Raw genomic sequence first — 72,089 nt, 5'->3', positions numbered from 1 at the left:
CAGGGAAAAAGAGGAAAGCCCTCAACAAGATGGCTTGACACCGTGGTGCAACACTGAGCTCAAACATAGAAGCACTTGTGAGAATGGCGCAGGACTGGCTGGGCCGTGTTCTGTTCTGTTCTATAGAGGGTCACTGTGAAGTGTAACTGACTGGACGGCACCTAACAACAACAAACCATGTTATCCAATGTGAGAATATGTTACCGCGAATTTTGCACACTTACTTTGGCAAGTTCTTGTGGCTTCATTAATTTGTTTGAATATAGTGGATGGATTATAAAATGGAAATGGTAGGAAAATTTTTTTTTTAGCTAAGATCCTTCATTGAACAGTCAAGTTCAGCCACACATCCAAACCACCAGGTGTGCTGCTCTGGAATGAATAATGAAAAGGAACTGAGCTGGTCAGAGAGAGCAGAAGGTGAGGATGGGTCTAGCCGAGGGAAGAGCCAAGAGTCCAGCCTTGATGCTCGGCAGTTCCTTGCTATAGAGAAGAATGAGTGCTCTGGAAACAGGCTCCCTGGGTTCAGATCTCCTCCATTACTTGATTGCTCTATACCTTGAGAAGTGTCTTCACCTGTCCGAGTCTCTGTTTTCTACAAAACGGGGATGATAAATAGCACCGACTTTATAGGACAGTCCCTAGGAACCCTAGCGGCATTGTGGTTATGTGTTGGGCTATGATCCACAAGCTGAGTGGTTTGAAAGCGCCAGCCACTCCGAGGGAAGGAAGATGGACTCTACTCCTCTAAAGAGTCACAGGATTGGAAACTCATGGGGGCAGTTCTGCTTTGCTCTATAAGGCCGCTTTGCGTCAGAATTGACTCCATGGCAGTAAGTGAGATTGTAGGGACACCTCATGTCCAGCCAACACCTGTCTGTCATTGGAGACTTGCAAGTTGCTATGATGTTGAACAGGTTTCAGCAGAGCATTGGGTGTAAAATGGACCGGGAAGAAAGGAAGAAGACCTAGCCATCTATGGTTGAAACATTAGCCAGCAAACCCTACAGATCCAGCCCCCACCAATCTGAGGGGTGGCATAGGACTAGGCAGTGTTTGGTTCTGTTGTGCCTGTGGTTGCCACGAGTCCAGGACCGACTCTAGTGTCCAGGACCAGCAGCTAATGACAGTGGCAATGAAGGGCGTCTCTTTAATGCAGAACCCCTCTGCAACTCCATTTTGCCGTGACCTTAATGCAATGAATGCTGATGGATTTAACTGCATAAGTTCACTGAAATCCTAGAATAGTTTCATTCTTGTGTCTTGAAGGGATTGGTTGATGACCTTAAGCCAAAGCATAGGAAGATTATTATCTATCAGGTGTATTTCATCCAAACCAAACTCACTGCCATCAAGTAAATTCCAAACTGATAGTGACCCTGTATAGGATTCTTGAGACTATAAATCCTTACAGGAGCTTCTCCTACAGAGCAGCTGGTAGGTTTGATCCACCAACCTTGTGATTAGCAATCCAATAGCTTCTTAAAAGTCTGATCCAAAACTATCTTTCAATCACATTATCAAAACGTCTCTAGGAAACCTATGCTAAATTACTTAAGAGCCAGATCTAGAAGGTTGACCAACTAGCACATTCAATGTCCACATAAATTAGTTTTTCCCTCCTGAAAACAGTACTTGACATAGGAGGTAGTGCTTAATGAAAGAGAAAGGAAATTAAAAAACAAAACAAAAACAAACAAACAAGCAAACAGAATCAGTGATGTGCTGGTGAAAGTGTACCACAAAATTCTCTGTGAGTTGAGGGCTACTTTTCTAGCACGGTGCAAATGCTCCTATGGAGTTGGGGAGAAATGCTCACAGTAGCATGGCCTTCTATAGTATTTTCACCATACCGAAACAGTTGACACGAATAATTTCTTTTTTTCTATGATGTTTTAATTGTGAAGTAGATGCAGGTTTGCAGCATAGATGTTCCGTTTTACATGTAAGGAATCATAGACACACAGGAAGAAGAATGAAAATAGATGGTGGTTCATCTCAACCATTGTGATCGTCGCGATGCGGCATCACTTATCCTATGTCCTCCCTGTATTTTCTGCTTCCATCTTTCTTTCTTTCTCAACCTTTCTGAAATTTGCCTTGGATAAATGCTGCCCTTTTGATCACACATGGCTGGTCATCCTCTTTATCAACCTGTCTGAAAACTGAGCCATGGCGTTGAGTCCATTCCAGATCTGAAGGGTGACTAAGGGCTACAGTCTCAGGGCTTCCACTAGTCTGTCTGACCAGGAAACCTGCTCTCTTTATGACTGTGTGTTTTGTTCTCTCCCACTCTCTCCATGACCTTCTCGTGGGGCCCCTTTCAGAGAAGTTAGTAGTGGTAGCCAGGTACCATCTTCTTAGATATGCATATTTTAAAATTCATTGATGATAGTCCAATTATTAGGACATGGTAAGTTTTGGTTACTATCATCTTTGTTTTCAATATAATTTATTGTAAATTTATATAATTTCTTTTCAATAATGGTTGTATTTAACAACCAGCTTGGAACTATCCTGATCTTTTCTTAATAACTTTATTGGGGGCTCTTATAACATTCCTTACATCAGGAAACCAGCTCTAGCACCCCATGATCCAGTGCCCTAATTTGCATTTGGTTAATGAAGTGGAAAAGCTTCATCTGGGTCCATCATCCTGATGACTCCAGGTCTCATCCATCATGACTTTCTGCTCTGGTCACGCTAATTCTCCTTTCTCCCCTCCACAACTGGATCCACCGCTTCTGAGCATTCTAATCGCTGCTTCAAAATGCCCATCCCAAGAGGAGGCTGGGTTCTTTAGGTGCCATTGAGCTTTTGTTAATGGTGGGGAAATGATTTAGGAGATGATAGGGAGAATTGCCACACAATGTAAAGAATGTAACGAACGGAGGTGATGTAACCAATGTACATGAATTGTACAAATAGAAATTGCTCAACTGGTAAATGTTTTCTTGTGAATATTTTCAGCACAGCTAAGAAAGAAAGATGGGGGTGGGGTGAGGGAGAAAGAAGGAAGAGGGATGGAGAAAGGGAGAGGAAAAAGAGAGAGAGAGACAGGGAGAGAGAGAGAGAGAGAGAGAGAGAGAGAGAGAGAGAGAGAGAGAGAGAGAGAGAGAGAGAGGAAATCCCATCCTATCAATCCATTTCTCTGTCTTTGGTTCAAAGCTTGAGAGGCCTCCTGAAAGTAGCATCCAATTTCAGTCCTCCACTGGACAGTGCTGAAGACTCCCATGATGGCTACCCAATAAAACCCGACTTGGCCAGTAAGCTGGGCTCTTATGTGTCAGCCCTCTCCCCATCACTCAGAAGCTTTTCTCAAGCTTCACATTGGGGACTACCTGACATTTCAATCAGGATAAAACCCAAAATGTGAGAAACCGGGCCCCAGTTCTCTATCAGAGACTCCCATGTCTGGAGCCATGGGCTCTACGAGCCTGATGTGCTCACAATGTCCCCCGTGACTGGTCACTGCTCTCTCTATGGATCATGAGCGTGTCCCACGGGTCTTTCTTATTGCCCAGAATGTTCTTCCTTCCCCTCCACTCTTCCTGCTGCAGAACTTCTCATCCTTCAGGCTTATGTTCTTGCATTACATCCTCCAGAAAAATGTTCCTGTATTTTGTACACCCCCCCCACTTCCACAACAAAATGAAAGTGTCTTTTCTCTGAGTTATCATCATGCACTGTGCAATGATTCTGTATCTTTTTCCCTAGAATGAACCTCTCACTGGCAAGGACAGTGTAGTATTCCTCTCTGTAACCCAATGTCTAGCATATAGCAGGAGACCTTGGCGATATAGCAGGGTCAGTTTCAGACCACCACAATCAAGTGAATATTGCAATCACGTGAGTCACATGACATTTTTGGTTTCTCAGTATGGTAGTTACAAATCTGGTGTCATCTTGAGTGGAAGTGAGAGAAACACAGCAAAATAGAGACAGGTTGAGTCTGGCTACTGACCCCCATAGGCCTGGTTCACAGGGACTAGAGGAGAAAAGAATAGCAGGTTGACTGCTCTGAAGTTCATGATGTAGCAAGGGACTTAGAGTTGTACAGATTTTGTGATGGGGCTCAAGGTCAAAAGGCAAGGCAGCCAATGGGCACCCTGGTGAGGCTAAGTGAGGCAGCCTACATTGAGTTGACCAGAACCTGACTAGATGAAGAGAATATTTTTGAGTCTGTGAAGTGTTGCACATTGCTGCTAACTTTATGGATCTCCTGTCCTGTTTTGACTTTGTTTATGGATACAGACTCACAAGGTTCCAACTGGAATGAAGTTTCTTAACGTCAGAATATGATTGTCTTCTTAGAGCACTGGGTTGATGTAAATGGGCAGTATAGAAATTGGATACCTAAAATTGGGTGGATAAAGGCATGAAGTGACTGGTTTACAAAATTTCATAGGTGGGGGAATATATTCATAGGATTAAGGTGTAGGTGTTACTTAACTGCAATTGTTAGGCATATAGAATGTCATGTTGTTCACTTACAGAATACTACATTTAAAAGAGATGCTGGCATATATTGAATTGTATGCATTTTAGTTTTATCCTGTTAGGTACAAACATAATTTTATTGAAAATTATATATGACTAAAAAGTTGCGTGAAAGTGTCAAGTTGACAAGGGGTGGTCTGTGGTAGTTACATAATCTGGTGTCAACTTGAGACTATTAAGAGTGAATGGGGTGGAGTGTGGTCTGTCAATCAGGTCACAGCTTGATGATCTCATTTGGAGGCACATGGAGTTAAATAGTTTACTGGAGGCCAGATACACATACTTTCTGTGAGACATTCCTGTTGAAAAGCCCATGTGGCTATGCTGATAGAGCCAGAGTCCTGGAGCTGGAGGAGTCACATGGAGACCCATGCCACCACTGATACTTTCACCACCACTGGATTCCCAAGACTTTCAACCCATTGACCTGGGATCTTCCTGCATCCAGTGTCATTGCATGGCTGCGTGAGTCTGAAGAGGAATTTATGGACTAGTATCAACATATGGCGTAATATCGAACTTATGGACTTGATCTAGACTGGGCTGGGATGCTTTCTTAATGTACAATTGCTCTTTGATATAAAGTTCCCTTCTACACACGTATTAGTGTCTATGGATTTGTTTCTCTAGTTACCCAGACTAACACACTCAGTCCAGATAAAAGCTATGTTTACACTATACAGTAATCTATTAAGTGTACAAGTAGCATTATGAAAAAGTAAAGATTATGGTGAAAATGATGAAAATATGACACAGAGACAAGAAGTGAGTATTTGCTGTTGGACAAATGGTACCTGTAGGTTTTTTAGATTTAGGATGGCCACAAACTTCCTCTTTGTTAAAAAAAAGAGAAAAATCAACAAAAACCAAGTGTCATATCTGTAGACTGCAACAAAGCAAACCAAAACCATACTCACTGCCATGATCAAGAGCCAATGTTTTTTTTTCCTTTCTTGTTCTTTTGATACTTGAAGTAACAACAAAACAAAAAAAAATTTTTAGAATTCTGAAATTGGCATAATTTCATATTTAGATTCCCCCCAAAAGATTTCACATGTGTCATTCCTAGCAGAGTTGTGCTACTAGCACTTTTCAAAATTGTTATTAATCTGACTTCACTTTAGATGTGGAAGGATTTCTTTTTCTTTTTAATCATTTTACTGGGGGCTCATACAACTCTTATCACAATCCATCCATCCATCCATCCATTGTGTCAAGCATATTTGTACATTTGTTGCCATCATCATTCTCAAAACATTTTCTTCCTCCTTGAGCCCTTATTTTCCCCTCCTTCCACACCCTCTCACTTGATAATTTATAAATTATTATTTTTCATGTCTTATACTGATTGATGTCTCCCTTCACCCACTTTTCTGTTGTCCACCCCCCTGGGAGGGTGTTATATGTAGATCATTGTGATCAGTTCCCCCTTTCTCCTTCCCCCTTCCCCTCCTGGTATCGCTACTCTCAATATTGGCCCAGAGGAGTTTATCTGTCTTGAGTTTTCTGTGTTTCCAGCTCTTATCTGTACCTGTGAACATGCTCTGCTCTAGCCGGATTTGTAAGGTAGAATTGGAATCATGATAGTGGGAGGTGGGGAAGAGGAAGCATTAAAGAACTAGAGGAAAGTTGTATGTTTCATCGGTGCTATACTGCACCCTGACTGGCTCATCTCCTCCTTGTGATCCTTCTATAAGGGGATGTCCAATTGTCTACAGAGGGGCTTTGGTTCTCCACTCCGCATTCCCCCTCATTCACAATGATATGATTTTTTGTTCTGGGTCTTTGATGCCTGGTACCTGATCCCATCGACACCTCATGATCACACAGGCTGGTGTGCTTCTACCATGTGGGTTTTGTTGCTTCTCAGCTAGATGGCCACTGGTTTATCTTCAAGCCTTTAAGACCCCAGGTGCTATATCTTTTGATAGCCGGGCACCATCAGATTTCTTCACCACATTTTCTTGTGCACCCATTTTGTCTTCAGTGACCGTGTCAGGAAGGTGAGCATCACAGAATTCCAGGTTATTGGAACAGAGTGTTTTTGGTTGAGGGAGTATTTGAGTAGAGGCCCAATGTCCGTCTGCTACCTTAACACTAAACCTATAAATATATGCACATAGATCTATTTCCCTATCGTTGTATATAGATATATACATGCCTGTATTTAGACCTCTATAAATGCCCTTTGCCTCCTAGTTCTTTCCTCTGTTTCCTTTAACTTTCCTCTTGTCCCACTATCATGTTCAGCCTTCATTTGTGTTTCAGTAATTCCTCTCGGTTACATTGCCCTGGATCAAGACCTGCCACGCCTCCTACACCCTCATTGACACTGATTTTAGATCACTTGCTTTTCCCTTGTCCCTAGGTTTGTTAAACTCCACTTCCTTTCCCCCACCTCCCCTTTCCTGTGTCCTCCCAGAATCGTAGGTCCTCTGTTTTCTCCTTTGAAATGTTTATCCCGCCTATCTTATCTAGATAGGCATGCAGAGACAATAATAAGCACAAAAACAAGACAGAGCAAAACAAAGCAACAAAAGAAAACAAAACAAAGCCATGAACAAAAAAAATTCAAGCCTATAAATAGTTCCAGGTCTTTTTGTTGACCTTTAGGAGTGTTTTCTGGTTGAGTCTGATGGGCTACCATGCCCTGGTCCCACAACCTAATTTTGATATTCCCTGGAGACCTCATTTCTCTGCTCCCCTTGCTGTTCTGTTGCATGCCCATCGTGTTTCATCTCCATGTGGTGGGGTCAGATCGGGCACAATTCCTGCACTGTCTTCAGTGTTGTCCCCTGAAGCACTATGGGTCAGTGAGAGACATCATGTCTCGTGGTGGAAATGGCCCTATGGTCCTCTCTGTGCATTGGCTGCTCTGAGCAGGAATATCATCCTTGGGCCTTGGTGGGCCAGGATGTACTCCAGTCTCTCTCCCTCCCCCTTCGTTTGCTCCTGTGTGCTCTGATCAGATGTGTCCCTGTCCTTGAGTTGTAGCTTCAGTGATGTCCTCTGAAGTGAATTCTTCTGGGGGGTGGGAGTGGCTATCCACATAGTTGCATTTGGAGCTGGCCCCGCAGACCTCTCTATTGGTTCCCTGCTTCATGGCGGTATGTTGCATTCACGTCTTGGTGCACCAGGCTGATGTCTGGTTTCCCTCTCCCTGTGGAGATATAAACACCTTCCCCTTGCGTGGGTTAGTGACCTGGTCCTCCGCTGCCCATGTCTTTTTTTTTTAACTTTCCCCCTCCTTTTTAGTTGGCTGCCATATACATCCCTGGATTTGGTCTGGCCCCTGCCATACTACCTGGTCCTCCCCCCAGGAATGTTTGTATACAGTAGCTTTTCTCCTATGGCCCTTTTGCACTTTTAAGTTTACCTCAGTGGACTCATGTTGTATTTGTCCTTTTGTGCTTGGCTTACTTCACTTAGCATAATTTCCTCCAGTTCTTCCCATGTGGTGATGTGCTTCATGTGTTCATCAGTGCTTTTTAGGGATGTGTAGCACTCCATTGTAAGCATGTATCAGAGTTTTTTAATTCATTCATCTGTTGATGGAAATTTGGGTTTTCCAACTCCTTGTAATTGTGAACTGCACCGTGATGAACATTGGAGCACAGATGTCTGGCCGTGGTTTGTTTCTTGCCTCTTCTGGATATATGCCCAGTAGGGGGATTTCTGGGTCATATGGTATCTCAATTTCCATCTGTTTTAGATATCGCCAAATCGATTTCCATAGTGGCTGTACCTACCTACAGGTCCACTAACAGTGGACAAGAGTTCCTATCTCTCCACAGCCCCTCCAACACTTGTTACTTTCTAATTTTTTTAAATTGGGTTATCTTTGAGGTTGTTAGGTGGTATCTTGTTGTTTTAATTTGCATTTCTCTTATGGCTAATGACCGGGAACATTTTCTCATAAATTTACTGGTCATTCAGATTTCTGCCCTAGTGAAACGTCTCTTCAGGTCCTTTGCCCACCTCCTAAGTAGGCAATTATTTATTTATTTATTTTTTGGGTAAGCTAGCAAACATAGTATTGTAGGTTTTAGTAATAAGGCCTTTGTCTGGCATGTCATTGTTAAAGATGTTTTCCCAGTGTCTGGGCTCTCTTATTACTTTCTTGGTGAAAGTAATAAGTACATTAGTATATCCCACTTGTCAATTTATGACTCATCTGTTTTTGTGCCCTTTTCTATTTTTGGTAGCCTATATATTCCCTGTGCCAACGTCCTCAGGTTGGTTCCAATTCCCTTGTTGATCACCCTAATAATTTGGGGTTTTACCTCAAGGTCTGTGATCCACCTTGAGTTTATTCCTGTGCATAGAGTGAGATAGGAGTCTTGTTCATTTTTCTGAAGATAGATATTCATTCTTTCCAGAACCACTTGTTGAAGAGGGCATCTGCTTCCCATTGGATATTTTTTGGGCCCTTATCAAAGATCAGTTGTCTGTATGCTGATGATTTTATTTCTGGGTTTTCAGTTCTTTTCCATTGGTCTGAGTATGTGTCTTTATACCTATACCATGTGATTTTGACCACTGTGGCTGTATAATATGTGCTAAAGTCAGGTAAAGCAAGCCCTCCCACTGTGTCCTTCTTCTTGAGGAGTTCTCTGCTAATTCTGGGCTTCTTCCCTCTCCATATGAAGTTGGTAATCAGTTTTTCCAATTCTTTGAAGAAAGATGATGTTATTTGTATCAGGATAGCATTAAACTTATATAGTGAGTGCCTTGGGCAGAACTGACATCTTTACTATATTGAATTGTCTATCCATGAGCATGGGCTATTCTTCCATTTGTTGAGGTCACTCTTGGTTTCTTGCAATAGTGTTCTGTAATTTTCCTTGTATAAATCTTTTTTTTAATCAGGTATATCCCTAGATATATCAATTTGTGCTTGTCTGTTGTGAAGGGTACTGCCTTTTTGATCCCCACTTCTGTGGTCTTGTCTGATGTGTATAGCAGTCTGATACACTTCTCCTTGTTGAGCTTGTATCCTTGCCACTCTGCCATATTCCTCTATTGCTTCCAGTACTCCCCCTGTGGAGCTTTTGGGATTTTCTATATATAAAATCATATTACTGTAGATAATGAGAGTTTCACCTCTTCCTTCCTCAGGCAAATATCTTTGATGTCTTTTCTTTGCCTTATGATGTTAGCTAGGACCTCCAGTGAGCCAGTGTTACTGAATGAAGAAGTGCAAGTTGCACTGAAGACATTAGCCGAAGACAAGGCTCACAGAACTGATGGATTACCAATTGAAATGTTTCAACAATCCAATGAAGCACTGGAAGCACTCACTTGTCTCTGCCTGGAAATTTGAAAGACAGCTACTTGGCTAACTGAAAGAGATCAATATCTGTCCCCATTCCAAAGAAAGGTGACCCAAAAGAAAGTGAAAATTATAGAGAAAAATAATTGATATCACATGCAAATAATTTTTTTCCTGAAAATTGTCCAACAACAGTTATAGCAGTATATTGACAAGGAGCTGACAGAGGTTTGGGCCAGACTCAGAAGTGGACATGGAACAAAGGATATCATTGCTGATGCCAGATGACTTTTGGCTCAAAGCAGAGAACACCAGAAAGATGTTTGGTTAGTTGTGTTTTATTGACTATGCCAAGTCATTTGACTACCTGGGTCATAACAAACTATGATAGCCTAGAGAAGAGTTGGAATTCCAGGACACTTAATTGTGCTTAGGGGTAACGTTTACATGGATCTAAAGGCAATTTTGGGAACAGAATAAGGGAATGTATTGTTTAAAATCAGGAAAGGTATACATCAGGGTTGTATCCTCTCACCATACATGTTCATTTTGTATGCTGAGCAAGTAATCAGAGAAGCTGGATTATATGAAGAATTGGGCACCAGGATTGGAGGATGGCTTATTAACAGCCTGTGATATGCAGATGACACACTCTTGCTTGCTGAAAGCTAGGAGGACTTGACGCACTTGCTGATAATTTCAGCTTGAAGTATAACTTAGAACTCATTGTAAAGGAGACAAAATTCCCCACAACCAGAACAATAGATAACATCATGATAAATGGAGAAAAGAGTGTATTTGTCAAGAGTTCATCTTGCTTGGAGTGATCACTGAATTAGCAATCAGGAGAGCAAAGGACACATAAAACTGGGTAAGTCTAATAAACAAGGCCTCTTTAAAGTGCTGAACAATAAGAGCTTACTTTGAGGTCGAAAGTGTGCCTAATTCAAGCCATGGTCTTTGCAATTGCTTCATGTGCATATGAAAGTCGGACATTGATTGAATAAGGCAAATGAAAGAAGAAGCAATGCACTTGAATTAAGGCACTGGTGAAGAGTATTGAAAGTATTATGGACTGCCAAAAGAACCGACAAGTCTATCTTGAAAGAAGTATAGCCAGAATCCTTCTTAGAGGCAAGGATGGTGCAAGAGCAGTGAATTATTTAATGTGATTCTTGTAGCCAAATTCTCTAACTCCAAATGACCTTTTCCTGCATGGGTTTGTGAAGAAGGTGGGGGAGATACTGAGAGGATTCACCTGTGAATAATTGCAAACAGGATTCCCTGGAGGGGCATGAGCCTTCTGAGAAGCGGATTGGGTGGGTGGAGGGATCTCATTATCAGCAAGAGCCAGGAGTGGATTGTGTCTTCTGGACCTCCTGTGTCCAGTGAACCTCCAGGCTCCAGGTGACAGCTATACCATCAGAGGAGCAGCAGCAGAATCAGGAACCAAAGCATGGAACTGAGTGATGGCCTTCCCAACCCACAGAGCAATTTAAGATGAGTGCTTTGGTGCGGGAGTCTGGCTTGCCGAGTGGGATGCCCCTGGGAAATCAATTGGAGAAGTTGGACTTGCTGACTCATGGAAGTGGGGCTGAGTGCCCTCAGGCTAAGGTTTACTAGATTGTGGGTGCCTCTGGGTACTTAATTCAGGGAACTGGGTTTATTAATCCAAAACTTGAACTGAATGCTTTTGAGTTGAGCATAATGGTAGGCACCGTTGTCATTACAACTTGTTAACATTCGAAATAAACCCTTTAATCATGAATTTTGTCTGTAAGTGGTTGTGTAGCCTTCACAATGAATATTAGAACCCAAATGTATGAAGTAGAGAACATTAATTAAGGCAATGCAAATGGTGAGGCTTCATACTTTGGATCCTCTGTCAGGAGAGACTGGTCCCTGGAGAAGGGGGAGGGGGAGGTGTGGAAGGCCTTCAATGAGATGGATTGACAAGGTGGCTACCGCAATGGGCTCCAGCATAGGAACAATTATGAGGCTGGTGCAGGACCAGGCAGTGTTTCATTCTGTTTTATGTGCAGTCGCTATGAGTCAGAATCAACTTAACGGTAGTTAAAAACAACACAGATTTGCCCACTGCAGGGTGGCCACGAACTTCCACTTTTGTAAAACCAAACCATAGTATCTGTGGAGTACAATAAAGGGAATCAAAACCAAACTCATTGCCATTGAAACATAGTTATTACAGAAGAGAGTAGAGCTACCCCTGTCGGTTTCTGAGACTGTCACTCTATCAGGATTAGGAAGTCTCACGGTTTTCCTTGAGTGGCTGGTGGTTTCAAAATGCTAACCTCATGGTTAACAGCCCAACATGTAACCGCTACTCCAACAGGGCTCCTGCAACAAAGCAGAGTGCAATAAAAGAGGCATGCCTGTTATAAAGGAGACCAGGTAGTGCTGTTGGGAAAGCATTAGGCTGCTAATCACAAGATCAGCAGTTCAAAACCAGCAGTGGCTGTTGGAGGGAAAATTGTACAGCCTTAGAAACCCTATATAGGGTCACTACGAGTCGGAATCGACTCGATGGCAATTAATTAAAAAATATTTATGCCTGTAATATCAAGTAAATTAATCGAAACTATTAATGTCTGGAGTAAGAACTATCACCATAGTTAAGCAACTATTCTCTTGGATGTTCCTTCAGATGGAAGCATGAGTAGCGAACACTCTCACATCTGAACCTTAAGGTAAGCATGGGCACTAGGAGAGAGACATTTGCCCATCTTAAAAAATCCAACTGTGAATTCATGGTCCATTTATTTACTCATTTAACACGTGTAATATTTGAAGAAGGAGCACTGGCTGCCAGTCCAAACCCACCATCCTGTCCTTAGCAGAAAGAGGCAGCAGTCTACTTTCATAAAGATTTACAGTCCCCTCCTTTTTCACGGATCTGGCCTCCAGTAGGACTGGGTTGACATTATTCTTTTCCTAAGAAGCTGTTTCTTAAGGAGCTTTACAAAACAGTCAGGAAAAATAGAGACCAGGAACTAGCCCAGAAATCTCCTTCTTCTGGTCTTCAGTTAACACGATGATGTTTTTAATGTTTCTAATGATAGAAAAACTTTGATGATCTCTCTCTCTTTTTGGCAAAGAGACCCTGACAATGCAGTGGGATATGAATTGTCTTGTGCATTAGTGATTTAAATCGTGCAAGAGCCCAATATTTGACGTGCACTCTATATCAGCGGTTCTCAACCTGTGAGTCACGACCCCTTAGGGGGTTGAATGACCCTTTCACAGGGGTCGACCGATTCATAAGAGTAACAAAATTAGTTATGAAGTAGCAATGAAAATAATTTGATGGTTGAGGTCACCACAACATGAGGAACTGTATGAAAGGGTCGCAGCATTAGGAAGGCTGAGAAGCACTGATCTACAGGTGTAACTTATGGCTGCTCCTGCCTCAGTCCGTGAATGATCTGACAGGGGGCTTCTTAGCATTGGACTGTTAACCACAAGAGATGAAGTTCAAATCTACCAGTCACTCCATGGGAGAAAAATGAGGTTGTCTGTTTCCATAAATATTTAATCTCAGAAACACTAAGATACATTCGGTTCTGTTCTATAAGGTTCTGATGAGTTGTGACATGTGGTGTGGTGAGGTCCTTTGAAAAACAAAGCTTTGTTTTTATGGCCTGTCACAGACAAGTCAAAATTCTGAGAAGAATTTTGCTATCTGGAAGATGATTAACAATTACAGTGAGAAATTACTAAGCATTCATTCAGTGTGAGCCAGAGATGGATAAATATCATCTCTTTAATCTTCACAACAGTTCTATAAGGTCAATGCTATACCCTCATTTCTCAGGTGTGGAAACTGAGCTATAAAGATGTTAGGTAATTTCATGATAGTCACAGTGGTGGGAACAAGATTTTAACTTCAACAGAGAGTCTGTGCTCTCAACGACTACACTTTATTGACAGGTGCATGGATGGATGAACGAATGGAGTGCGGCGGAAAGCATCATGGAGTGCAGGGGTTTCTGTGTTGGATCATGATCCCCAAACCTGATCCAGGTACTGTTTATATTTGTTTGTTTTGAAATTACAAAATGTTTTAAAATAGTAGAGCTTTGCATACACAGGTTTCCATTTTTACCAAAACATATACAACCTCAGAGTCCAACCATCCTAAGATTTTGGGTTTTTTTTTTCCATCTGCACAGACATGTGCTCTGCCTGCCACTTCCAAAGGGGGAGACTCTCCAGTCTTCTAGCAAGTACCTTTCCTTCTTAGTGAAGACCCCCATAAAAGACACTCTCCTCAACAACTTTCCAAGCTCTTCTTCTCTGTTCTTATTATTTATGTAATTTATTAATTGGGAATTAATACATAGATCATTCCATAGTTCAATCATGTCAAAGACTATTTTGCAATTGTTACCAAAGTCTGTTTCCAAACATTCTTTTTCTTCTTGGAGTCCTTGACATCGTCTCTCTTTTACCCCACACTACCCCCACTCTACACCCCCCCCAAAAAAACACCCACCTTATTCTACTTGCTATCCCTATAGGTTCATCAATCTTGGGTTTCATGTACTGAATACCAGAAAAACATATAACACAACTTCAAGAGGGTGACCCCCCAGTGACATAAAACCTCAGAAATAAACCCTAATCTGAACAACAACATCAGCACAATCAAAAAACAACTACAGACAATGTTGAAACCAGTTAAGGTCCAGTCGTTATCATAGGGGTGGGGGTGGAGGATCAACTGGCAAAGTTTTAACTGTTCAAGTCAGGTTTATCCCTTTGACCTATATTCATCTTTCCAATGCACTCTGTTTAGTAAGTACTCTCCTCCCATCCCTCAATTATGAATAGAGGGAGATCACTGGAGGCTTATTTTCGATGTACTTTCCACAAATGTATGTTGGGTTCCTACTGTCATCGTTGCTTTCTGAAATATGGATTCTCACAATTTAGGTTCTGATAATAATCCCTCCTTTGACTTCAGATTATATGCTTTACAGTCCTTCGGTGCCTGATGATGGTGTGCTTCTTCCATGTGGATTTAGTTGACATCTCACTAGGATAGCTGCTTGTTTGGAGACAAGTCGTTAAGACCCTAGGTGCTATTTTATGTGATAGCCGGGCACCATCTACTTTCTTCACCACATTTTGCTATAGCACCCATATCTTCTGTGTTACCTTCCTGAGGTTGAGTATCAAACAAGGCCATGATGTAAGAACTAATTCTTCTTAAGTTGGAGCTAGGATTTCATGAGAGCCCCCAAACCCATTACTGTATCTGTCTTTGTTTTTGTTTGGTTTGTTTTTTATCTGCCTTTGACTCCCTTTCAGAACCTCCTTGTTAATTTATGGTAGAGTCTTATCAATCACCCCCCAGGGCATAATGATCTTCCCTTAATATTGTCTTTGGTACTAATTTTTTAAAACCCTGTTGAGAGGGATCTTGGGCCATATCACACAGGTACTGTTTTTTTTAATTCCTAGCTGGAATATTGGTCCCCAATCTTTCCATGAATTGCCTGAATGGTCAGAGGGGGATAGAAGAGTGTGTGAGCTGAAAGGCATGGCTTTCAAATAGTCCTCTTCTACAACCTAAACCATCCCACCTTAAACCCAAGCTTCTGTAGATAAGGGAACAGTGGAGTTTTCCCCAGGCAGCAGGTTGCATGAGAAAAACACTCCTAAAACTGAGACTTAATATAAAGAGGAAAAGGTGGACCCCCAAAAGACCTTTCCACATAAGCCAGAGATGTTTAAAAAAACAAACCAAACAACCAACCAATAAACCAACAAACAAAACCCCTCCTTGGTTCTTCCAAATGGAATCTCCAGTACTGAGAACATTCGTAGACTGAGGTAGGGGGCATTCATGAGTTTCCCCTGGGATATAGAGTGGACATCAAATATGACTCTAGTACCCTAAGTCATGGAATACCTTTGAACACTGGTGCGCAACCACAGTACTGTTATCTTCAAAATAAGGGACATACCATAGGTCTAGCTGAAAGCTGGGATAAAGTATCTCTTAAAGACTACTTCAGCTTACAGATTTTCAAAGACTCTTTTATGACTCTAACATTCCACTTTTCATTTTTATCTTTTTAGTCTTCAACTCTATACTCACTTTACCCCCAGTGACAAGAAGATTCAAAATAGGCATATTGGCAAGTAAGGGACAGAGAGAGATAGGCAAGTTGTTTTGTCATTAGGAGCCCCGAGTTTGTAGTCCTAATGAGGGAGTCCCTCAGGGAGGAGGGTTCCAATGAAAAAGAGGGGGCAAGTTTTTAGAGGGCTCAAATAAGAAAGAATAGGCTAGAGCATGGGAATCTAGACCTAGGAAGTGAGGAGATTGGCAGAGTGGTGAATCTAATGCATCCAACAGCCTGGATGCATCACTCCCAGCCTCCTTGCTTCTGTGCTTCATGACATTGTGAATAAGCCACTTGATTTTCCTGAGCCATAATAGCTTACTTGTAGAAGATGGGCAATAATAGCATCTATCTCAGGGCTACATAAGATGATGTGTAAGTGTCCAGCACACAGTTAACTTTCCATAAAGGTAGCTGCTCCTGTAATGTTTTTGTCATCATTACTTTGAGTGTCCAACCAGGTATCTAGGGCTTCGGTTGTTAGGCGGTACCTCATGCTCGGCAACTTGTACTAGTGGTAAGAGTGGGGGCTCTTGAATCAGATGGCAATCTGACCCTAGGTAAATAACATAATCACCTTGTGCTATAATTTACTCATCAGTGTATTACATAGGGCAGTTGCCAGATTAAGCCCTGCACTATCATATTAGCCACCTGAATTTAGACCCTGATATACTCATAACAAAAACAAAACTCACTGCCATTGAGTTGCTTCAGACTCATAAGTGACCCTATAGGACAGAGTAGAACTTCTCTGATGGGTTTCCAAGGCTGTACTTTGTTATAGGAGTAAAGCCTTGTTTTTTTCTCAGAGAGGCTGGTGGTTTCCAACTGCAGACTTAGTGGTTAGCAGCCCAATAAAGAAAGCACACGGCACCAGGGTCCCTATGCTTATTCTTGCCATTCTCCTGGTAGGAGTTAGAGATGAACCCATTCTCCCAGTATCTGTTTAAACAGACCTGCTGACGATAACACTGTATGACCTACAGGTAAAATGTCAGATCTGCCACGTGAAGAAGATAGCTGGGAAGGAGGCTGACCATCTGGGGAGTGACTGCAATGGCCACCAAAGGTATTCCTCAGCCCATAATCCTGGAAATGTACATAACCTTCCTGAACTCCCTGCTCAGGGAGGCAGTTTTTGTTGGGCTTGTTCTAAGCTGCTCTCCTTGGGTATCAATACCCAATAAGATCTCCACTTGTTTCTCTCATTTCTGTATCTAGGATTTGCTTTTCATGGCAGACACTCTGACTAGCCAAGTTGTGTTAACATTATGACCTTTTTCCTACAGTCAAGGCTGCAGTCTTGGATTGAGCATAAATGATATCCTCACTCAAGATGAATTGTCAAGTATGTAGTCCACATGAGAAAAGAATGTATGAAGTCCTTGCCAGAAGATGAAAAGGCAAGCACTTCAGTTGTCAGAAGGAGCCCAAGTGACACAGAGGTTAAGCATTCAGCTAAGAAAAAGGTTTGTGGTTTGAACCTACCAGTCACTCAATGGGAGACAGAGGTAGAATCTGCTTTTGTAAAGATTAGATACAGCCTTTTAGAACCTTATGGGGCAGTTATACTCCATCCTATAAGGTTGCTGAGCCAAAATAAACTCAATGGAAATTAAGTTTAAAATTTTTTTCTAGTTGTTAAAGATTATCTATATGCATATTTCCATTTTTTTCAAAAAATCAATTTAGGGCTCATACAAATCATCACAATCCATAATCCATCCATTGTGTCAAGCACATCTGTACATTTGTTGCCACCATCATTCTCAAAATATTTGCTTTCTGCTTGAGCCCTTGGTATCAGCTCATTTCCCCCCTCCCTCATGAACCCTTGATAATTTAAAAATTATTATTATTTTGTCATATCTTACACTGTCTGATGTCTCCCTTCACCCACTTTTCTGTTGTCTGTCCCCTAGGGAGGAGGTTATATGTAGTTCCCTGTAATCGGTTCCCCCTTTCTACCCCATCTTCCCTCCACCTCCTGATACTTCCACTCTCACCATTGGCCTTGAAGGGATCATCTGTCCTGGATTCCCCGTGTTTCCAGTTCCTATCAGTACCAGTGTACATGCTCTGGTCTAGCCATATTTGTAACGTAGAATTAGGATCATGATAGTTGGGGGTGGTGAGGAGAGGAACAATTTAGGAACTAGAGGAAAGTTGTATGTTTCATCATTGCTACACTGCTCCGACTGGCTCCTCTCCTCCCTGCGACCCTTCTGTAAGGGTATGTCCAGTTGCTTACAGATGGATCTTGGGTCCCCAATCTGCACCACCCCTTCATTCACAATGATTTGACTTTTTTTGTTCTTTGATGCTTTATACCTGATCCCTTCAACACCTCGTGATCACACAGGCTGGTGTGCTTCTTCCATGTGGGCATTGTTGCTTATGAGCTAGATGGCTACTTGTTTACCTTCAAGCCTTTAATACCCCAGACGCTATATCCTTTGATAGCCAGGCAACATCAGATTTCTCCACCACTTTTGCTTATGCACCCATTTGTCTTCAGCGATTGTGTTGGGAAGGCGAGCATACAATGGTATGATTTTTTTTGCTCTTTGACGTCTGATACATTCCTCCCTACAAGAATAGCTCATCATTATAGACTGCCCCAATAACAGGTACTACATTCCACGTGTGGACACCAGGTTCCTCCAACTCTAATCACTGATTCTTTTCAGGGAGTGCTCATTTAGACTTTTGGCAATAGACCAGTCACCCCCACCCCCAACATTGCCATGACTATGTTGACCTTCTAAAATGTACTTCTAAAATGCAAGAGGAGATTTGTATTTAAGTGAGGCAGGCTATTTTAGGAGTGAATTTTACTGCACATGTGGATCCAGAAATTGAGATTGACTGGCTGGAAAGTAGGTAATTTTTTGCAAAGGGGTGAAATTATGGGAGATGTATGTCAATAAGTGGATTAAAAGCTTTAGACCAAGGCGAATACAGTTCAAGCATTAAAAAGAAGACACATATGGACGAGCCTGGGCCAAAATGTGAAATGAAAGAAGAAATTGAAAAGGCAGAGAGAAGGGAGCTCAGATATACAAAGGGGGTTCAAAAAGCTCATGGGAAAAGGGAATGGAAAGATCATTAATCCTATTACCAACTTCCATCATTCATGTAAATAGAGTCCACTCACTTAAGAGTTTAATCTAGACGATGTCAAGGAGTCCATGTAGAAAAGGAATGTTTGGAAACTGATTGTGTTAGCAATTGTACATTCTACTTGACATGATTGAAATTTGGAATGATATATGTATTAAATTCCAACTTAAAAAGGACCACAAACAGAAGGAATTTACCAGAATTTCACACTCTATGTTAAGCATTCTGGTGAAAATCAATTAAATACATTAGATGCTTTCACAGGGGTCACTTGACTGATAATAATAGCAAAATTACAGTTATGAAGTAGCAATTTAAATAATTTTATGGTAGGGGTAGGTCACCACAACATGAGGAACTGTATTAAAGGGTAGCGACATTAGAAATGTTGAGAACCACTGCATTAGATGTGGTCTGAAGCTGGCCTATAATTTCCTTTTCTCAACAATGCGTGAAATTCTATACCATTGGCAAAATTATTGACACTATTAGAATTACTTTATATCCCAGGGGGATGATTTATAATGTTTTCACTCATAAAATGTTATATCTAAAGTGAACTTCAAACTAAACCAAGCTCATTGCCACCGAGTCAATGCTGACTCATAGCGACCCCCCCACCCCCTGTGGGTTTCTGAGACTTTTAAGTGTTTACAGCAGTAGAATGCCCAGTCTTTTTCCTGAGGAGCTGCTGGTGGTTTCGAACTGCTGACCATGCAGGTCGCAGCCCAACGCATAAACACTGGAGACATATATAATATATATGTATGTATATATAGAGAGATATATGAATGGCTTTGGGTCTCACACTTAATGCTAGGCCCAATCTAAGAGCAATTTGTTCTTATGACATACCCCTACTCGCTATCTTCATGAAAAGATCACTGAAGATAGGAGCGTTACAACGAAGTCTGCTGAAAAACAAACAAACAAACATGTTGCTGGATATCAGAAAGGAAAGCATCAGAGGTCTTAAAAATTTGTATTAAAACAAGCAGCCTTTTAAGCGAGGTGTTAACTAAGTCTTCATGGGAGAAGCACACCAACTTGTGTGATCCAAGGATTATAATACAATTCAAATCCGAAGGATGGAATGGTATCAGAGATTAAATTATGAATGCTCAGTTTCCAGAAGCCCCAAGCCCATGTATAGCTTGCACACATAGACTTAAGTCCCTGGGGATGTGAATGCCCTTGCTGCGAGACAGAGCATTGTAAAGTCAATTGTGGAAGGGTATCATTAGGTTAAAATGTAATACCTTCTCATTTGATCTCTCCTTTGACCCATTTTACAGATGGTTTAATATTTTCTTTTTTCTATTTATGTTTTTCTGCTTTATCTGGTTACTGTTGTTGATATTTTGCTTCTTGTTTGTGTTTTACATGATTTTCTAGATATGAAATCCAGGATAGGTAAATCTATAGTCAGTAGCTGGCTTAATAATTACCTAGGGGCATAGGAGGGGAGTATGGGGGGGGGGGCTGGAATGGGGAGCTAACAACCATGAGTAAGAGAAGAAAATGTTCTCAAATTGTTTGTAGTGATGATTGCAGAATTCTTATGATTGCATGATTAAATTGTATGATATGTGAAGTATACTCCAAAAAAACTATTTTAAAATAAGATAATGGAATGTTCCCAGAAACTTTTCAAAGCCCTCCCATCGAGGCTGACCTCCTAGGAGCCTGCACTTCTCCTTTCTGACCAGGCATCGCTCCACATGAGGCTGACCACAGACAGGCCTGGCTGGGAAGTTTCTGCATTCTTTGGAAGAACACAATATGGGGAGGATTTACATCAGCCCCTTCTAGGAGTAAAGAAGTTCTAAAATAGGAGAGGAAGAGAAAGTTTGGACTTCTAGGAGCCTGCAGGCCCCGGACATCCCCCCCCCCTCCTTCTCTTGCACAAATCTTATGACTGGATGTACCTACTGGAGGAGGCATCTTTGGCCCTGCAAGAGTCAAATAGAAAAGGATCCAGGGTGGATTCTAGAGAAGAGCAAGCAAAAAATGCTGACTTTGACTTTGTGGAGGCCTAGGGAACGAGGCAAAACAGCCCCTCTCTTTGGAGGTGGTCCAATCCAGTTCTCCAGAGAGAAAGCAATAGAAGGCATTCTGGGCCAAATGATTTCCTTGGAAGGCAGATTGTGCTTTTGGCTGAAGTAACGCTCTAGCTTGAGAGAACTAGAGAGTGGCAGACTGGACACAGAGAAGCAAATCCAGTGGTGCCAACAATTCCTTCTGGACCTAGCTGGACACGAGTTGTGATTATTGCAATTCCCCCCAAGATCCTATTAGGCAAAACAAGGTCGGGCCCAAGTGGAATTTATATAATGTCTTCCTTTTTCCCCCTTCATTATCCTACTCTTATGTTGTTCCTCCCCCACCACTGCTGATGGGAAAGAGAACTTCCTAAAGAGTCGCCAGTGTCCTCAGGCTACACACCGTCGTGTTGGGAAGATGGTATATTTCTGAAGCTTTCTTGTTGATGTCAACTTGGTTAGTTACCAGTGTTCTTCTCAGGAGGCTCATCCATGTGCTTTGGGGAGTTAGTGTGTTGTTGAGAAAGCATTGAATAGAAACAAAAACCAAACCAAGCTCATGCCATTGGATTTCATGAACACTTTATAATGCCAAAGAAAACAGTAGGCAGTGCGCTTCCCTTTAAGAAAACTCAAGATATGATGGTCTGGATTTACAAATGAAATTGAAAAGAACAAAGCTTCAACTCAATTCTTTGACAGCGCATTAGGACACATACACATACACGTAAACAAAGGAACTACTCAATTTATGGCCAGCTTTTCAGAGCACAATTGGTTCTTCTGTTGGCTCACACCTGCCTCAGACTTGCTTCACTGCAGCGTACAGGAGAGCTGGCTGGCTGAGCGGCAGGTTGAGTTCCTTCCATGAATCTGCTGGGCAAATGTGTTACAACCAATAGAAGACAGAAACAAAGCAGGCATTTCAATAGATGTTATTTCTATTCAGCTTCTAACAAAAAAGACACTGGCGGCTCTTGGGGTAAGTCTTGCCAAAGGATATGGGAACAGGCGGTTAACAAGGGAACAATTTTTCACAGAGACTGCCTCTATCACGTTATTACAACAACATGGATGCGCTGCAACCTATTTTTGTACAGTTTGATGAAGGGAAATTCTGAAAAGAAATCAAGCATATAGAGGTAGTTGAATAGCAATATGGGGAGAGGGAGCATTACCTTAATTCCCCTTCGTTACAGTGCAAGAGTCAAGTGGCTGCTTAATAAAACACACAGAATCACACACAATCACACCACACACACACACACAGAGATGTATTTGACACTGTTTAAATGGCTTGCTTGACATTTTCATCCTAGTATTAAAGTTCTCAATAGAGAACTGTATAAAACGAGGAGACTTGTCTACCTAAAAAAATAAGCCAGATGGAGTCTATTTCCTCACCTTTTGTTAGGTTGTGTGTGGCTTTGACAATGAACTGTTCAGTGACTATTCAAATAATGCCTAAGCTATAGTGTTGCTTTGTAAACCTCAGGTAATCACGTCTGCTATGGGAGGTGGGTGGGTGGCTGCAGCTTTTAAATGGCTACGAAATCGTGAAGCAAAAGCTTTACAACAACACACCAGAAACATAGATTACAGGCACTTCTCTCCAAACAGGAACTTGGCGTGTTTGGAAACAAACACCCACTGTATGTGAACAGTTCTTCATTTAACCTCTGGATGTGCGTAGCTCAGACTAGCTTAAGAAGTCAAAAGGGTAATATGTGGACACTGTCATTCCAAGAGGAATGGAACGGGCACATTTTACATGGCTGTTTTTCCTTCCTTTCACGCTAAAGTCAGGAAGCGGCACAAATCAACAGCCTTTCAGAAAATATAATCTTCCTTCATATATTAGAACCTCTTTCTTCAGGTCCAAGAAGACCTACCCTTCCCCATCATTTAGGCTACCTTCCATTTGCAGCTTTGTTACATGCCTCTACTATGATTCTGCCTTGGTACACAGAAATGGATGTCATGTCATCACATTGGGGACTCAGACACTGAGTCTCTGACTAAACCTCCCATCTTAGAAATGGAGATGAAATGGGGAAATGGTCCCCGATGAATTCTAGCCCATCAACAGTTCGCTATATGTTGACAGCAAGAGACCTCTGGGTGCTGTGAGCTAGTCTCGGAGCTCCACTACTCCAGGGGCCAGTCACAGGCGATTATCTGAGCCTAAGACAGCACTTCAGCCAGAGCTGGAATGCCACAAGGGCAGTGACTTGACTAGCCTCTCACTGCTAAAGGCAGCACTGGGCTAGAAGCAGTCGGTCTTCAGAAAAACCACACTTGAAAAAGTGAATTCTCCATGCCCCTACATCAGGAGCAAGCACTTTTTTCTTCAAGTTACCTATAGAAAATTCACTTTTAAAATTTTCTATATTTTGCTGGTTATTAGCTAGCAGCAGTAGTATGGTACAAAGCAGAAAGGCACTGTGTCTGCCTGGTACCTGGTTAAACACACACACACACACACACACACACACAAACACAGGCACGCGCGCACACATGCATACACAACCAACCAACCAAACAAACAAAAAACCCCTTATTGGGTCAGTTCCAAGAAATAGGAAAACTAACCAATAAAATGGTGCAATCTAATGGGGCGAGGGGGTGGTAGTCTTGGCCTCTGGCCCATCTTTCGCTTTGTGTCTTTTCAAGCTGTGCAACACAAGTAAAACACAAGTGGCGAGAATGTGCACGTCCAAGTCAAGTACATCCCCAAGCAAGCCAAGGCTTAGCCTTACCATGGGAACAAAGCCTTGTTCCACATCAACCCAGACATGTTATCGAAGCTGCTAGGCCAGGGAAGGACAACCATGGCTAGCCACTTCCTACTTTTGCCTAAGTTGGGGTGGGATTCTCTTATCAAGGCAAAGAATTCTGTGGTGTGAAATTTTATTAGGAGATCAAATCTCCCTTTCTATTTAGATTAGCAGAGTTGTGCTGGGTAATTGAAGGTGATTTAACCTGCATCTTCCCACTGCAAGCTTCTCTGGCTCCTTCGCCCAGCCTCTTTAATAAAATACTATTTAGAAATGTTTAAAATCTGCAAAGTGCTGGGGTCAAAAATGAAGCTTGGCTTCTTATGACTATATTGAATTGTATGGAGCCTCCATTTCTTCATCTATAATACAGGCCTAACAAGTGCTCTCACATGCTTGATATGAGAAAGAAATGACTGAGTGAGTCTCTGTATGTGGAGTCACTTGGCTCAGCACTGAGTATGTAGTACATTCTGAACACATTTTCCTTGAATCTGTTACTTCGGGCAGTGGTAAGGGAAGTGGTTATGTGTTGGGTTGCGATCACATGGGCAGCAGTTTAAAACCACCAGGAGTTCTTTGGGACAAAGACTGGGCTTTCTACTCCTGTAAAGAGTTACAGTCGCAGAAAACCACAGGGAGGTCGCTATGAGTCAGCACAGACTCCACGACAGTGAGAAGGGAAAACCAAGGACCAAATCCAGTCCCTATGGCATGGCCCTGAATGCTGAGCAATGCACTTTGGAGAGCAGAGAATGATGAGCTGGTTAGTCTAATGGAGCTGGAACGGAAAAATTCTACTCTAGCAAAAAATTCTACCACACCCAGTAAGACTATTCATCAGCCATATCGAGATGGGAAAGGTTTGCTGGCATTTTCACTTTCCCAAGCACTCCTGACCCCAATCATCAAGTTATATCATTAACCAAGTTGAAAAGGGTTGGTAGAGGCTAATGCATGTAAAAGGCAGCGTTTTTATGGGAAGTGTCGACCTTGGTGATATTCTGCAGTGACCAATAATCTACTAAGAGTTATAATTTGCTGAATGTCTTCTATGTGCTAGGCACTGTGAGGAGTGATTTATAAATGCTATCTCATGTAATGGTCACGAACTCTCTCGGCAGAATTGCTCACTACCATTTTATCAACGCGATGACCTCACTCTCACTGTTGTTCTTTCTGGTGGTGATGGAATAAATCCCACTGATTACTAGAGGCATCAGCCTGTCCCCTTACCAGAACAAATGAGCTGGAAGTGACTAGTGTCATTGTGGTGGTCTAACATCCGACAGGAGAAGGAGAATTTGGACGACCGTAAAAATGGCACAATTCACTTGCTTCCCTGCCTTGTCTCTTTACTCTGTCGATAGAACACACCCAAGGTCCCAGTACTTTTCAGGTTCTCCTGGCCCTGAAGGAATCAAATTTGCACAAAGAAAAGTTAAGTAAGTGCTTATTCTTCCCTCTTTACCCTCTTTTGTGTTCCCTTTCCCTATACTGAAAATTTTGGCCCCTTGCAACCAAGAAGAAAGGCAGTGTTACAAAAAGTAATGGCTTAACTGTCTGGTTCCTTGGAAAAGATTATTTTTTAAAAGATTCTAGCCTATCTGGCTTCTTTCTATTTTCAAATCCAATTAATCCAGCATGAAGTATTTCCCTTTATGTTCGCGCAGGTTTTTGTACTCAATGCTGAGAAGAGGTAGGGTGGAGAGGCTAGTTGGGCAAGGGTGTGGTGTACCACACTGAATACCAAGCCCTCTGAAGGCTTACATCAGATCCTGTGTAAAATCCCATTCTTCATTGAATTGGGAAAGAAACACTAGATACGCTTACAAATTGATGAAATAAATGTCTATAAATATGTTACAATAAGAGATACTCCTCTGGTCAGTCCAGAAAACGAATTCATTGAGCTTCACTCAGTATAACAAACAGAAAAACGGAATATTTTCCTCTCTCTGGCATAAGTCACACTCTATGCCAAATTTCATCAGTAGAATATATAGTTAAATTCAAACTGGAATAAAAACAACCCCCCCAAACAATGGAATCTGTAAAGATAGATCTTAGCATCACTTGGATCTTCTTTGAAACATTCAATTGGAAAGATATAAAAATGGTCCAAGAACTGGGATCGAATGAAGTTTAAGAGTGGTGTGGGGATGCATTAAAGCAAAAATTGCACATTTCTAGTATTCTTACTTCCTCCTAATCATTTGTTTAAAGTAAACCATACAAATAAATAAAGCAATTGATGTTTCCGTAACGGATACTTAAATAGTGACAAACGTACATGTAGAAGAAGAAAAAAATAGATACAGTAGTGTAAAAAATAAATTACTAAAACAGAAAAAAAGGCAGCAGAAAAAATTATCTTATATATTGTTAACTAAAACTGGAACTGTTTGGAATGAGGCCTCAAGTCCATGAAATAATGCAGTTACATTATTGAGTATCTTCGCCTCACAGTCCAACCACACTATCATTTATCTAGGAAAGCAAGAAAATTAAAGCAAAACCACTGGAAACATTCAGAAAATTCTATGAAAATAAAAAATTCTGGGCTCTTTTCACGTAGTAGCTCAGCATCTCAGCATCCTGAGACATAAAGTATCAGACAGATCACATTCTTTGGGGTTTCTTACTCAATCTTTCCCTGGGAGCCACAGCAGGGTAAGACTCTTGTTTGATATTCCCTTGTGCAAAGATGTTATTGCAATTGTCTACATTTACAAGAGGACTCCCCTGGGGCAGCAGAGGAGGGTGGGTGCTCCTCTTCAGCCATCAGCTCTTACTAGTTTTGAGTTCGGGAAATAAAGGCCACGATGCGTCGGATACCATTCAGTCTATCCTTTAAGGACCTCATGGCTAGGAATGGTAGCTGAGCTCGGCTTTCCAATGGGAGAACTGCTAATAGCCACCAACACCAGGCTGGACCATTTGGATTAACCTGCAATAGAGAAACACAACACGTTCACTCTAGTCTTGTGGAAATGCAACCAGTCTGCAGATTTCTAAAGCCTCTCATTGAACATCCCAGTTAGAATCGTTTGTGTGTGTGGTAGAGACTACTAACTGCTCTGCTCCTATATCCCTCCCCACTTACTTGGGCTAATCATAAGGAGCCCTGGTGATATAGTGGGTACTCAGTTAGAGATGGTTAGCAGTTCAAAACCACGAGCCACTCCTCAGAGGAAAGAAGAGGCTTTCTATTCCTGTAAAGAGTTACAGCCTTGGAAACCTGGGGGGGGGGCAGTTCGGCCCTGTCCTATAGGGTCACCATGAGTCAGAATTGATTCAGTGACAGTGAGATTTTTAATAGTCACCAAAATAAAGGTGACACATCCCCGACTCCTTTGCAGCTAAGTCAGGCTATACGACAAAGTTCTGGCTAGCAATCAATGTAACTCCTGGGGTGTGCACTAGGATAGGAACACTTGCTCCCCCTGCTTTCTTATTCCTCCCCCCCCCACCATCTAGAATATGAACCTGGTGATGATCAGCTTTCTTTATTCAAGATTGGAGCAAGGGTCTATGGAAAATAGTGCTTTGTGTCAAAAGAGCCTGGATCCCTGAATGAGCTCATTGATGAGCTGCTTTTCCCCTCTAAGAGGATCCCTGGTGGCACAAAGGTTAAGCACTTGACTGCAAACTGAAAGGTCTGTAGTTCAAACCCAACAGTTGCTCCATGGATGAAAAGGCCTGGTGATCTGCTGCCAGTCTAGGAAAACCTACAGGGCAGCCCTGTCCTACAGGGTCTCCATATGTCAGAATGGACTACCCCACTAGGACTTAATGCTGTCTATCCATGCTTAAGCTGTAGTTATTTTTGATATTTGCAAAAGCAGACACATCAATATCTGAACAATACACCATGCCTCCAAGCCAGGGTAATTTTCCCAGTTGGAATATCCACTGCTCAGTATTTTTTTCACTTCTAAGATTGTTTAGGTCTTCTCTGCCCTTGGTTTTTGGAAGGATGGCTTTATAATAATCAAGAACTGCATTTTGGTCAGGCCACCAACACCTGGGATTCTTTGGGCCCCAAAGATTAGTTCATCTCACCGGTCCCAAATCCATGACTTCTTTGCTACTCTGCACTTTAGATTCATTTGGATTCTCTGTGCCCCTCACTGCAGTCTATACCATGTTCCCCTTCCTCTGATCAGCTCTGAATAGTAGAATTCTCTTTTACAAAATCAGTCACAAAGATATTTAAGCTGCTGATGGTATTGGGGGCTGTTTTAAATAAACCTCCTTGACCATGGGAGCTGCTGCACTGACTAGAGCAGACTGAGTGGTGTGTGTGTGTGTGTGTGTGTGTGTGTGTGTGTGTGTGATGCTGTGGCTGCCAAAGCCACATGATGACAGTTCTTATTAAGAAATGAAATGAAACCCAAGATTTCAGATTTCTTTGTCATTGAGCTCTTATGACTCACACTGTGGCATCTGTGAAAGATGTTGTAATCATTGCTAATTTGCTAATCTCTAGTGTTAACCTGATTGGGGGGAAGGGGATGCTTTTCAGAAAGTCACCCAACAAAAGCAGTCACTGTTATCGAGTCAATTCTGATTCCTAGTGAATCCATAGCACAATGTAAAATTGCCCTTGTGAGTTTCCAAGATGGTAAGTCTTCAAGAAAGTAGAAAGCCTTGGCTTTCTCCTCCCCAGAGGGTGAAGTGAAGCATTAAACGTGCTCAGGAGCTAGCTCAGAGCTCTGCTGTCATTCTGAGTCCCAGTGGCCCAGAGCCAGAAGCTGAGGCCGTGGGAAGCCCTGCTTAGCCGATCTCCCTTCAACACTCACGATGCCTTTGTATGGGGAATAGGAGCCACCTCTCTGGTGTGCAGAAAGCAAGCCACTTATGACCATTAGGGAACAGCTGGATGTCGGTGGGACTCAGAATACAAGAATCAGAGAGGACTTGAAAGATCACCTTTCATTTTAGAGATGAGGGAAATGCTGAGAAAGGGCAGGGAGACTCAGCTAAGGTCACACAGGCAGAGTGGCAAGCAGGACCAGTCTGCTGGCAGAGATAACAGACTATGTGTAATCAGATGGTCCTCTTGTGAAAGAGTTGGCTCTGAGGGTAGGTAATGAGTTCATAAAGAGAGAGAATCATATAGGAGAGACCCAGCTTAGAATATGGGAAAGGGTGGAGATATTCCAACCAAGTATTTTCCTATCATTGCCCTCCAATAGGAGCCAAACTTATACCATGATAACCTGTTAGGGTGATAAGATAGATGCATAGAGGAGTCAACTAAATCCACATGGAAGAAACATACCAGCTTGTGTGATCCAAAGATGACAGCTACAAAATTCAAATATGGTGAGGAGAAAAGCATCAGAGCTAAAATTATGATCATCCAATTTGTGGAGGGCGATGGGGACGATGGGAGTCCAAAACCCATCTACAGAGGAGCTAGTCAGACTGAGCCATTGGCAGATCCGCTCTCGCCACAGGCAAGAGTCTCGAACAGCCTTACTCATAGACAGAGACCACTGTCATCTTGATTATACTGGATTGACCTTGATACTTGGCCAGTTGACCACTCTATAGATGGGATCTGAAAATGTTTTGGGTGCAAGCATCTCTTACTGGTTCCATGGCAGAAATTTCTTCCCTGGCTTTTTGAATGCTGTGGGGATTCTGTGCCTTCTGACACATTATTTGTATCTTTGTTTGTATACCATTGTGTTTTTATTCTTACCACCTGAGCGTGATTTTGTTATTTTGATGTTTTCTGTTGGGTCTCCCAGCTGTGAAGCACAGGAGGAATGGATGCCTAATGATAATAAGGGATACAAGGGGATCTAGGGGACATAGGGAATACAGGGGTGGGGGTGAATCATGGGGAGGGAAAGGGAATCTCAGCAGTAAGTGGTAAAGACGTGAGGGGGAAGGAGCACAAGACTGGATTGTGATTGCTTAACTCCTCTAGGAGGAGATTTAACCATGGTGGGGGGGAGGGCGGCATGTTCTGAAAGAATTGATGTGGGGGTGATTGTACAAATCTCCTTGATATGATTGAATGATTGAATGATTACATTATAGGATATGTAAAATACTTGCCAATAAACTGTTGGGAAAAAAATGACTTATAAATAAATAAATACAAGATACATGCATAAGACATGGCTTAAGCGAAGGTTTAGCTCGGGAGTATCATAACTCTCTCCTATTGCTACAAAAATTAGGTAGTCAACTACCTTACAAGATTCCAGTCGTAAGACCCATCCATCTATAGTCCTACAACACTAGGCCTTTGTTCTCACTGCTGTGACTTTGAACGCTGACCTTGTCATTAGCAGCCTAATATGTAACCCACTGCACCACTAGGGCTCCTTACTTGAAGATAATCTCTGTTAATTTGACATTGTGGGAGAAACTAAGGGCAGCTGGCAGAGAAAACACACTATGGGTATTCTGATTGTTGATGGTGTCTTTGCTCTTGTCCCCTCACCTAACTTACTACCTCCCTAAATCTGTTGCAAAGACCTATTGCTTTACTTTAGCAAAGGAGCCCATTGGTGTAGTGGTGATGTGTTGGGCTGCGAGCCACATGGTCAACAGTTTGGGACCACCAGCAGCTCCTTGGAAGAAACATTTTCTACTCTCATTAAACAGTTACAGCCTCAGAAACCCATAACAGGTCACTATGGGTCGGCATTGGCCTGATAGCAGTGAGTTTGGTTTGGTTACTTTAGTTCACCCTATTCTGACTTGAGATCCTTTGGTCTTATCCATGATTCCCCCACTGCCCAATCAAATACCATCTTCCTCTTTAGTTTCACTGTACTTGTTTAAGTGGTTAGCCAATCTTATAGCCATCCAGCCACAATCCTCAGCACTCTTTCATTTTCATCTGGTGGGGATATCTGTTACAGATAGACATTTTTATATACCTGGGGATCGGCATCTTTCTCTGGCATAGGACCAAAGTGGTGGAGTATCCGATTCTTCAGAGCTGGTTTGAGTGAAAGGAACCACAATGATGCTCGCTCATATACACAGTTATGTAATGTCATCAGTTCAGCACAATCTTCTCCCTGAACCTGGAATTTATCAGAGTGGAAATGAAACATTTTATATCTCCTCCTCCACTCCCAGAACCATTTGGGGGCAGTTGTCTCTCTGAGCATCCCTCTCCTCTCCCTAGGCGGTCCCAAGTTCACTTCTCTTATATGATGTGGGAAAGGCTCGTGTGAACACTGCTGGGGGAGGAAGAAGGGTAAAGGTTCAGCTAGGTAAGCAAGCTGATACAACAAGGCACTGAAAACCAGAAATTCCAACTGGCCTGAATGGAAGGAGGGATGCTGTTCAATTATGTGACAGTGATGTATGCTTTGGCTTGTTTCCTTTTTTAACCTGGGGTTTCCCGCTGCTCCCTAGGAAAAGAGACATGAAAATGTCTGTGTTCTCGGTGTACAACTATCTCTCAAGCCGGAGATATTTATTCGTGGATCAAGTCTTTGTTCATCTTGTACTGGGCGGGGAAGGCACGTGTACTGTAAACAAACATTGGCTCATCTACCTCTGCTCCCGTTTACTAGCTCAGACAACCAAGGTTTGACTGGACGTGCAGTCTTTCCACCTTATGATATGATGGATTACAGGGAGGGCTCTTGGCCAAGTTACACATTTGAAAACTCTGGCATAAATGAATGCACAATGATCTCAAAATGAAAAGGTACATAACTAAATACAAATCTATAGCACTCTGGACTAAATGGGCCTGAAGCTTGACCTAAGGTAACATTGCTTACCAATAAATGGAACTCAGTAGATACTCTAAGAGAGAGCCAGGATAGGAGTACCCACAATCAGTCTACCCTGAACAGCAATGCAGCACCATTTGATGTTGCTTCAGCAACTAAGGGGAGCATCCCAAGGCCCCCAGTTTTGAGAGATTCTCTGGCAAGCACCTTTGTGTGCCAAGTTACAAGGCTATCCCTTCCACTTACCTTCTGGTCTTCAATGTATTCGATGTCTGCGGTGTTGTAGCCATCCCGCTGGCCCTGGCGGAGCACCTTGAAGCGCCTCTTGCCTATGCTGTCGACCACTGAGCGGCCATCCGCAAAGAACTGGACATTCCTAATCTCTAGCATGCAGCCATATTCTGCAAATCTGTTCATTGAGAATGAAGGTAAGAAAGTGAACCTTTGGTCAATTCTGTTTCTTTGCCTTTGTCCCCGGCTATTTCCATGAACCCACGATGTGCTTTAAGGGACTTCGAGTGATTTGACTGACCTAGGATCTCTGCTCCGGCAGTGCAGTGCTTACATGTTGAATTGCTAACTACCAACATTTCTAAATGCCAGCTGGAGAAAGAGGAGGCTTTCTGCTCCTAGAAAGAGCTACTGTCTCAGAAACGCACAGGGGCGGACCTACCCTGTCCTATAGGGTTGCTATGAGTCAGAATTGACTCAATGGCAGTGGGTTTGGTTTTCTGGAGGTTCTACAGCTGCAATACATGAAAAGAAACTCCATCATGTTATCCAAGCAGCTACCATTTACGAACACATACGATGGTGTCAGGCTCCATGCTGAGAATGTTATGTGCATTAACTCATGAATCCTCCCAGCAAACCCAACAAGGCAGACATTGTTTGATCCACTTCAAAGAAAAGGAGCCGTGGTGGCCTTGCCAGGTAAGTTTTGTACCGCTAACTCAAGATCAGCAGTTACCATCCACTAATTGCTCTGCGGGAGACAGATGAGCCCTTCATCTCAGAAACCCTATATAGGATGACCCTCCATCTTCAGAATCCCCTCGGATGCAGAGGGTTTGATATGAGGTTGAGAGATAAGGAATCGGAGTCACCGAAAAGTTAAGTAATTTGCTCCAGGTCAAATGTACTCCAAGGCTGGAGCCAGACTCTGAACCTAGGACCTGAACCCACTCTTATAAAGCACGTTTTATATCCCAGGTGTACACCAATCTGTTTGACCAAAGATTAATGTCAGGCTTCTTTTACACAGGTAGCCTCTCATAGTGTAAGCTTTGGGCCAGAGAGACCCTGCTCTTTATAACTGTTTATGTCTGGAAATGGTCAGGTTTCATGAGCAGCTGCTCTCCGTCTTCTAGAACCATCCCAAGGTAAAAAACAAACCCTTTCCATCCAAGCTCATTTACCCATCTAATTCCTTCCTTACCCTTTCACGGGATCTCCCAGGCACATGCCAAACTGTCTCGTGCCTGTCTCAATGCATCGACGCATCATCAGACGGTAACAAGGCTCAAAGATGTGCAGGGGACAAGGAACGGTTGGATAGGCCATAGTACACACGAAGATAGGCACGTTCTTATTTAAGCTGCCAGGAACAAGAAACCACAGGGTCAGAAAAATGGGGCAGGACACAGAAAGGTGGTGCACATGTCACCTGTGGTATCCCGAGGGTGGCGGGGTCGGGAGGGGGGGTGCTGTGGGAAGCAAGGAGATTTCAAGCTTGGATGACTCTCAAAAGATAGTGAAATGCAACTGATGCCATGGGCAGAGGTTAGCCTAAGGGTCTAGGCATTACAACTGGCATGCAATTCCTACCCTTTCTAACTTAGCTGAAGTAGTTCTCTAAAACGTTCCCTTCACGAGTGATATTTATATATCATAATTTTCCTCTTTCAGGCTCTCCATGCAAAATGATCTCTTCAGTTGTTTTGTTGGCACTATGTGAAAGGGGTACGGATGGTATAACTGGACCCAGCTCTCCAAGGGAATGGTGGGAAAGTCTCTGCCGGGTCCCCAAGGGCATCTCAGATTTTCAAGGGCGCCAGGGAATCTGCACATATGGTCTAGCTAGGAGGAGGAGGAACAATAGACAACATCCATCTAGCCTAGTACTGCTCAGCATTTTCTATGCATCTGAGTTATCAGGGACACTTCAGTACAGATGCCAGGGTTACTGAAATTCAACAGCTCTGGCACTGGTACCCAGGAGTCTGTATTTCAACAGGTACCCCAGGATATTCAGCACAGCCCCTGGGAGTCACTAACTGGGCCAGCTTCTGCAGCATCGCTGTCTTCTTATTTGTCTAGCAATTCCAATCCAGGAGCATCTACAACCAGTGATATGTATCAGGCCATTTGGTCAATCTCAAAGGGCTTTGATTTAGGAATCCTTTAAGTAGAAAGCCCTCGTATCTTCTAGTGTTGGTCAATAAGACTGTCCTTACAGAGACACAAAGCTAATGAGACAATCAGAGATATAACGAGGCCCTGAATGGTTTGGTGGGGTCAAAGTGGTTCCACATTAGGGTGCTAACCATAAAAGTCAGAAGTTTAAAACCACCAGCCATTCTGTGGGAGAAAGATGAGGCTTTCTACTCCTGTAAAGAGTTATAGTATCAGAAACCCCAAAATGGGAAATTCTACTCTGTTCCACAGGGTTGCTATGAGTTGAAATTGACTAAATGGCAGTGAATTTGGTTTTCTGATAGTAATTCTAATACAAGTCAAAGAGATAAAAAAGGACCCCCATCTCCTCTCTAGCTTTTCAAGAATACAGTCTTTAGCATAAGAGAGAGGTACAGTCAAATTGGTGGCAGAGTTTTAGAAATGTTCTCCAGAGGTTGAGCATAAAATCAGAACAATTTCTGCCACTGGGAGTCTTGCCTCCAGAGTCCTCTGTGAGTTCTGTTCCATCAAGGCAGGGGCGAGCAGAGGGGTGCAGTGTGACATATGGGGATGGCTGGGTGACTCCTGCTCTTAACATAAAAAAACCTTTTTTATTATGAATTACAGACCAGATCAATTTTCCATTCAACAATTCTCACACCTTTTGTTTCAAGTCATTGATTGCAATCTCCACAAACTAACATAATTTATCTCACTTCCTCACTGTTTTTGGTTTTCATTCTTCTCCTATCTTAATCCTCTTGAACTCTGTCTTGGGCTAAATGCTAACCCTTTGATCTTCTATGGTTGATTACTAAGGTGTGTACACCTCCCTAGTGTAATTGTTCCCCTCTAGACCTGTCAGTTGTTTGGTTGAAAATTGAGCCATAGGGGTGAATTCATCTCCAGACTTGAAGGGGGACATAGGGCCACAGTCTCAGGGTCCCACCAGTCTGCTGTCATTTCTAGGTGAAGTTACTTCCAGCCAGCTTGGAACCCCCACTTACTTCTGCCTCTTCCTCTTCACCTCTTACACTGTCTGTGCATGACTCACTGTGCACTACGATCTCATTCGATTTTCCTAACAAGTACACGAAGCAGGAGCTGTTACTATTCCCAAGGTACACATGAGGAAATGGATGCGGGAGTTTTATGGTTCCTAAGCTACCTGTGATGAAATTGAGGCTTGGACAAGTTAAGTGACCTGTGCCTAGGGTCCTAAAAGTATGAAGGGGTTTCAGAAAGTTTTGGGAAACTGGAGTTTTCCCACCAACCTTTGGAAGCTCTCTTGTATACTTTGTGACAAAACTGAGGCTTATGCCCAGGCCTCCTGAGCTCAAAGGTTTTAACCTTGTAGCATTCCCTCATGCAGGTCAAGACGGTCTCTGAACACCTCTAGGGTTTTATTTCCCCAGATGAAGCTACTCCAGTGGACTGCTACCAGCAACACACTGTTATTAGTGCCAAGCCATGTCCTGGTCAATGGTTTAGTTTATGCTTCCTCAGTGCTATGCCAGTAAATGTTTGACGAAGAGCGCTCTGAGAGAGAGAAATAAGCCCTGGTTTGTAGTGTTTGCCCATTTCTCTGCTGTAAATACTCCCGTTGTTGCCAATTCCATGCTGCTAACATGATATCACGGAATAAGGAGGGGGGAAGAGAAATGCGAAAACAGAAACATGCATATGTATATACTTAGAGAGTTCTTCCATTTCTTCTTCATAAAGCCGCCTTCGTTCATTGAATTCTTCTGGAAGGAATTTAGCTATGAGCTCTTCCATTATTATAGTTTTGCTGTATTTTCTTGAGGTCAAGCACTATGGGGAGAAGAATAGGCATTTCATATTATGCAGAAAACATAAAATGTTTCAATTATGTTCAGAATAATCAAAGGGCCCACAAAGGAGTGTTAACTTGGCAAGAGAGAGAGGTCTGCCCGCCTGTGGGCATAGCAGAGAAGAAACGGCCTTTGAACGTCCCTGATAAACCCAGTCATTGACTCTTCTGTGAGTTCGATGTAACTGTTACAATGAAGTATTGAACCCAGGGAAGTACAGTGCAGTAGGAGGGACTATTGCTCTCGGGATTATTAGGAAGGTTAGAGGTTGGGGGCAGGCCTGACGTAAGCCTTGTGGTGATCAGTCAGATGTGGCCCCCACGTCATTTCCTCAAAGTTTCCAACCAGGGCTGGTTTATTCCATTGGACCCTCTATGGAGAATCTGCATTTCCTCCAGATAGATTGAATCAGAATACACATTTTAACAAGGCCCCACAAGTTTATTTGAATGTAAATATAAGAATCATCTGGGGAGATCTATAAGCATTACCTATGGACCCATTAAAATAAAGATTATGATTAAGTTTATCTGGGATGGAAAAGCAATTTCTCAGCAGGGGGTCAACTGGAATGAACAGATTTGAAACCGTTTCCAACACAAATTCATGTTACCATTGATAGTTCCTGAAAAGCTGGTGTTGCTTTATTGTCCTGAAGAATTCTGTGGAGAAGGGAGGGATACAGGACAAACAGAGGTTTGAGTGGGGATTCTTCCCGGGATTCTACTTGTCTCAATACCCAAATTCCACTGCTGTTGAGTCGATCCCGACTTGCAGTGATCCTATATAGGATTTCTTACAGCAAGAATGTTCCTTAGAAGAAAGGATGGCGAGACCTCGCCTCAGGTACTTTGGGCATGTTATCAGGAGAGACCAGTCCCTGGAGAAGGCCAATCTGCTTGGTAAAGTAGAGGGGCAGCAAAAAAGTGGAAGACTCTCCACAAGAAGGTCTGGCACAGTGGTCACAACCATGGGTTCAAGCATGATTGTAGGCCAGTGCAGGAGCGGACAGTATGTTGTTGTGTTGTGCACAGGGACACTGTGAATCAGAACCGATTTGATGGCACGCAACAACAACAAGAAAACTTTACGAGAGCAGCTAGCCTCGTCCTTCTCCCAAAGAATGGCTGGTGGGATGGCATTGCTGACCCTGCAGTTAGCAGTCCAGTGGTTACCAGAAAATGCCACCAAGGCTCCTTTCTTAGTGCCCGACTCCAAATAGACCACCTCGTTCAAGAAAGCAAGAGCGTTTTACCTGTAAAAGGCCATCCTTGCACAGTGGACACTGGGCGTTGTGATCTAGACATCTTTCAAGGCATTTTAAGCAAAAGGTATGTCCACAAGGTGTTGTGACTGGCTCATAGAATAATCTGAAATTTAGGAATCAGGAGGGAAGAAAATGGCAATGTCATAACAAAGAGAGACAAAACTACTTAATGTTAAAATTTGTATAGCATTGTTTGGGACATGGGGTGGGTGGTCTTTTTCATTATTGAACACTTTTTAAAAGCATGTTTTTTTGACTTGAAAGTAAACAAGCAGCCATCTAGTTTAGAAGCAGCAAAGCCCACAAGGAAAAAGCACACCACCCTCTGTGGCCACAAGGTGTCGAAGGGATCAAGTGTCAGACATCATCAGAACAAAAAGTCATATTGTGAATGAGGCAGGGGTGCGGAGTAGAGACAAAAGCCCACTTGTAGGACACTGGACATCCCCTTACAGAAGGGTCTCAGGGAGGAGATGAGCCAGTCAGGGAGCAATGTAGCAACGATGAAACATACAACTTTCCACTAGTTCCTAAATGCTTCCTCCCACCTGCTCACCATTCCTGCCCCACTATCATGATCCCAATTCTACCTTAAAATATGGCTAGACCAGAGGATGTACACTGGTACAGATAGGAACCAGAAACACAGGAAATCCAGGATGGATAATCCCTTCAGGACCAGTGGTGAGAGTGGGGTGATACTGGGAGGGTGGGCTGGAAAGGGGGAACCGATTACAAGGTTCTACATATAACCTCCTCCCTGGGGGACAGACAACAGAAAAGCGAGTGCAGGGACACGTCAGACAGGTCAAGATATGATAAAATAATAATTTATAAATTATCAAGGGTGCACGAGGGAAGGGGTTGCGGGGAGGGAGGGAAAAATGAAGAGATGATGACAGGGGCATAAGTGGAGAGCAAATGTTTTGAGAATGATGAGGGCAATGAATGTATAAATGTGCTTTACACAATTGATGTGTGTATGGATTGTGATAAGAGTTGTATGCGCCCCTAATAAAACGATTAAAAATAAATTAATTTTAAAAATAATGCCTTTTTAAAAGTTCAGGGTATAGTTAGATGCTTTTTGTAACATTAATTCTAGTCAATATCTATGGTTATCCAGAGTTTGTACCCCACTATCCAGTCCCAGAAAAACAGATCAAGGATTAGTATGTCTGAATGGAGTTAATTCTAAAAATATCTGGCAACCTGTTCACCAGAGATACACCTGCATATAAACCAGGGCTTCAAACCAGATTTAGCCATGGCGTGCACAGTAACACATGAACAGGATAAGAATTTTTTAAATGTCAGCGTGACATGGAAAAATGATCAGAAATTATGGGGCAAAGCCCTGAAATTGGAGAGTTGAAGAGTCACAGAGAGCCCTTTGAGGAGCGAGGAGAGTGACACACATTAAAAACCACACTTGGCGACCATCTTTAAGTGGGGCACTGCTGTTTTGACTCAAAATCCAAGGCGCATGAGATTGGGTTGCTATGCAACGCATATGTTGCCCTTGTGTTTTAAAAGGACGATTAAGTTTCTAACAGGCCCTTTACCCTGTCATTTTTCCTGTTTTAAAAATTCAGGTCTAGATAACCCCCTCAAGGCCAACAAGGAGAGTAGAGATACCAGGAGGATTAGGGTAGGGCGGGGGGAAAAAGGGAGCATCAAACAAAAGGATCAATCTAGAACCCCTCCCAGAAGATGAATAATGGAAAAGTGGGTGAGGGGTGATGGAGGATGATGTTAAGATATGGAAAAAATAATCTATAACTTATCAAGGGTTTGTGAGGGAGCATGGGTAGGAAGGGAGGGGGAAGAAATGGGGAGCTGATATCAGGGGCTGAAGTGGGAAGAGAATGCTTTGAAAATGTTGATGGCAGCATACGTGCAAATGCGCTTGACACATTGGAGGAATGTATGCATTGTGATGAGATGTAAGAGCCCCCAATAATAGTATGTTTTTAAATTCAGGTATGTTCTGGCTTCACTTTGTCACCTGAAATGTAAGTATTTTACCCTGGCGTGGCACAGCCAATTTGCTCACTGCAAGTGAGAGGAAGAAATATTATTAAAAGGTGACCACCAGTAAGGAAGGCCAGTGGCACACAGACTGTGCTTATGGTGTCTGGTTTGAAATAAAAATTCATAGAAACCATATAACCCTTACTTTGGAATGTACACTTTACATTAACTCAGGTTTCAGGGTATCCATGGGAAACAATTGTTGACCATGAGCAAGCAAACTTAACAACAGTACTCTTTAAGTTTAGGCCAGACTCAAGATGTTTTTGTTGACTAAATGTATAGTTCTAAAAATTCCATAGACACGGCATTAAGTACCTTAGGCTAAATGTATTTTGTAAGGGGGATTTTTATAACAACATTGAATAAAATAACAGCTTACAACCTCCTGGCTATAACTCACCTGGGAAGAACCGGCTCAAGTGCATGCTCATGAGCACGCATGCACACAAACTTTCTCTCTCTCTCTAACACACACATGCGCACACACATGTGCACCACACACACACATTTATCCATTTAAGCAGTTTACATATTACCACAGAAAAAGACTTGGATTATTTGCTACCCTTGATTTCTCTTTTTCACTTATGCAATATTTACTGTCTAAAGAATCTCAAAATTGTACCTCTAATGAATACAAAATTGCCTTTCATATGGATGGATAATTGTCCCAGGGACAGTTAAGTCATATTGTTAATGTGTTACTGAAACACACACACACACACACACCAATTAGAACCTATTTTAATTGCCTCAGGGGAGTGGGTGTATTCAATCTAGAGATCTTTTTTTACAAAGGTTGTCCTATGCATTCAGAGATTTGTAGAGTTACAGGGTTTAGAGAAAGGCTCGTCTACACGAGGACAACTGGATGGAGGTAGCTGACTATTACAGCTCAAAAGGAGGGCTTCCATGTGCCAATAAGAGGAGCAGAGAAAGAAGGGAAAGAAAGGAAAAGGGAAAGACACCTGCTCAGCCTACTTTGACCTCTCAAACGTGCTCACAGAGAGGAAGAGGCAACCGAGAGCTCCCTCAGGTCGTCTGGAGACACACCAGCAGCTGGGCCCACGCGGCCAGGCTGAGCAGAAGACTCCAAGTATCAGAGCTGAAAAGGACTTGAGGAGAAATTGAATCTCCCAACCAAGAATGGAGCTGAAGTTCAGAGGGGGTGGGGTTGATTGTCTAAGTGTGCATAAGGGAGAAGGAAGGAAGTCTATCCAGCTTACACTTCTTGTGCCTTTTCTTTGGATGTGTAATCAGCAGGGCCCAGTCCCTGGGAGAGGACATCAAGGTTGGTAAAATAGAACAAGACCCTCGACAAGATGGAGTGTCACAGTAGCTATAACAACGGCCTTAAGCAAAAATAATAATGCAGGACTGGATGGTATTTTAATGTTCACAGAGTTACTATGAGTTGGCACACCTAACAAATCTCTGCATAGGCGAAACTTCTGATGTGGTTTCTCAATATAATTATCTGAGTATCTAATTACCCATTGAGCTTTCAAAACATGCACAGTCAAGTTCCATTAGCTAAAGTTTGTGACTCAGCAGGTCGAAGGAAGGGGCAGAGATTTTATATGTTTAACAAACCAGTGGAAGTGAGGCCTGGGAGAGAGATTTTAATATGTTCTCAATCGCTGTACATTTTAAATTTCAATCCTGTTTTTTTAAAACACCCCCATTGAAAACAAGTTTTTGTTTTAAAGACCTAGATAAGTCCAAATAAAAATCCCAATCACCCTTTCCAATTTTTTTTGGTAATAATTGACAAATTGATTCTAACCTTGATGTGGAGAAGCAATGGGTCAAGAGGAGCCAAAAGACACTTGAAAAGAGCAGCCATGTGGAAGGGCTTGCCCTACCAGACACCAGAACTTATTAGGAAGCAGTCGTGATAAAAACAAGTGTTAAGATTAGCAGGAGGACAGGTCTGTGAAATAGAACAGAAAGCCTGGAAATCCACCCAGACACAGATTCTTGATTGATAAGCAATATGGCCCTGTCAAGAAGTAGTAGTAAGAGTTGTTTTTTTTTTCTTTTCAATAAATTCTACAGGGCTACAGGTCCCCCTTAGTTTATCGCACCAAGCTTAATGGCATTTTACAGATACTGTGATTTTTATAGGGTGCAGGTTTGTGGCAACCCTACATTTACCAAGTTTATTAGCATGTTTTTGCCAACAGCAGGTACTTCCTTCACATCTCTACATCATATATTGGCCATTCTCACAATATTTCACCCCTTTATCCTAATGCTAGTATGGCCGCTGCCAATGAGTCGATTCCCACTCCTAGCAACCCTATAGGACACAGAACTGCTCTTTGGGGTTTCTGAGACTGTAACTCTTTAGGGGATCAGACTGCCTCATCTTTCTCTCACACAGGGCCTGGTGGGGTTGAACCAGCTAACCTTAGGGTTAGCACAGTCCCATGTTTAACCTATGGCACCAGGGCTCCTAACAGGTAACAGTCTATTACAAACCTTTATAGGAACTTGTTGTTAGGTGCCATCAAGTCTGTTTCAACTCAAAGCAACCCAATGCACAATAGAACAAAACATTGCCTGGTCCTGTGCCATCCTCACAATTCTTCTGTTTGAGCCCATTGTTGCCACCTCTGTGTCAGTTCATCTTGTTGAGGGACTTCCTCTTTTTCGATGACCCTCCATCTGCCTATTTCACTGCCCCTCCGATTTACCAAGCATGATGTTCTTCTTCATGGACTGGACTCTCCTGATAATATGTCCAAAGCACGTGAGACAAAGTCTCCCCATCCCAAACCAAGACCCAAACCAAACTCACTGGCAACAAACCAAAGCAGACTCACAACAATCCTATAGAACAGGGTAAAACTGGTCCTGTGACTTTCTGTGACTGTAACTCTTTATGGGAATAGAAAGCCCCATCTTTCTCAACATGGAGCAGCTGGTAGTTTCAAACTATTAACCTTGCAGGTAGCAGCCCAATACATAACCACTATGCCAAGGATCATTAAAAATCAAAAGCCAAACATGCTACTATTGAGTTGATGCCAACTCATAGTGACCCTACAGGGCAGAGTAGAACTGTCCCTGTGAGTTTCTAGGACTATCACTCTTTATGGGAGTGGCAAGCCCCATCTTTCTCCTAAGGAGAGGATGGTGGGTTTGAACTGAGGACCTTGTAGGTAATGGCTCAACACATAACCATCTAAACCACCAGAGCTCCTTAAGGAGCATTAGAAAACCAAAAATTTCTGTGACTCACATTATGACAATATTCACTTTATTGTGGTGGTTGTACCCAAATCTGCGATCTCTGTGAGATATACCTATAATTGGATATCCACAATCAGAGAGATATGCCTATGACTGGGTGGGAAGGTGGAGAGATGCCACATACAAGTTTCAATTTCATGTGAGTTATGAAAGTGGATGTTAAAGGTAAAACTGTGAAGCTTTTAAAAGAGAAAATATAGATATTTTTCATGAGCTTAAGGTAAAAAGAATTTCTTAAGACACCAAAAAAACACCAAACAATTTATAATTTTGACTATATTTCAAAAAGAACCTAGAGGTTCTTTAAATTATGCCATTAAGAGCGCAAAACATGAAATCTGGACTGGGAGATGGTATTTGTGCAAACATGTCTAACAACAGACTTACATCTAGAGTGCACATAGGGCTCTTTCAAGTCAGGAAGAGAGAGTAAGGACCCAAGCTGGAAAATGGAAAAAGACTTATATGCAACAGGAAATGTAAAAATGTTCCATAGCAATGTTGTTCATAAGAGCCCACAACTGGAAACCACCAAGTATTCATTTATAATAGAAGTGATAAACAGTGCTAACACCACCCTTGAGTCAATTCAGCCTCATAGAGAACTTATGTAGGACTCTGAGGTTGGAAGTCTTCACAGGAACCGATAACCCGATCGTTCTCCCTAGGAGTATCTGGTAGGTTTGAACCACCAACTCTGTGGCTAGCAGTTCAATGCCTAACCTACAGGGCCACCAGGGATAGTATACAACAATAAAAAAAATGAACAAACTTCATCTAGATACAATAACACAGAGTTAAAAAATTAGACCAAACCAATATATTTTGGATGGTTCCATTTATATAATGTTTTACAAATTTAAACAGTTTAGAGAGGCATCATATGAGATACAAAAATAAAAACTGAGCTAACAGTCAGAGTGGTTTTAAGGAGGGGAGTTTGGGATTGTTTCTAGAGACCTCCCAGTGTTCTTGCTTGGATCCACAATCAGTGCTCATGGAAACAGCAGAAACGAGATCTGCATAAGATCCCGTTATAGTGTTGAAAAGCAAGGAGGTTACTTTGAACACTAAGATGAGCCTAACATAAGCTATGGGATTTTCAAATGCCTCGTATGAATGTGAAAATTGGACATGGAATAAGGAAGACCGAAGAAGAATCAATGTGTTTGAATTATGGTACTGACGAATATTGAAAGTGTCATGGGCTGCCAAAAGAACAAACAGATCTGTCTTGGAAGAAGTACGGTCAGAGTGCTCCTTAGAGGCAAGAATGGCGAGACTTCACCTTATATCCTTTGGACATGTCAAGAGGGACCAGTTCCTGGAAAAGAACATCATGTTTGGTGAAGTAGAGGGGCATCGAAATAGAGGAATGCCCTCATCAAGATGGACTGACACAGTGGCTCCGATGAACTTGAATGTAAGCACAACTGTGAAGAACGAACCAGGCTGGCAACATTTCGCGCGTGTACATAGGGTTGCTATGGCTCAGAGCTGACTCAAGGGCCCTTTAACACTGCTGCTGCGATTCTATTTTTTGAACAGAGAGGGGTTACGAGTATTCTCCTTATGGTACTACAGTAAAATAATGTTTTTCCAGTAGATGTACCTTTCCACTGTGGAGTGTATTTTAAATTGAAAAAAAATTTTAAAGGTAATTTGCAGCCTGATTTGGGAGCCAAGACTACAAAATCTAACTACGACAAAAGCCAAACCAGAAAACTACTAAAGCAGCCAGACCAGAAAATCCCATTTCCAGTGGGGGTTCATCCTTTGTAGTTTGAGCCCTGTGACCCTTTTGATTATGCCAATGAACAGGATGGACAAATCTATATCTGCAACCAACACACACGTGTTTGTTTTTCCCTGTGCAGTTCATAAAGGGGCCTATTGCACATTTCAGAATGGTGGTGATGGCGGTGTTGGGTGCTGTCGAGTTGCTTCCGGCTCATAGTGACTCTATGTACAACAGACTGAAACACTGCCTGCTTCTGCGCCACCCGCACAATCATTCCCATGCTGGAGCTCATTGTCGTAGCTACAGTTGTCAGTCCATATCTTTGATAGTCTTTTTTTCCCTTCCCCACTAACCTTCTACTTTACCAAGCATGGTGTCCTTAAGGTAAGCCACATAAAGATAAAAAGACACAACTGGCTAACTAATTGCAATAAATAAATTCAGTGCGCAAATGAATGCAAACCTAAATGCCAGTGCAATCTCTTACAAAAGCTCAGCACTGCAGGAGTCCTGGTGGTGTAGTGGATTACAGTAAGCAGTTCGAACCCACCAGTTACCCTGCTGGAGAAAAATGAGGCTGTCTAGTCCTAAAAAGATCTACAGCCTCATTTACCCAAAGGGAGAGTTCTCCTCTGTCCTATAGGGTCACTGTGAATCAGAATTCACTTGATGGCAGTGGGTTTGAGTTCGCTCTGAGTACTAAGAAGACTTCCCCAGAGGCTGCATCACTATTATTTGGTCATGCTTCAAGGTGTCGAGGCTTAGAAGATCACGTTTTATAATAATCCAACCACTTGGATGTTCAATGCTCCTCTGTTTGTCTGCCAGGCTAACTGGGTATCGTGCCTGGGAACAGATGGAATCCACTTTCCTGACTATCCTGAATGTGTGCAATTCTAGTTTTATTTGAATTCATTTGAAACATGAATAGATAGAAAGTATGATAGGGGCCATCTTCCTAGTTAAAAAAAAAAAGATCCAAACAAGTGGTTCAATACCTTGTCTGACTCTTTTTTTTTTCCTCCCTGATGTGACCTAACCACGATGAGTGATGCGCCGTGACTGTAAAGGGCCGTTGAGTTGATGACACCACACAGCCGCCCCACAGGGTTTTGGAGTTAGAATCTACTCCATGGCAGTGGGTTGGTTCTACGGTTGGGGTTTTGAATTTTATTTTTCAAATGTTTGAATTTTTACAGGAACAGATGGTCAGGTCTTCTCTCCCACAGAGCCTCTGGATGGGTTTTGAACCATCACCTTTCAGTTAGCAGCTAGGCATGTAACCTTTGCCACCATGGGGCTCCTTCTGACCCTGCGCAGTCTACTGAGATCTACAACGGCTGCCGTCTGCTGACATGGAGATGTGCACACTCATATACTCGTTCTGCCCCTCCTGATGGACAGAGTCAGATACAACGATAGTCCATCTCCTCGCCCTTTTATTTACCACTTTAGGTAATGATTCATTCAGAAAACACTTCAGGGAAGCCTTGCTAAATCAGAGCACGTCAGGTTTCCTCACAGACAGCATTTTGCATTGTTATAGTGACACAGTAAACAATAGTAATAATAAATGCTTTCAGTTCGATATCAGCCTGGATAAAATGTTTGGCTTGTCTGGAAATAGCTATAGTTTCCCAGCAGTTGCATCCTTGTATTGTGTTCTTTTGCTGTCATCAAGTGAGAGCAAAGAGGCAAAGCGACAGAGGGAAGGAGACTGGAAATGAGGGCGAAGGAGGATGATGAACAAACTCCGTCCGGTACATCCAGCTACTTGTGTAAATAAATCAAGGTTAAATAGAAAACTGCTGGTTTCCATTGGCAAAGAGTGTACTAGGCCATTACATAACTGGTCAAAATATCAAACATTCTCCTCCTGCATCTCAAAATATCCTTGCTACCTGGGGCTGCTTAGGGTACTGGGAATCTCAAAGAAGGCTATTCAGCTAATAAAACTGGTGGGGCGGAATTCTGAGGTGTTGGAATTGGAGTCCTGGAGGAGGCATTAGTGGGTTGGGCATTGAGCTGCTAACCACAAGGTAATTGGCTCAAACCCACAGGCTGCTCTGCAGAACCAAGATGAAGCTTCTGGCTCCTATAAAGATTTACTGTCTTGGACACCCACAGGGGAAGTTCTATTCTGTCCTACAGGGTCACTGAGAGTAGGAATCAAGCAATTTGATGGCAGTGGGTTTTGAGTTTCTTCCCTCAGCAGAGAGTCCCTGGGTGGTGGCAATGGTTACTGTGTTCAGATGTGTCAAGTGTCTTGGAAGAAAGGCTTGGCAATCTGCTTTTCAATGGAGTACCATTGTGCTGACACACGTGGGGTCAGCATGAGTCAAGGTTGATGCAAAGGCAGCTGGTTTCCCTCAGCAGAGCACTGCTGGCCCATCAGGGGAGACTAACGTTCCTCAGTCATGCCCCCTCCAATTATTTAGCTAGTCACACTTTCTACCCTCCTCCCTGTGGAATTTATATCCTGCTTGCGATTCTCGCTCTAGAATCAGAATAAATAAAATCTGTACTCTACCTCGTCTTTCACCAAATGCAGCATCACAAAACTCAATGTCATTTTAGAAAACTACACCAAAAGACCCTATATAAGGGTTTCTAAGATTATATATCTCTTAGGAGCAGACAGACTCATCTTTTTCTCTTGTAGCAGGTAATGGTTTCAAACCACTGACCTTGTGGTTAGCAGCCTTACACATAACCCACTATGCTACCAGGACTCCTTACTCAAAGAGCTCACTGCCATCTAGTCAATGCCCACTCATAACAACCCTCTAGGGCAGGGTAGAACTTCCCCCCTGTGAATTTAATGAGATTGTAACTTTTTATGGGAGTAGAAAGCTCCGTCTTTTTCCTGAGGAGCAGCAGGTAGTTTCAAACTGCTGACCTTATGGTTAGCAGCCCAATGCATAACCACTGTGCCACCAGGGCTTCTTAGAAAGTCGAAAATTTCTAAGTGGTACATATTTCTACTTCCATAACCAGGCCAAACTTTTGAGAATATGCCTACCTGTAGCCCCTTCCTCCAGAGACACATGAAGGTAATAATAGAATCAACTAACAATAATAAAAAAGGGAAAGATTATGGTGGCGAGAGAGAAAAATAAGAGTTTCGAAGTCTGCCGTAATTCAAGTTAAAGCAGGTGGGTGAAGAAGAGCCTCTGTTAACATCTGATTTCTAACTTGGAGGCAATCCTGCTGGAAGAACTTCATGTTTCAAATCATGAATTACAGTCTTAAGTGCCCTGTGATCTGAAACGATCTCCCAATATGGCAGAAGCAGCTGGAGTCCAGTCTACAGCTGGAGTCCAGGCAAAGGCGGCCGCGGGTGTGGGTGTGGGTGTGGGTGCGGGTGGGGGGAGAGGATAAGGGAAGTAATAACTTTTAAGCTCTAAGAGTGGGCAAGCTAGCAGCACGAAGGGGTTCTCATTATCTTAAGTGTTTATTTCTTGGAGCAAAGTTTCCACTTTCCCCCAAACCCCCTGTCGAGATTAGGGACAAATAAGATGAAAGGGAGAAAACAGAGACAGGAGAACAAAAACCCCTGAAAACTAAGGATTTCTAGTCCTCAAAAAAGGCACACAGGATGAGAATGTATGTTTGATTTCATGGTCCCTGGATGTTGGGGGACGATAAGAACAGCAAAGACGTGGATTTTTAGACTAAGCTCAATCAAACCTACTCCAAGTTTGCACTTGAATCCCAGTTCTTCCACTCAATGGCTGTTTATAACCTGTAGCAAGTTAAGCATTGGGCTGCTAACTGGAAGACCAGCAGTTTGAAACCATCATTTACTCCAAGGGAGAAAGACATAGCTCTTTACTCTCGCAAGAGTTACAGTCTCAGAAACCCATAGGGGAAGTTCTACCCTGTCCTGTAGGGTTGCCATTGAGTAAGCATCAACTCAACGGCAGTGAGTTTGTGAATTTTTGTTTGTTTGTAAGTTGCAGTCTCTGCCATTGTTTTCTCATAAGGAAAACAGAAAATAATACTTACTGTACATGTTCGAGTATAAGCCGACCTGAATATCAGCTGAGACACCTCATTTTACCACAAAAACTGCATTAAAAAGGTGCTGAAAAACTCGGCTTATACACGAGTAAATACAGTATCTGGATGGATTGGCTATGACGACTGAGAAAACTTGATTTAAAACATGACTCAATAAATGCTAACTCTTCCCCCCACCCCACTAGACCATGGCTCACATCCTGGGGTTTGGGTCACAATGATGGTACCTGGTGAGGCCCAGTTCTCTGCTGGAAAGCAGGGTTTCCCTATTTTATACATGGGGTCTGGTTTGCTTCCCACCTGCTACTTTGTAGTGAGGTCTTTAGAAGAGGAGAGGAGCATAAACAAGGCCTAAAACAAAACCCAAACCAAAAATTCAACCTCAGTGCCATCCAGTTGATTATGACACATGGTGACCCTATCGGACAGAGCAGAATTGCCCTGTGGTTTCTGAGACTGTAACTCTTTACAACTTTAAAAACCATTGTCTTCCACAGAGTGGCTAGTGGTTTCAAACTGCCAATCTTGTGGTTAGCAGCCCAACATGTAACCCGTTACACCACTCCAGACGGGTTCTACTGCCCATCACACTCTATCTCACTCCATCTAAACAAAGGGACCACATAGGCAGGCTTGTTTGAGAACTCCCACATCCCTTCTACGAACTGTTACACGGAACATCTGCCCAGGCTTATGCGCCAATAGATCATAGCCAGTTACAGACCTAGACTAGAAATTCCACTAAAAGTCAGAGAATAATCTATTTTTCATTTTGCCTATATTTTTGATGGCCCAATCTCTGCTCAACTCTTGACTGTCCATTGCTTTTTAGAGTTCTTGTGTGGTTTGCAAAGGAAGTTTGAGGAATATAGAGCTATGAATAGGAATGGACGCTATGGCAATGAGTTGGTTGCAGGAAGACAGGAGACAAGGCCTGACAGATTTTTCCCTAACAGATCATAGTCACTTTTATATGAGTATTATAGTTATTTGAAAATTTATTAAGAAATGGGCTCCTCACTCCTGCAAATAAAACAAAACAGCTGATATTATCTAGTCCATTTTGTCTCATAACAACCTCATGTCTCTCAGAATAAAACTAACTGTCACAGTTTTTAATGACCGGTTTTCTAACCCTTTATTCCAAGAACTGTATTTTTTTATGAGGGGGTAAAAAGATAATAGAACCCCTACCCTTATCCACAGGGAATACATTCCTAGATCCAGTGGATACTTGAAAACACAGACAGTACCAAACCCTATATAGACAGTGTTTTTGTTTTTCTATATAGATATGGCTATGATAGTGTATAAATTAAACACTCAACCCCACTGTCATCACGTCTATTCTAAATCATAGTGACCCTGCTGAACACAGTAGAACTGGTTTCTGAGACTGCCAATGTTTACAGGAGCAAAAAACCTTATCATTCTCCTAAGAGAAGCTGATGTACTCAGGTTACTGACCTTATTATGTACAGCTCAATGCCTAACCCATTCTGCCAGCGGGGCTCCTTTAAATTAGGTGCAGTAAGAGATTAACAGGACAAAGATGAACTGTCTACTCCGTAAAGAGTGACAGTCTCAGAAACCCATAGGGGCACGTCTAGCCTGTCCTGCAGGGTTGCTATGAGTTGGAATCAACTCAATGATAGTGAGTTTGAGTTGACTTTTGAAGAAATGAATGACAATGAACAATATTGTATCAATTGTTAAGTAAAACAAACATTACCTGAACATGAGACTATGCTAACTCAATAGTTGAGCTACTAACCGAGACGGCTGCTGAGAGAAGGGGGGTGGTAATGTAGAGTGGGTATACGTGATTCACATCTGGGGCTGGGCTGAGGGCTCATCACTCTCCCCAGAATGGCATGGGATTTAAGACTTAAATGACTTTCTTTCACTTATGTGTCAAAGTCACCTATATTTTGGAAATGTTCTCAGGAGAGACCAGTCTATGGAAAAGGACATGATGCTTGGTAAAGTAGAGGGGCAGCAGAAAAGAAGGCCCTCGACAAGATATATGGACGTAGTAGCTGTTTCAAGGGGTTCAAGCATAATTGCGAGGCTGTTGCAGGATCAGGCAGCATTTCTATTGTACAGTGGGTCATTGTGAAGTTGAAACTGACTTGACAGCACCTAACAACAATATGACTCATCTCTGGAATTTTCCATTGAATGTTTTCAGACTGCAATTAACCATGGGTAACTGGACCCACAGGAAATCACATCCTTATTCATTTTCATCTGTGCAACAAGAGAAGTTGTTCAGAATACACATGCATGTGATTGAGAGGACACCCGTGTGCTGGGCAAGGACAGGAACACCTATCTGAGGAACTGGTTGGCTAGATCCCACTGTTTAGGGGACCCAAGGCCTTTCTTGATGCCTCCATTCTTGCATCTTCTTAGCAACTTTTGTAACAATACTTCAGCACCCTTTGAATGTGCTCTTGAAAAACAGACCTGTTTGAGGTGTACTGAAAGCTGCAGCGCTTTTCCTGGCCACATCCACATATGTTCATGTACACACTTTCACATAGAACATGAATGTCAGGGAATTTGTAATCTGCTAGATTAAGTAGAAAAATCTATAAATTAGATTTGAGTAGAGAACGCCTCTCAAAGTCCCAGGGACTTTGAGGAAAGAGTTGGCATTTACTGGATGGCAGGTGCTATTCTAAGTGCTTTAGACTTGCTCAGTCATCATAGCCAACTCACCAGGGTCAATACTATTATGTTTAGATGTCCTTATGAGAAAACTGTGGCAGAGACTGTAACAGGCCTAGGGCACTGGTACAATCCCTTAAGCTCTAAGTTTTTCATCCAGTATGGCCATGGAGATTAAGTCCTGGGTCACAGCGCAAATACTCACAGAAGCCAGGAAAATGTGAGACATGGGCTAGTAGTATGAGGCAGTGGGAGGTGCTGGGGACCATGACCAACTAGAGAGAACATGCCTTGCCTCAAGATAGTCATCTGAACTCGGAAAAGCCATGAGGGTCAATCAAAGATGATGTTCAGCCTGTGGGCTCACAATTTGCAGCTTTGGGAGTAGATTGCTTCCTTCCCACTGGGATCATATTTTTAAAGTCAGAAATGCTCACTAGTCCATGTGCCAATCGGTGGTGTGCTTTCCCGTGTCATTAGAACCAGACTTTTACATGTTAACCAATCGGGCAGATGGGTCCTGAGCAGAACAGTGCAGACAACAGAGGAGGATACATCAGGCAGTGAGAGCACATAGCACGTACCTCATACATAGTGAGCATTCAAGGTCAGATGCGTCAAAAGAGACCAATGGGACATTGAGAGCAGGTTTGGCCCCCTGATCAGTGGGAGGATCTGTGGTTTAGAAAGCAGCAAGTCAGAGCTTAGACCAACCTTGGTTTCACAGACAATACTTCTGAGGCAAACAGGAGTACATTATCATAATTTCTCATTATCTTTCCTGTTGGTCCCTCTAGCCACCTCCCAGAGGTGATTTGGTGGCCACATGCGCCATCGAGAAGAGGAGACCCTGAAGTAGGCACTCACAGGGTTCTAGCTGCCTAGGGAATTCCAGAGAGAGAGAGAGAGAGAGAGAGAGAGAGAGAGAGAGAGAGAGAGAGAGAGAGAGAGAGAGAGAGAGAGAGAGAATGAGAGCGAGAGTGAATGAGAGCGAGAGCGAGAGAGAGCGAGAGAGAGCGAGAGAGAGCGAGAGAGAGATGTGAGTCAGGGAATGCCCAAGAACCCCCTGGGACTTCATTCCAAGGAAACAGACACCCACTGGCTCAAGCAGCAGCAGTAGCAATTGAGCCAGGCCATCAAAGTTGACACTGAACCTGAGCGCTGCCAACATCTCTTGGAAAGGAATTAAGCTGCAGCTGTTGCTCCTTAGAGGTGTACCTATGGGAGCACAACTGGGAATGAGCTGATCACACTGCTCTGGTTGGAGATGGGAGGTTGGAAGCAAGTGATCCTGCCAAGTATACTCTGTGCTGGACAGTTTTCCCTGACTGTCGATGATAAATGCTGTTATTGAGTACAATGTGCTATGTACTATTCTCTACCCTCCTATTATGCATTTGCCCCAGAAAGCTCCAGCAACCCTTTGAGGTCACTGGCTGAAAGGAGACCGATGGAATTTGCCTGAGACTATTGAGTATAAGCATCTCCTACAAATGCCTTACTCCCCTACTCCCGGGGAATCTTGAGTACCTGGCTTGGAGACTTTACTAGGCACCTCCAGGGCTTGGGGTTCAGTTTGACAATGTTTCCGTTTCTTTTGCTGGCATTTCCCCATCTGGCTGGAGGTAGCCTCCGTCTCTGCTCCCTGCTCCTCTGATGGCCCATTCACCTTTGCTTGAGCTGACCAGGCGGCTGCTTCCTGCTGACTAGAACAATGCGGGAGTGCCGCCTGGTTTTCCTGGAGGAAGGAAGAGGCAAACATCAGAATCTACTTCGGACTGATATTGTTCAGTGACATTCTTACCCGCTGGGGACAAAGAGAATAACTGGACAGCCCTGATCCCCACCCTGATCAATAGTGCGCACGCTAAGCCAAGGCAGTCAGGAGGCATACTGTCCATTTCCTGTTCATGAAGTATCTGTGGCAAGGGCATGCCCAACTTGGGAGGAGGTGGGAAACGTCCCTAGACAAAGATATAAAGGTGGTTTGGGGGAGAGGCAGGGGAAGGGATTCCCCAGTTACCAATTTAGAGAAACCAGGCCAGCTTCAAGTTCCAACCCCCAGCCTCCCTCAGCCCCCCTCCAAAATGTTTGGTGAGCCTTTGGGGCAGTTTTGCTCTTGATTGTGACTCATAGCAACCCTATGGGACAGCAGGGTGCGGCCTCTGTGGGTTTTAGAGACTGCACGGCTTTTATGGGAGTAGAAAACCTCGTCTTTTTCCCGAGGAGCACCCTAGTGGTTCCCAATAGCTGACCTTGTGGTTAGCAGCCTGACTTGTGCTTGTAAATCGCACCAAGATCAAACAATTTCTTTCCCTAGATTTTAAGTGAAAAGCCTGAAAGAAAGACTCAACAATTATCTCTTTAGCCTTTTTAAACCATAAATTAACTTTTTTTATGCCACCCTTGATTTCTTTTTTAAAAATCATTTTATTAGGGGCTCATACAACTCTTATCACAATCCATACATATACATACATCAATTGTATAAAGCACATCTATACATTCATTGCCCTTATCATTCTCAAAACATTTGCTCTCCACTTAAGCCCCTGGCATCAGGTCCTCATTTTCCCCTTCCTCCCCGCTCGCCCCTCCCTCATGAACCCTTGATAATTTATAAATTATTATTTTGTCATATCTTGCCCTGTCCGACGTCTCCCTTCACCCCCTTTTCTGATGTCTGTCTCCCAGGGAGGAGGTCACATGTAGACCCTTGTAATCGGTTCCCTCTTCCCAGCCCACTCTTCCACTACCCTCCCAGTATTTTGACCCAAGAAAGAGGTATTTGAAAAATAGGTCTAGAAAGAAATCCAGTGACAATGTTATTTAGTGGCTTAAACCCCTCTCTATTCTAAATCTACAATCTCCAGGTCAAACTGTTCATGTTCTTGTTTTCTTCAGCCCTTACAAACAAGGGGTTGGGAAGCAGGGGGAGAACTTCTAGGTAGATGAAACTGGGGAACATAGAGTTAAGGGGAAATTATTGGTGAGGGGAAAATGTGGGTTTTCTAAGTCTCTAAGCTGTGGAGTTCAGGGTTGTTCCCAGCATTACAGCAAGACTAGGAGCCCGGTGGTACGCTGTTTAGTGCTTGTCTGCAAACACAAAGGTTGGCTTTTTGAACCCTCCCAGAGGCTCTGCACCAGGAAGACCTGGTGACTTGCTCCTGCGAAGATGACAATCACGAAAATCCCAACAAGGCAGTTCTACTGGGTCACATGAGATGGCCCGGTGCTGAAATCTACTTGCTGAAATCTACTACTGGAGCCTCAGCATTCCCAGAGCCTAAGGAGCTGTTTACCCCACTTTGCAGAGCAAAAATTTGAATGGAAAGCCATTCCTTGTTCTCTAGTTTAACTCACATTCACTCCCTGCCATCGAGTCAATGTCAACTCATAGTGAGACTATCGGACAGGGTAGAACTGGCCCTGAGGATTTCCAAGATGATAAATGTTTATGAAAGGAGAAAGCTTCCTCTTTTTCCTGTGGTGCGGCTGGCAGATTTGAACTGCTGACTTTGTGGTTAGCAGCCCGGCACATAACCCACTACACTACCAAGACTCCATACATGCCACTAGGCAGGTGTTTAGTCATGCAAGCTTTGTATGGAAAACAAACCTCACTGCCCTTGAGTTCATTCCTGTCCCTTTAGGATATGTGGGAAACAGAACCGGGAAAATAGAGCATGTGGACAAATTCTCTATGCTCAGAATTAAGAGTCTTGGAGGCAGACTTTGGTGGATCAAGGCCTTCTCATTCATGAGTTGGAGATGAATCCCAGTCACATTCTCCTGGCTAAAAATCATCCCCACAGTCCCCCCTATAATAACGCCAACTTAACATGTTCCTATTAGGCACATGGCTGCTCTCTAGTACATATACTCAGAAGCTATCAGAGCCTATTGCCCATCCCATCCTAGGCATAGTCAACCCCCCCTTCTGATAAGGAGCATAGATTCTTCCCCTAGGGAAGAGCTCAGGGATAGCCCAAGTTAAGCCACCATCTTAACTCTAGAACCACCCACTTTGTTACACATGCGCCCTCCTGTATGCCTCTAGTACCCCCTCTTCCTGTTACACGTATGCCCCTAGCACATCCTGTTCCTGTTACATGCATGAGGTGGTTTGCATTCCCTGGGATTATATAAGCCTGTGAGAGAATACATTCACCTACTCTCTCTGGTTTCAGTCTCCACGGAAGAGATGAGCCCTTGCATGTTTGTTTGATGTTGCTTTAATTTCCCCTTCAATTGCATAACCACCTCTTAGGGCCCATTCAGTCATGGGGGCTGGTCCCCCACAAGGATAGAGTAGAACTGCCCCTGTGGTTTCTGAGACTATACAGCTTTATGAGACTAGAAAGCCTCATCTTTCTCCCATGGATCCACTGGTGGTTTTGAACAGCTGACCTTGTGGTTAGCAGCCCAATGCATAACCCATTATGCCACTGGAATGAAAGAACAAAAAACAAAACCACCAACTAGCTACTATCAAGCGGGTTCTGACTCGTGGCCACCATATGTATGTGAGAACAACTGTGCCTCCGAGTCGATGGCTCCTTGTTTTGAAGGTCACCAGGCCTTTCTTCAAAAAGTACCTCTGGGCGGACTCAAGCCTCCAACCTTTTGGCTGGCAGCCAAGCAGGTTCACATTGGGTACCACCTTGGCAGGACCCCTACTAGAACACCAGGAGTGCTGGTGGTCTTCAGTTCAGATTGAGCTGCAGTTAAAAGTTACTCCAGACCCTTCAGTTGAGGATTCACTCTCCCAATCATTTAATAGCACTCACAATCAATCATTGAAATAATTCACTAGAGTTTTCCTGATTGCAGGAGATAGAGATCGGCCCTTTGTGTTCTTCCCTTTTAAAATCCCTGTCTTGAACAAGGGAGAGTAGCGAGAAGAATGTAAAATTTCCAACTCCTAGTGCACCCAAGAAGCCACTGAAAGCCCAGGGCTTAGTAATCAGGACAGGACATAGGGAATAAATAGAGGGAAAACTGTACCTCAGAGGTGGACAAGTACTCAACACTCAATACCACCTTCATAGCTGGACACGGAGGCCCAGTTCTGGCCCACATACCCTCTGTGGGCAAAGTGAGGGCCACTTCATTTCAAAGACAGGCACAAGCAGCCGTCTTCCTCCCGGGAACTTCCACTCACCATCACTCCTTTCTCTCTGCTCAGCTACAAATATGTACTGGGAACCTACTCTTGTGTAAGGCAGTGTGGAAAGATCAAATTGTTTCCACTTGGGAATCAAACGGAGCTGTCTTTAAACAAGGCTCTCTGCTGATGCCAGCAGCCTAGATGAACACAAGAAGCCGGCAAGGAGGAGAACTGCCAGGCCCGCTTCCCAGGCTCTGCCCTTCAGATGGGAGGGGGAACTTACTCCAGTTGAAGGGCTTCCAGGGAAAGTCGAGGAAGTGGGCCAGTACCTTTCTAGTTATTTCTGGGCAGAAGCTGGCCGAGAATTTTAACAAGAAAAATAAATCAATAAACCAACCCTGGGGCCATGCCTGAAAGTGTGCTTTAACTATAAGCCAGAACCTTCTTCACAAAGCATACCTACCGATAGTGACCTGGAGGAGGGCTTGCGAATCACTCCCCGTGTTTGCCCACAAAACAGCCCAAGCACCACGAACGAGCCAAGTGAGTTGAGTTTTACCTGTGACAACTTTGGTAGATTATGGCTGGTGCCTTCGGTAACCATTGGCTCTACGTGTTCCTGAAATCTAGGGTGAGATGCCAACAGCTTCAGGATATCGGGAATATTTTCCTGAGACTTCCCCGTGACTGATGCAAAGAAACTAAAGAGAAGCTGTGACATAAAACAGAACACTTCACTACTTAAGTTTCTACAAGTGCTCAGGTGAGGGGGTTAGGGGAGGGGAAGTAAAGGGCAGGGAGCAAAGCTGGCAGGGAAAAATGTCAGAGGGGAGGACTTAGACCACAGCCTGGCCATACCAGGACAGAAATGCCCATGTTTCAGTGTGCATCATACTCACCTGGGGGAGTTTATAAACAACCCAGATTCCTGGTTCCCACGATCCTCCCCAGTGAGGCCCAGGAATCTGGATTTGTCAAAAGCACCATGGATGCTTGTTACCAAGTCAAAGTTAAGAAGCACCACCACTCTGGTACTATAAAGCTCTACAGTGGGATTTTTAAACCCATTTGGGAGGCGATAGACTGATGAAATCAGGAGATACCAGTTGGAGGACCTGGAATCAGGACCATAATACCCCATTGAGTACAAGTCTAAGTATTTTCTGGTTCCTTTGTTCTGCTGACCCATTTTGCCTTTTGTATCACTTCCTCTGCCCCCCAGCCCTGACCCCATCACCCCCTGGATCATTGATCTCTTCGGAGGTGGGGCCTGACAGAATAGGAAGAAAGGCCTGACAAGCTACTACTTTTAAACCAGGCAGTGGTAACCCTATGGTTCACAGTGATTTGATGCACAGATAATTATGGAGATGACACAGGACCAGGTAGCAATGTTTCTATGGAGTATTGGGTCGCCAACAATTGAGAGCTAACTCAAGAGCTGTTTACCACATCATAAATGAATGTGAAATGTCCAGACACCTCTATTAGCTAAATTGCATCAGGGCTAGTTGTCTTTTTAATTTCATCAAGGAGGAATCAGTTATGTTAGTTTGGGAATACATTTACCCTGCAGACTTCTTTTGCTGTAAATATCTCCAATTGGTGAGCATGCTTTATTGTTTACATCTATTTTCTGTGCCTTTTTAGAATAGAAAAATGCTTTTCTCTCTTTTTACTTAATTGAGTCTATAAAATATACAATAAATACAATTTTTTTAAAAGTGGGACTCTCCTCCCCAATTCTGGTCTTCACTGTCCAGACTGTCAGGTAAAGTACAGGTGTAAAGTACAAGTGCCGGGGGAGATGGCGGGCAGGCAGGGCCCAGCTACTGGTAGTTCCCCCTGCAATGGGAAAAGCTGGCCACCGAGTGAGAAGCACCAGATGAGGCTGGGAATGAGCGATGTGTTCCCTCGTGCAGGCGGTACTTTCAACTCACTACAACCTTGCTTGACATCTCCCCTAGGCCAGCATATATCATGACTAAACCACACCAAACTCCCTGCTATCAAGTGCTTTACAACACGCAGCAACACTATAGGTCAGGGTAGACTGTAATTGTTCACAGGAGTAGAATGCCTCATCTTTCTCCCTTGACGCGGCTGCTGGTTTCCAATTGCCACCAGGGCTGCTAGGTATATAATATCATACAGGAGGACAGGTCATTTGGCTTTCCAAACAACCGTCTGTAGCGTTTGGAGACTCATTAAAGGATGGGGAATTCCACAGGACATCAAACTTTCACTCCAGTTTGATGTGTTCACTTGCTGGCTCCGAGTAGCTACTTCATGTTTCTTACCAAATTCAGTAGTCTAGGCTCAGCTCAAGTGCTGCCTGTCCTTACTACTCCAGGCCTCCTGACCTCTCCTTTCTATTCCTGTTCTCTAGTGAATCATAAGTTTAATCTGTTCAGCCTTGTATTGTCTTCAAATAGCATCACAGATGTAAGTCTTTCTCCCCAACCAGTTGGCAGGCAGGCTTCTGGAGGGCATATCCGAGATGCCCAATAAAAACATTGAATGGGATTGAATTAAAACAATTCTCCACCCCAGGGTCCAGGGGGAGACCAGCTTTCAGGCCCCAAGTCCTCAAACAAATCCTGGTTCCCAGCAGCCCTGGGAGTGAGAAGTCGCTGTCACAAGTTGGCAAGGGAGCGAGGTGGAGAAGTACTCACTGTCCCAGGGCCAGCAAACTGCCACTTTTTCAGAGATTCTTCCTTCCAGCGGGGCCAAAGATGGCCCTCAGAAATACTCCTGAGTGACTCAAAAGGACGGACCCACTTTGGAAGGGGCCTCTGGAATTCTTCCAGAGTGGGAGGTCTCTCAGTCACTGTCACATGGCTTCCCGGGGTACAAGGATCAAAGGGGAGTGTGGGGTGGGAGGGAAAATGAGGCAGGGGGGAGAAATCAGAGGAAGCAAGGCAGAAACAACAGTGCCACTTCCCTTTTGAAATTTCCAAATCCCAACTCCCTGCCACTGAGTCCGCTCCAACCCACAGTGACCCTCTGGGAAAGAGCAGAGCTGACTGTGGGTTTCTGAGGCTATAAATCTTTACATTTTTCTTCGACAGAGCAACTGTGCGTCTGAACTGCTGGCCTTGTGTAACCCACTACACTACCAGCGCTCCACCTAAGCCTAATTATCTTGCTCAAAGGCTTTGGGAAACAAGATGGGGTCAACTCTCAGCGATACATGCTCACATGAATGAAAGTCGATTTCATTTCAATGTCAGTCTGAGAAAAAGTTCGAATGGGTCAAAAAAGGGGGTCAGGGAAGCTGAGGTCCAAAAACATTCTAAAGAAACCTGGGCCATTTCTGTCAAAAGTGTAGGCCTTAAACTGGACCAAGCCAGTAAGTAAGCACAGCCAAGGGCCATCCGTGTTCTCTCCAATGGCTGCCACGACATCGATGCACTCAAAGTGAGTCAATGCTCACATCTCGGACTCAGAAACAGTAACACCGCCCAGGCATCTACTTGCTCGTATGAGCAAGAGACAAGTTCCCCAGGGGCCTTATGCCTTCCTGGGTCTCCAGCACTGAGCACCCATTTGCTGCATTGCTGCATTCTTGAAGCAGTTGTGGAAATAACATCAGCTGGTCTGTAAAGGTGAGCTGAGAAGAGAGGGAAACTGAACTGCTGAAACTAGAATCTCTCTCAGGCCAACTGAGAAATAAGCAAACAGGTCTAAAGAAAACATTTGCTCCCGAGCCCGAGCCCGAGCCCTTCCTCCTGCACATTGCCCCCAGACTCAAAGGTTCTGCTCTCTTTGTCCACCCTCCAAACCAAACCGGACTCACTGCCATCAAGGCAATGCTGACTCATAGCGACCCCATGCGGGTTGCTGAGATTGTTTACGGGAGTAGAAAGCCCAGTCTTCCGTGGCTACTGCTACTCCAAGTGCAGCCCCAATTACTGCTGAAACGGCAGACATGCCCACCTGGAGTGGGGAAGGGCAAAGATGCTTTGGAACTTGGCAGAGTTGTTACTGTTTTCTTGTGACTACGAAAGCCACCAAACCTCAGCTTCCTCATGTGCAACATGGTGGGTAAATCACAGTGCGTACCTCCGAGGGAAAGGAGCGCTGGTGGGGTAGTGGCTGCATGTTGCATGTAAACTACAAAGTCAGCACCTGGTGCCCACCATCAGGTCCTTGGAAGAGAGGTGAGGCTTGCTACTCCTGTAAAGATTTACAGCCTTGGAAACCCAAAGGGGCAGTTCTAACCTGTCCTTTAGGGTCGCTGAAAATGAAAATCAACTCGACTTGATGGCCACGGTTGTGGGAGGCAGCGAGGCAAAGTCTCCGCAAGGAAGGGGTGGTGGGAAGCACTTGGTCAATGCAACTTCCCAGAAACAAAAACCGAAAACTCAGTGAGACACAGACAGCCCAGAGCCCTGCTTCCCCCAGTCTATTGCTTTTGCCAAAGATTCATTTCTAGAGCCTTCAGAAGTCTCTTGTTTGGTTTCTTCACCCACTGCTCTGCCAAACCACACTGGGATAGGAGTGCCTGAGGGGTGGGGGTGAGAGGGGAGGGCTTAAGGAGAAAAAGACTCCTGATTGCCTGGCCAGCTAGCTGGACGCCATGAGAATCCATTGCAAAATATTAAACAAGGGTCCTGGAATTGAGGGTCCTCTAGCCTTTACTACTGCTGTCAATTCTTCAAGTGGCTTTTCTTTTTAATGACACCCACATTTCACGGGGACACCAGTTGGAAGGACTGTTTGGAGTCTATTGTAAAGGTCCCTGCTCAGTATTTGTGCGACAGTGTATATGTTTTGCGGGCCTACCTCGCTTTATTAGGCTGCACAGACACTGCATTATTTTACCAGTTGAAGGCTGTGGCAAGCAAGTCTCCTTGCGTCATTCTTCCAACAGAGTAGGGGCTCACTTCATGCCTCGGGGCCACAGTTTGGTCATCCTCAGGAAATTTCAAATGTTTTCATAATGCAATTGCCCACTTAATAGCCTACAGTGATCAGGGAAACCTCGCCTTTTGATGCATTGGGAAACCCAAAAATTCATATGACTGGCTCTATTGTGATCATTGCTTTGTTGTGGTGGTCTGTAACCAAGAATGCCTGCATTTTTTTGACCAATGGAGTTCCTCGTGTAAGCAGGAGAAATGAAAGCCTAAGTTTCCACATGAGTTGGCTTCTCCTGTTTGGCTTATGAGGTTTCCGCTTAAAAGCAAATGAAACAAACAAACAAACAAACACAACTACAACATCCAGCAGCCTCACACTCGAGCCAGAATCTCTCCCTGGTAAACCTCAATTCCCATGGGAAGTCGTGGTTTTGTCTAATTTGGAATCTTACTAAGGTAACAACCTTACTAATATAAGACCCTGACTCAAAGAAACCAGCATCTTCCTCACAGGTCCTACAAAAATGTAGTCTAATTGTACTTCTCAGGAGGAGGGTGTTTTGGGGGGCAACCAACTGGCAGTTGTCCCTCCCTCTTGTTCCCTTAACCCAGGGAGTCCCCCCCCACTCATACCCCAAGTGCCCAGGGGTCAAGTATCCTCTCTCCCCTTCCTGGATAAGACAAAGAGATGGGTAGTTGGACTTTAATGTTGTTTCAACTCACCCTTTGGGCTTCGGATCTTGCTTTCTTGTTATTTCCGTCGAGAGAGACACAATATAGAAACTCCTTCAGGGCTTCCTCCACCTTGCCTAGGGTGGCTAAGGCTTGGGCTTTCCGGAAGTGTGGCTGGAAGGAAACACTGGCATTCAGTCCTCCTCTTAGTCACTTTTTATGAACGTTGCTGCTACTCTTGCTACTTGTAGATAACTACGAGTAAGCATGCACTTTAAACAAGCTGAAGTATGTTTAAAGGATTACTGTGGAGAGCTACAGCCTTTTCACATTCTGAATCCCATTTCAGAGATGACAACATGGAAACTCAGAAAAGGGACTTGTCCAAAGATACACAGCTAGTCAGTTGGGGAATCTGAAATTGAACTGGGGAGTGACCGATACCAAAGCCCATATTCTTGGCCACAGTATCCTGCTACTCCCCACATCCCTGCTATATGGGAAGTATCACCAAATGCTTCAAGAGCCCCATGTGACCACATACTAAGCAGCTTTCAGGACCTGCCTGCAGAAGGAGCTTCCCTGCGAAGTAGGGATCTAGACCACTGTAGTTGCTTTGGCGACCATCTATATTTACTGACTGATCGTTTTTCAGAAGAGGCCCCAAAGAGAGGATGAAATCTCTCAGACCTCAAAGGTAGTTTGCAGTAAACCTGGCCCCCAAACTATAGTTTTAGGATTCCCAGACTGTTCTTCCCCCACTCAGAGCTAATCAGGGAGGGGAGCAGATACCTTTGCTCTAGGGGCTCAGTTCATCCCTACACCTTCACTGCATACTATGAAGCAGAAACAACTTGATGACTGAGAGGTTTTTGTTTTTTGAGAAAGGCAAGCGAATGAGAGCAGGCAACTGAGGGGCAGCCAACTGCCCTGAAAGAGAAACTCTAGAGACAGTAGAAGAACATTGCGGGGCGCAGGGAGGAAGAGGAAGAGGAGGAGGGGAGCGGGACGCCCTCTTTGTGCTGGGGGATCCATACCACTTGCAACTCGGCTTTTCTCAAATCATTCAGGTTGCCCCTCACTTGCCTGCTCCCATTCTCTTTCCTCTCTGAAATCAAGTCGCTTCCCATCCATAGGACAGAGTATAACTGCCCTGTGGGTTTGAGGCAGCAAATCTTTATGGGGTGGGGGGTGGGGGAGCAGAAAGACTCCTCTTTGCCTTGTGGAGTGGCAGGGAGTTTGAACTGCTGACCTTACATGTACCTTACATCACCAGGGATTCTTCTTGCTGCCCCTAACTCTAAATTAGTGGACGAAATAAACTTGCTTGCTGCTGCTGAGCCTTATAATATGCCTCTGCACACTCCAGTACCCTTAGGCCTGGCCACAGAGGCTGGCCCAGAACTGTGTTTGGGTACAGTGGGTGTCTACCCTACACTAGTTGGGGACCACTCCCTGTGTCCTCAGTCATCCTTAGGAGTCTAATCTTGACTGACACATGAATACAAATGAGTTCTCTTGTTGCTTTTCCAGCAGTGTTTATCACAAGCTTGCTGCCAATAAGGTACCCTAGCGGTGCAGTGGTTAGAGCAGTTGGCTGCTAGCTCAAAGGTTGACAGTTCAAACCCACCAGCTCCTCCATGGACGAGAGATGTGGTATTCTACTTCCATAAAGACTTACTGCCTTGGAAACCCTTTAGGGTACTTCTACTCTGTCCTAGAGGGTTGCTACGAGTTGAAATTGACAGCAGTGGGTCTAGGTTTAGGGTTCTGAAGACAAAACTGAAGTGACATCTCTGGACAGTCAGAGGGACATGCACTGAGAGCCTTGCGAGGCCTCTGGGACCCCACTAATTATACCATTCATTCTACTTGCCAACTCACCCCTATTGAGAACTCTACATCCCAGGGGCTGAAACAGGCCTGTGAGGCAAAATCCTCCCACTGGGACATTTCTGATAGAAAGAGCAGGGGATATATAAATCACAGAAGGGCCATGAGGAGAATACCGGCCAGTCAGGGTGCAGTATAGCACCGATGAAACATATAGCTTTCCTCTGGTTCTTTAATGCTTCCCCCACCACCACTATCATGACCCTAATTCTACCTTACAAATCTGGCTAGACCAGAGCATGTATATGGGTAAAGATAAGAGCTGGAAACACAGGGAATGCAGGGCAGATGAACTCCTCAAGACCAATATTGAGAGTAGCCATACCAGGAGGGGAAGGTGGGGGTAGAAAGGGGAAACCAATCACAATGACCTCCAGGGGGATGGATAACAGACAAGGGGGTAAAGGGAGACATCAGACAGTTCAAGACATGAAAAAAAAATTATAAATTATCAAGGGTTCATGAGAGAGGGAGGGGGAGGGAGGAGGAAAATGAGGAGCTGATACCAAGGCCTCAAATAGAAAGAAAATGCTTTGAAAATGATGGTGGCAACATATGTACAAATGTGCTTGAGACAATGGATGCATGTATGGATTGTGATAAGAGTTGTATGAGCCCCCAATAAAATGATTTTTTAAAAGATGGTAAAACATTATATGCATCTGCTTACATCTTAACCTCCACGAATATTGAGTTCTCTAATTCCCACTCCCAAGACTCCCCCTTATCCCAGCACTGAGGGAGGAAATGAAACTCCTGGTTACTACTTCCTTTCACCCACCCATCTCTGAGGAAGTCACTCTACTCATTTCACCAAAATGGTTCCTTGGCTCTCAGTCCTGCTTTCCATCTCATGAGGGTCCTCACATCTAGGCATAGAGTAGATGCAGAAGTTGTAGAGAGAAGTCCTTTCTGCCCACCGTCCCGCAGCTCCCTCACTGACATACTACAAGGCCTGAAATGCTCCCATTGGAGTCCCTTTGACTTAAGCCATGGAGGTCATTGATTAAACTGTGAACATGCTCCTTGGTAAAGAGGGGGCATGAATTCATCATCACTCATGACAAACTATCACATGAAAGACTCGTTCAGCTTCACCCTGGCATTAACAGCAGAGCATTCAGCTTCCCCATGCATCATGTAAAGTTCCTGAATCCCAAGATTCCGGTAACCTAGTATTTTTATAAACTTGACTTAAACGGATGTAAATTACTTTACAGTAAATTATTTTACTTAGTGTGCCTTTGCTGACAAAAAAAGTCTCCTCGCTTATCAATGATCTTGCTATCCAACATTTTCTATTTTCGATGAGAGGAAAACATCTACTTGTTGACCATTTTGTGTGTTGACATGACTGCCTGTCAGTAATGATCACTGAGGTGCAAGGGGAGCGTTACACTGACTGGGAGGGTTAAAGTTTTGTGACAACTTGGTTGGGCTACGATTTTGAGCAGTTATGCAATGATGTAATTTGGCAGTTGTGTCATGATGCCATCATCTTCCATTTTGTGATCTGATGCAACCTTCCTCCATTTTCACAGTAACCCTGATTGTCCCAGAATGCCTTGATCTTCATAACCAGGTCATGTAAATAAGTGAAGCATGGTATATTCAATTACAGGGTGCTTTCCAGCAGTTACTGGGTGTGTGATTTAAATATATGATCTTTCTAACATTAGAAATAGTCGCGATTCTGAAATACATCTAGCTCCAAGTAAATCAGAAAAGGGATAATGGACCTGTCCTGGATAAGTTAGTTTTCCAAGGGAGGTATTCTGAGATTGTATAGAACATTACCCCAGATATCCAGAAAGCCTTATAGCTTGTGGAATACTGTCCTCTTGGCCAGCTCCCTTAAACGTGTACTGTAAACCTGTGAGGTGATCAGGGGTCGCAGCAATAGCCTCATTTTGTTAACAAGGATGCTTGAAGTCCAGAGAGCATCTCTGGATAATTTTTCTAGCTAGTCGTCTTTACAAAACATTTTACATGTGGGCGAGGGCCAGTTCTGAGATTGGGAAGAGACATGGAAAGTGACACTTTGCATACTGGGAGATGCCTAGCCTTTTCCCTGGTCTGCTAGTGCATTGGAGCACCCCACTCCCAGGGAGGGAGGCCCTTCCTGCCAATTCCCAGCTAAGGTACAACCCCTTCCCACACTTACCTTAAAACCTGTGGGGCGGAGCTTACATGCTATCTCTGCATCATGTAGTGCATCCTCATGAGACGCCAATGTAAAGTAAATTTGAGACCGGTTGCTGTACAGCAAGTGATCGTTTGGAGCTGTCAAAAGGAGAAAAAAAATGCTCTCATGAATGGCCCCCAGCACAAGCAGGCGACGAGTCTTCTGTGAGGATGGGTGCTGAGCAAATGGCAAGTTACCTAGAACCTTTCCACTGGGCATCCCTAGGGCTAGGTTCAATTTCTAGCTCCACGGTTGCCCTACATGTGCCCTGCCACTTTGGGTCTGAGCTTCCACAACTTCGAGCAAGGAGTTTTTGTGTCTCCACCTCCACCCCAAGCAGTCCCTTAGAGGGTCTGAGGTGTCACTGGTTCCTTAAAGACACGAGAAAACCCTGTCTCATTCTGATTCATGGCCACCTACTGCCTGGCACCCACCGACAAGGAAACTGGCTAGGAAGGAGGGGAAAGGAAAGTAGCCAGATGTACTCCTGTCCCAGACACCAGGACAAGACCACCTGAGTCTTGTGGGTGTGACGACTGATCACTATTAGCAGCATCTCTGCCAACAATGCTCTGCATACGTAACGTTTCCCCAAAGAGAATGGAAATGCACACTGGCCAGGATCCTGTTTCATACCACCAATGATCAAATGTGGATGCGTATGGATCAGAATTCTGGGAAGAAGATGAGAACAAAGCAGGGCCCTTCACTTCTGGCTCCCACCAACACTGAACCACTGATGAGGAAGATGAAACCCAACAAAGGACACACAGCTAACTGGCTAGATTGTGGCAATTTCAAACTGGGGTAGGGGATGCAAGGCAGATGCAGTGACCGAAGAGAAGATACTGGCCCCGGTTCAGTACAAAGAGACTCTGCTGGGAAGGAGGCCCCTTTGCTCTTAAAAGGGGGAAGCTTGTCTCAACATTTTCAAGCCGTTTTGGAGGGACGAGCAAAGTTGAAAGAAAGAATTCCTAGGGTAAAGTGATGGCAGCAACAGAGGAGGAGGGGAGAGAGGCCTTCCCTGGCTCTGGGGATTGGGTGGTGGGTGGAGGATGGCAGAAAGGAAATGAACCTTCCTTGGGATCATCAAGTAGTTTTAATCAAGTCCATTCATCTTGTCCTGCTTTTCTTTAAGGGCTTATCTCCTGCTTCTGCAGCAGAATTGTTTTATTTTATTTTGCCTGGGGGTGACTTCTTTGAAAACCAGTTACTTCCTCTTAGGATATTAGCAAAGAAGCCTTGGTGATGCAAACAGTTAAGCACTCCGCTGCAACCCAACAAGTTAGTGGTCGGAATTCAGCCAGCACTTTCACCTTAGAAAGATCTGCCCCACCAAGACCACAGCTTAGAAAACCCCATGGGGCAGTTCTACTCTGTTAAAGGGGAGGGAAGGAAGGGGTCGCTATGAGGCGAAAGCTACTGGATGGCTCCCAACCACAAGATGTGAGCAAAAAGCTGACAAGTATTTTCTATCTCTTTTCTTTGACAGCCACTCTCAGAGAGTCCTGCCTGGGCACAATAAGAGGGTAGGGGTAGCCTGTCTCCCTCCATCCAGCCTCCTTGTCTCCTAAGTTGTCAGTAGCAAGCTGGGGAAATTCAACATGTGGAGCATCCCCGCCCATCCCCACCGCCCGGGGCCCTTCTGGGATCCCTGAGCCCCAGTTGCCCAGCGGTGTGACCTGCTGGCTTGCTGGCCTGAGGTCTCCAGGTTCAGCCGCCACTTCCAGACTCGCCTGGAGGAGGGCGCCCGACCCTGATGGCGGCTACAGTACCCAGAGCCCAGCCAGGAGCCTGGGGCTGTCTTGGCAGCCGCCAAGCCACCGAGTCAAGTCCAGGCTTCCCCCGGTGGCTCAGGGGTGAGCACTCTTCTTGAGCGAACTCAAGGGGTCCCATTTGACTGCAGGACTGTCTCTTGGGCGTCAGGGGGGCAAGGCGAGGACGCGGGCGGGCTGCGGGTGACGGGGGCGCATCTCTTTCAGCCAAAGATCGTGTGATCGGAAGCGGTGACAATGAGTCACCGGGCAGCGCGGTGCGAGAGCGCTCTCCCGCCTTCCCGCTACACCCGCCCCCCCCCCCCCGAGCCCCTGGCGGGATGGTTTCGGAAGCTAGCGTGGCCCACTTTGGTTACCTCAGCCATTACACAACACGCCCGCCCGCCCGCCCGCGCGGGGAGGGGCCGCCCGGGCCGCTCGCCGCCTTTATGCAACCAGTGCTCTCCTGACCCAGTTCCACCCGGGACCCGGCGGGCCCGCCAGGGGCAACTCCCGGGGCGTCCGGGGGCGAAGTTCCTTTCCTGGCGGGCCGGGCCTGGGCAGCTAGCAGCCGGAGAGGGGGTGTGTGTGGGGCGGGGGGGCACCCGGCCGGGCCGGGCCGGCCTTCAGGGAGTGGGCGCGACCCAGAGTGGCCGAGCCGGCGATACCCGGCCGGCCGGCCCGCACAGAGCAGCGGCGGGCGTCTGGAAACGCCTGGGCGCGGCGGGAGTGAAACAAGTCACCGCGCGCGCCACGAGGGGCCGCGGGCCTAGGGGCGCAGCGGCGCGGCCAGCGTGTGGCAGAAGTGGAGCAAGTCGGGGGCAAACTCCCCAGAGCCCCGCCGCCGCCGCCGTCCCGTCCGTCCGCGCGATCCCCGCCCTGCCCGCCCCGGCCCAGCCCGGCGGCCTCACCCAGTCGCACGGCTTCGTTGTACTTGAGGAGAGCCGCCTCCACCTGGCGCTCGCGGAACAGCCGGTTGCCTTCGTGCCGGAGCTGAGACGCCCGCGCCGGGCCCGGGAACCACTTGCCCAAAAGGCCCCTGAGCACCACGTTGACTCGCAGCGGCGGCGGCGGCGTGGTAGGCGGCGGCGGCCCAGCCCACCAGGTCCCCCGGGCGCGACCCGCGGCCGTCAGCCCCGCCAAGAACTTGACCCCGCACAGAGCGCAGCACCGGTCGGCCGCCCGCCCGTACTCCAGGCAGAGTTTACAAAAGGTGTGGCCGCACGACAAGGACACGGGGTCCGACAGAAACCCCTGGCACTTCCGGCACTGGAAGCCGTCCCACACTTCGGTGGCCCCGGCCGGGCCGGCCTCCTCAGGCGCCATCGCGCAGCCCGGGACCTGGGACGCCGCCTCGCTCTTGGGGACCTTGGCCGCCAGGTCGCGCAGCAGCTGCTCCAGCTGCTCGGTCGCCAGCTGGTGCTGCTCGGAGAGCTGCCGGTACACCTCGAGGGCTTCCCGGAGACGCCCCTCAGACACCAGCACCTCCGCTCGCAAGAGCAGGACTTGACACTCCGGCGTCGAGGTCCCGAGTGGCGGCTCGGGCTCCGGCGTCGGATGTGGAAGGACGTTCCCGGGAGCCACTTCCGGGCGGGGGCCCGGGTTCTCGCGGGCTGCCACCCGCGCCACCGCCGCCGCCGCCGCCGCCGCCGCCGCCGGCTCGGCCAGCCCTAAGTTGGTGCTTCCCCGCTCGGCGGGCGAGCTCAGCATCGGGCCGCTCTCCGGCGACTCCATGCAGAAGGGGGGACAGGTGCGGGGAGGAGCGTTTAGGGACCCGAGAGTCGCCGCAGAGAGTGGGGGCCAGGGGGAGTCCGGGCTGCTGCTGTCACAGAGCCGCCGCGTGCCGGGTTCCGCTGCCGCGCCTCCCGGAGCTCCATGCCGGCCGCCCCGCGCCGCCTAATAACTGTCTTGTCTCAGCAAAGTGTTATATAAAACGGCACCATGTGACACGCCGCCACGCCGCTCATTGGCCGGCAGCGGGGAAATTGTTACAAAACCAGACAGTTTTGTAACCAGTGTGGCGCTTGCTGCTTTCGGCTTGGCTTTCCTTGGCTGCTTTGGGGGTTGTTGGTGTTTACACTCCGTCACCCCCTCCCCAAACTGTCCCACCTCAGCGTGGCTCCTTGTCGGAAGACTGGCGAGGGCGGCGCGGAGGAGGGGTGTAATGGAGGGTGGGGGGAAACCCCGAGTCTTCTCTGGGACTTTTCTGGCGGCATCCCGCTCCACCTCCAGCGCGACTAGCAAACAGGTCCCCACTGGCAGGCGTCCCCCTACGCTGGCCCTCCAGGGAGGAACAGGTCCTGAGGTGTACGGTCCAAGGGGACACTGGGAGGCGGAGGCTTCGCCCCAAGGGACATAGCTGCTGCCTGCCAGGGGGCGGGGTTCTGGGGGGGGAGTGCGAAAGCAACTGGTTGGGAAGGGGACCCTGAGAGGAGCATCTTCCCCAGCTCCCCCTCCCAGCCTGTCAGTCACAGCAGCCCCTTGGACCCCTACTATCTATCAGTGTCCTGGGTCACTTTACCCACCTCCTAAGGCCCCTGGAGTGGTGAGTGCGCTTTTTAGAGGGCGCGTGGCCTCCAGGACCAGCAGCCAGTCCCAGGTGCCCACAGAAGTCGGGTAGCGCAGGTCCAGCCTGGCAGAAACGATTGACTGGACCCTGGAACAGCGCCCACACATGCCAACCCCCTCCCTACCTCGTAGGGACCCTGCCCCAGGCCCAACCTCCTGCTCAGACTGGGGCTGGCACTCCATGGAGGCCATGCCAGGCAGGCGGGGCCCCAAGAAGCAGGAGCACTGGCAGCCCAAGGGTGCTTTGGGGGCGTGGGAGAACAGCAAGCTGAAGCCCAGTGCCCAAAGCGCTATCTCTGGGATAAGAGCTCACATCATGGCGCAGCCTAGAGGGTAAGCACAGAGTTCTGGTTTAGACACATCACAGTTTGGGACTGCTTGTGTGTGTGCGTGCGCGTGTGTGCGTGCGTGCGTGCGTGTGTGTGTGTGTGTAGGGGGGCGGGATGAGGCCAGGATGGTGGCCCACAGGCTGTGGATGTCTCCCTCCCACACTCACACTTTGGACAGAAGCCATGAACACAAGAGTCCACCCTGGCTTGGAGCTCTAAAGTAATCAACGCACTTGCCCATGGCGGTGTTGGCAGTAATAGTGGAAGGACAGGCGTGGTTGTACGACTGGTCCTCTTCCTTAGGGTCAGCCTTGACCTAGATTTTGAGGGTTGTGAAGTCAGGACTGCTTATCAGGAGAGTAGAGGAGCAGGGTGGATTCCCTCTGACTTGCTGTCTGACCGGAGGGGAGTTTCACTTGCCAGAAAAGGGACATTCATTACCTAGCTGTCCTTGTTAGGAAGTGCACGCTGTGGGGCCCTTATAATTCATGGGTCTTATTATCCCAGTTGGAAGCCTTAGTCCCAAAGTGGTTAAGTCCTGGGTACCTACCCTAGCTGCAGGGTCAGCCCCCAGCCACCCCTTGGAAGGGGGCGGGGTTTCTGCTCCTTTAAAGAGTTACACTCTTGGAAACCCACAGGGGCAGTGCCACTCTGTCCTACAGAGTCCTTAAGAATCAGACTCCACTGGATGGCAGGGAATGGGGTTATTTTTGTTTTAAATCCTTTTGACAAGTCTGAAAATTTGATACCTGTTACTCCATCCAATTCAAGTAGCCTCTTTTCAGATGCAGATCTGGGATGTGACTCTCTCCCCTGGATCATTTTGACATGTGAGGGCCCCCTGGGTTGATTTCCCACCCTTGCACTGTGGGGGCAGGGTGCCAAGAAGGGCAGATCAGATGGGCTCAGTCCTACAGGGAGAGACTTGGGAAGCTCTCCCCAGACAAATTCTTTGGGCGACTCTCTGTGCCCAAAGCCATGAAAGTTGGTCAGAAATGTTAACAACTGTCCCTCCCAAAAGGAGCCCTGGTGGCATAGTGGTTACACTTTGGGCTGATAGCTGCAAGATTAGCCGTAGGCAACCACCCACTTTTCCCTAGAGAAAGATGTGGCTTTTTATTCCCGCAGAGTATTGGAAACGCACAAGGGCAGTTCCACTCCGTCCTCCGGGGTTGCTCGGGTCAGACTCCACTGGATGGCAGTGAGTTTGAAGGGTTTGGAGCCCCTTCTGAAGGGTAAGGCAGGCTGCAGCCGTGCACACACTGGCCAGACTCCTTGGGCGGCTTCTTGTAGTAGTTTCCCATCAGAACTGCCTGCAGAGAACACCCAATGGGTTTCCAGGGAATGCTGGGAACCACCAGCACCCTCCTCTTCTTTCCTTTATTTAAATTGACTAAACACTGAGCCAATATATGTTTCCAGACCAACTCCGAGGTCTCCCCTCTGCCTTTGCTCTTTGGAACTTGCTCGGAGGAGGGTGAAAGGAGCCTTGGTGGCATAATGGGTTACCGAACTCACTGGGCTACGAATGCCAAGGTCAACAGTTAGAACCCACTGGCTGCTCCAGGGAGAAAGAGGATGCTTCTGCTGCCACGAAGGCTGACAGCCCCCCAACACCACCGCTCAGACACCCACAGGGGCGGCTCAGCTCTGTGAGATGGGGTTGATGTGAATTCGAATCAACTCGACGGGCCTGCCTCGTGAGTGAGTTTGGTTTCGGTTTGAGAAAGAGATGAAAGAGTGCTGGGTGGCACAGTAGACGCTATGGGATCAAACAGACTCAGTGGCACTGGCTTTAGAAGACAGGTATGGAGCTCTGATGGCACAGTGGCTAATGGCCGAGCTACTTATGAGAAGCCTGACTGTTGAAACCCATTAGTGTCCTGTAGAAACAA

General features: G+C 45.0%; 1 protein-coding gene across 2 annotated transcripts; it reads right to left on the bottom strand.

The window, feature by feature from the left end:
- Positions 1–21,654: 21,654 nt before the first annotated feature.
- Positions 21,655–69,207, bottom strand: LONRF3 (LON peptidase N-terminal domain and ring finger 3). 2 transcript variants are annotated; one of them, XM_075538147.1, is made up of 12 exons: positions 68,209–69,205; positions 65,523–65,641; positions 61,517–61,639; positions 56,488–56,640; positions 52,349–52,556; positions 51,403–51,493; positions 37,075–37,189; positions 35,678–35,799; positions 33,026–33,184; positions 31,834–31,996; positions 30,775–30,924; positions 21,655–26,816 (listed from the first exon to the last, which is right to left on the bottom strand). In XM_075538147.1, exons 1-12 carry the CDS (start codon positions 69,029–69,031, stop codon positions 26,661–26,663), a joined length of 2,382 nt encoding a protein of 793 aa, XP_075394262.1. In that variant the 5' UTR covers positions 69,032–69,205; the 3' UTR covers positions 21,655–26,660. The 2 variants fall into 2 exon arrangements, with proteins under 2 accessions (XP_075394262.1, XP_075394263.1); XM_075538148.1 differs by lacking the exon at positions 56,488–56,640 and having other exon boundaries at positions 68,209–69,207.
- Between the last annotated feature and the right edge of the window lie 2,882 nt (positions 69,208–72,089).

This window comes from Tenrec ecaudatus, chromosome X, assembly GCF_050624435.1.
Source record: "Tenrec ecaudatus isolate mTenEca1 chromosome X, mTenEca1.hap1, whole genome shotgun sequence".
Lineage (NCBI taxonomy): Eukaryota > Metazoa > Chordata > Mammalia > Afrosoricida > Tenrecidae > Tenrec > Tenrec ecaudatus.
This window is presented reverse-complemented; position numbering and strand designations above follow the sequence as displayed.

Excerpts from the sequence above, each read along its gene's own strand:
- LONRF3 (XM_075538147.1), bottom strand. The coding sequence starts at position 69,031 with ATGGAGTCGCCGGAGAGCGGCCCGATGCTGAGCTCGCCCGCCGAGCGG. Across the intron at positions 51,494-52,348 it reads TAGTAAAGTCTCCAAGCCAG|ATCCTCCCACTGATCAGGGG; the intron begins GTACTCAAGATT and ends TCTAAACCACAG. Across the intron at positions 37,190-51,402 it reads GAATGCTCACTATGTATGAG|ATTATTCTATGAGCCAGTCA; the intron begins GTACGTGCTATG and ends CCTAAATTTCAG.